Source organism: Mus caroli, unplaced genomic scaffold (assembly GCF_978045245.1).
Source record: "Mus caroli unplaced genomic scaffold, Mus_caroli_1 scaffold_9, whole genome shotgun sequence".
In the NCBI taxonomy this organism is placed as follows: Eukaryota; Metazoa; Chordata; class Mammalia; order Rodentia; family Muridae; genus Mus; species Mus caroli.
In genome coordinates this window covers 87,639,768-87,711,856 of record NW_028227264.1, presented here as the reverse complement: position 1 = coordinate 87,711,856, position 72,089 = coordinate 87,639,768, and the positions used below count along the sequence as shown (strand labels likewise).

The 72,089-nt window shown below is 42.2% G+C and overlaps 1 protein-coding gene and 1 pseudogene across 5 annotated transcripts; both read right to left on the bottom strand.

The window, feature by feature from the left end:
• Positions 1-18,547: 18,547 nt before the first annotated feature.
• Positions 18,548-19,889, bottom strand: LOC110302724 (B-cell receptor-associated protein 31-like; annotated as a pseudogene).
• Positions 19,890-20,846: 957 nt separating this feature from the next.
• Washc3 (WASH complex subunit 3) lies at positions 20,847-68,953 on the bottom strand. Of its 5 annotated transcripts, none has more exons than XM_021174421.2 (7): positions 68,772-68,951; positions 68,136-68,234; positions 54,532-54,597; positions 52,234-52,341; positions 48,530-48,637; positions 33,075-33,139; positions 20,847-21,103 (listed from the first exon to the last, which is right to left on the bottom strand). In XM_021174421.2, the coding sequence occupies exons 1-7, from the start codon at positions 68,820-68,822 to the stop codon at positions 21,019-21,021; spliced, it is 582 nt and encodes a 193-aa protein (XP_021030080.1). In that variant the 5' UTR covers positions 68,823-68,951; the 3' UTR covers positions 20,847-21,018. The 5 variants fall into 5 exon arrangements, with proteins under 5 accessions (XP_021030080.1, XP_021030079.1, XP_085699204.1 ...); XM_021174420.2 differs by having other exon boundaries at positions 48,530-48,640; positions 68,772-68,948; XM_085843078.1 differs by lacking the exon at positions 20,847-21,103 and adding an exon at positions 32,481-32,577 and having other exon boundaries at positions 48,530-48,640; positions 68,772-68,949.
• Between the last annotated feature and the right edge of the window lie 3,136 nt (positions 68,954-72,089).

Here is a 72,089-nt window from a genome sequence, read left to right as displayed (position 1 = left end):
CTCCCTCCGTGCTGTTTTCTTTACCCCAGATGACCTCAAATCTCCAACTTCTAGTTGAGAGGCACAGCTCTAAGAACCCTTCTTCATTACCCATGGTCCTTTCCCACACAATGCCTAACTGTCTTACCATCTATCCATTTGCTTCTCCTTCATTAGGATTACCCATTAGGATATAGAGATTGCTTACCTGCTCAAGGAGACTTTCACTGAGCACCTCTAAGACAAACCTAAGGCCGATGTCTTCTGTGTCCTCTATTGGCCCACTTGGAGGGTTTTGCAAATAACATGGGAATACAAGTTAATGAATGAAGATTGAACTAAATTCTTGAAGCCAACAAATGTCCTGAGGCAAACAAACCTAGCAATACAAGGATGTACAATAAAATCCTGGCTTCAGAGACTGTGGGTGGGGGTGGGGTGGGAGGAGACTTGTTCTGGATAAATGAGTTTAATAGATGGCTGAGGACTTATCCTTTTAAACACCCAAAGTTCTACTTTTAATTGTCTTGGATGGAAACGTTTCCAATATGTTCTTCTGAAACAATGCGTTGTAAACACAATTCAGTCGGAACACTTGGGATTGCCATTAAAAGTAGTAGTGACCTATAACCCCTGAGAAGCCCTCAGGCCCTTCTGAGATATGTAGAACAGCTTGTCCCTGTTCTAAATGGCCACAGAATACTGTTTTATTTTCAATTATTATTATTGGTGTGTGTGTGTGTGTGTGATGTGTTAGCTTTATAGACCTTCCCTTGCTGTTGATGTCAGTCTTACTAATGCCTGTGTAAATACTTGGTCATTTCTACTCTTGCTCCTCATTTGCCAATTTTCAGCTGCAATAGGTTTGGAAATCGGATGCTCAAGCTCCCTGTGGTTGTAGTCATGGTTATCATTGTTAGAAATGTGTGCAAGTTGAGAGCAAAGGGCTCTGTGTATGTTAGGGCTTGCCAAGGTCCCTATGGCTAAGTGGGGTCAGAGTCAAGTGCATCTGTGTTTGAACTCCTACTCAGACTGATGTGAGACGTTTCTTGCTCTCCTTTTCTGGCAATAAAACCAGTTGGACATACAGTTTTTAAACAAATGAGGGATTTAGTCATGTAGCACACAAATACTTGCTAAGTACTTGCAGAATCAGATATGTATGGTAGGTACAGGACAGGAATATGTAACATAAATATTCTATGTGTCTCCCATAGTGAATACCATAGATAAATATCTATTAAATAAGTGAACTTTATTCTTATCATTGAAAAGATGAGACACAAGACACACAACTAAGCTTACAATGTAAAGGTCAAAAAGGCTTAATAGAGATTCAAGGACCAAAGGGTTCTTTCCTGCTGGAAAATCCAGAAAGACTTCATAGAAGAGGGAGCAGTTTTTGTTGGGACTTGATGGATTGGCATCACATGTCAATCACTAAGAATTTGGGGGAACTAAGGAAACAATAAGGATGCTCCAGATACAAGGCCCAGATGCTGGATGGATGCATTTGGGAGCTGATTAGTACATTTTGTCTGGAGTTTATGTAGGGAGTGGGAGGAGATCCCATTACGATGTTACATTAGGGTCACAGCATGGGTGGGCTGTGGACATCAGGCAGAAGAGTCTGCCTTGGAAGTAGGTGATGGGAAAAGATGAACAGCTGTGTCGGTTGGAAACTGTGTGCCTAGGGCTCAGTGTAGGACGGCATTGGTTGATGCTGAAGCTATGTAGAACATGCCTAGTTGAAGTGACATCCACTGCAGAACTTAAAGAGTTTGGAGAGCAAGCTTTAGGGGGATGAAGGTCAGTTTGCTGAAGGTGAGAGGGTACGGGGCCTAAAACATGCATGGAATGTGCACAGAGCTACTAAAAGGGTTCTGGGTAGCTGCAAGATGAGCATTCATGTGGGCTCTGCTCTTGAAAAGAGGCTCAAGGATTTATATTGAAGTTTGGACCCCTTTCTGGCACAGCTATATTTAAGAACCATTAATTTTTTTGTTTTGTTTTGCTTTGCTTCGAGACGGGGTTACTCTGTGTAGCGCTGCCTGCCCTGGAGCTCACGCTGTAGACCAGGCTGGCCTTGAACTCAGAAATCCACCTGTTTCTGCCTCCCAAGTGCTGGGATTAAAGGCGTGCACCACCACTGCCTGGTGAATCATTAATTCTTATTTTAAAAATAGCTTTAAAGGGAAACCTTCAAAGGCAAGCTCACACTTGGCTTGTCCTGAGAGGTTACCCTTTGCATGAGTATAGGACAGAGTCTGAAGTCAGAGTTTTTATCCTTGGAAGCTGTACCAGTTTCTTGAGTTAGAGATAAGGTTGATTTTAGATTTCAAGGAAACTTCCTGTAGAATAACAAGCAGATCTAGGCTATATACTGGATTCCACAGTATATGGATGAGTAGGATTTTGACACGATCCAAGACGAAGCAAGAAGAAAAGGTGTCTTACAGTGTAAAAGGAGTGTAAGAAAGAAACTGTATATAAACTTGGCAAGTAACTCCCATGTGTCCAGATAGCATGCAGGAAGAGTGTTGGAGAGTGATCATATGACTAGGTAACTACATGGCTACTCGTGGATGCTGTTGGAAGTCAATGGTGATGGAGCGATAAACATGAATCAAGCCAGTTCTCTGCTGATGATGGACACTCAGTCCTGGGTGCTGCTTGATATGCAGGACAGGTTACAGGAGCTTTGAGTCCATCAGACACTCCAGGGTCTATTCTTGAGCTCAAATCAGCCTCAATGGTACAACGGTTGTGAGAGTACAGCGGTCTGCAGCTGAGAAAGGTTCTAGAAGATTAATACTGTAGCCAGCAACCAAGATTCACCTTTGGCTTTGGGGCAAAATACCAGCAGGTTCCGGTGAGCCTGCTTCCTGGTGTTATGAAAAGCACCTAAGGCATGATCAATCTGGACAGAAATGTCAGACCTCAGGAGCCAGAGAGCGTGTGTGGTCTCTATAACGTCTTAACAAGACCAAAGGGAAAATCGCAAGGGTTCTCCATTGATGAGACTCTACTACTTCTTAAAATACAATACATGTTCTTCTAAACAACACAGTGGCCCTTTAGGTCATTTGAAATGTGGTGAATCCAGGGACTCTGATGTTGGTAGAATGCTTGCCTAATGTGCATGGAGCCCTGAGTTGTAGCTCCAGTACCTTATACAATTGGGATGAATGGCATACCGTGTAATTCCAGGACTAGGGATCTGGGGACAAGAGTCTACGAGTGTCTTCAGCTATAGAGGAAGTTGCAGGCCAGCTGAGATACAGGAGAACATCGCCAATATCAAAGACAATATGAGAAAATTAATGTCAGATACTCCTATATTCTTACTGGTGGTATGTTGGAATGCTAGGGTAGATTAAAAATATTGAAGTGAAATTTAAATATTTCTTTTTATTTTAGTATTTGGATAATACTAAATTTTAAATAAGATACATGGCTTATATTTCCATTGTATTGGCAGAACTGCTGAAAGGCAATGTTATTTTCTATTTCCATAATAAAACAGTACCCCCTCCCTGCTTTTTCTCACTTTTTTTTTCCTTGTAGGGAACCTGCTCACTCGAACACGAGGGAGACATTCAAAGCCTAATAAACAGGCTAGTTCATTCTTCCCTATTGTCTGGGATTGTTTATCTGCATTCCAGCATTTCCATGGAGATTAGTGTAGTTGCAAGCTTGCTTTAATGGTCACAATGTTCTGTACGGTTTGCATGTTATAAAAAAACTGGTGAAACACAAGTCTTAAAAAGGCTCATTACTTTTGGTCATTAAAAAGCAGACGGACAAAGTGGGAGTGCTTGTATTAATAACTTTCACATCAGGCAAGTTGTTGTCTGACATATTCAGATGGACTCACCCTTTCTAAAGAAGTTATTGCTAAATACTGCTCTCCTGCAAAGAGCCTGGAGCCAACATCTGTTAGAACACCAAATAACAATGGCCAAGTCTCAAGAGATGGTGCTTGAAGGATTGGTTTGCTTTCAGGATGGTGAACAGCAGGAAACTGTCAGAAAGGGATTCCTGGATTCAACGGTTAGGCTCCCAAGTTTTTCTCTTCCGAGCTAGAAGAAACGTACTGGGTTGACCATCAGATTGACTTTTAGCCTAATTTGTTCTAGTTTTATGAAATTTCCAGGTTTATATCAACAAACTCCTGTGAGTCTACAAACTTGGTGTGCACCAGTACTTCATAGAATGTGACATTGCCTCAAGGATGTGAAACCAAATGGAACTGATTATACATACAATGAAAATAAACTTAGCAAGAGTCTGAGATACCACGTAAAGTATTTTACTTCATTCTGCAAAGCTCTTTGCCTTTAGGAAGTGAGTTTGTTTTTAAACACCAATGGGCTTTGTTTTTTGTTTGTTTGTTTTTTAAAAAAAGCAAGGGCTTATCCACTGTCTTTGAAATGTAAGCAAGCAAAAAGAAAAAAAAAAATCCAGAAGTTAAGTTATGACTTTGAAATCCAAAGGGGAGAATTACAACCCGAGGCGTGCCTGTCACACAGAGGGTCTGCTGTGCTTTAAAACAGTTGGGAGCACTTTATGTGTACGGATGGGCTGAGAGTACTCAGTAGACAGTGAACCTTTTGGAAGAACACGCAGTTCTTGAATACCTGTCACCAGCGTTATATTGCAGATGAAACGGAAGGGCTCTCATGTTGAGCATTTCACACACTGTCTCGGCAGCGATGACGTCACTGTGCGAACAAGCTGTTCCTTCTCACGTTGTCCCTTCAAGGGAAGAGACTTATTTTGACTTTGTCTCTCTCCTCTTTCTTTCTCTCTCTCTTTTTCCCCCTTCCATGCTGAATTTTGTAACCTTGTCAACTGCAACCTCTTTAGCCCAATAATTACAGTCAACATTGAAAGGCTCTGCTCTCAAATTATAATTATTAGGACAGATAAAAGGAAGGAAAATAAATTAAACTCAGCCGTTTTATGCCAGTGTTATAGATGACATCCACCTGTGCTTTAGAAGTTTTGTGTTCAAGATGTTTTTTCACTTTATCTGTAAAGTCAAGAGTTTTTTTTTAGGGGGGTGGGTGAGATGTGTTTGTATATATGTGTCTGTGTACGTATGTATGCCTTTATGTGTATGTTTGTGTGGATACATGTGTGTGTGTGTGTGTGTGTGTGTGTGTGTGCGCACAGAGGCCAGAGGTAGCCTTCAGTACTCTCTATCTTTGTTGTTGGTTTATCTTGTTTCTGTTTTTTGCATGTGATAGGGTCTCTCGGTCTCTTATTGACCTGGATCTGGCAAAGTAGCCCAGGTTAGCTGGTCAGGGAGCCCCAGGAATCCCGACTCAGAACTGGGATAGCAAGCATGCACCACCATGCTGGGGTCTGATGGGAGTTCTAGGTTCTGAGTGAAGGACCTTAGACCTGCACAGAAAACCCTTCTCTGACTTAGACATCTTTCCGACCCGGAAATAGCCCTTACATTTCTCTTTACTAAATTAATTCTACAGAGTTTTGTGTTATGTCTGTTGGTGCTTTACTGATTTAACTGAGCTGCATATTCCAACAAGCTGAAAATAATTATGAATATTAATAATATTTTTTTCAGAAACAATGGTAACTCAATCTCTGGGTGCAACCACTAAAACCTAATCTTGTAAGCCATATTAAAATCTGATTCCTCCGGTGGCGAATCCTTGTGGATCCGCCATGATACCGGGAAACTCTAGCAGCTACCTCTTACTCATCTGCTGTCCCCATTCCAAAATGGCTTAATAATATATATATTTTTTATGAACCAAAGAAACTCTATGGAGTCTATTTCTTTCCTATTAAATTCAACTATCTACATAGAAATATATGCTTCTCCTATATAGACTTGAATACCCTTCTAGGAGAATATGGCTATATATTAACAAATATCTCAGAAGAATGAGAAAATAGACTGTGTGTTTTAACTTTGTCTTGATGGTGAACTAAAACCAAGAAGAAGTCTCCCCAAACCTTCAGGCTTAGTTCATTTTACTAACGATAAACTCCAGGAATGTAGGGATGAACAACGAAGTTGCTTAAATGACGCCAACATTTTGTAGGTCTTAAGGATCTGGATTTACTATTGCAAAGTTTAAAAGTCAGTGTGGAGTAAAGACAGCACTTTAGGGACTGCCCCCTTTAAAAGCAGCAGTAAACACTCATCTGCTGCTACACGCCTGTTAATCCCAGCATTTAGGAACTGAGAAAAGAGGACTGTTATGAGTTCAAGACCAACCTGGGCTACAGGGTACCAAATCAGTCAGAGATATACTGCGAGACCATGTATGAAAGCAATCTCCAGCCAGGGAAGCAGGTTAAAGGTAGATCTTCATTACCTCTCCCTCCCTCCTCTCCTCCAAGTTCACCCCCCCAGGCTCACCCTCAGCTCTATCGTAGAGCACCGCTGTGGCCTGCACTTCCTTTCTTTCCCCATGTCCAGTGGATCACACAGACCCTCCCCTCCAAGCTTCCTCCCAGACTGCTCATCAATTTATATCCCCACCCCTAACTCCACCATGCACTCCCTGGGAAGCCATCAGCTAAGCGAGCCAGAGCAGCAAGCAGGAGAGCGTTAGATCTTCATGCGCTCCCAGCTCTGTAGCAGACTACGTATCGTATCGTTGCCTCTTCTGGATTGCTCTGCCTCCATTCCCAGGGAAGTAAGCAGAGACTGATGGAACCCTCTGTTCTCCTCTCTCCTGTGCACTCCCTCACCACTACTCTATCCCATGCCCACTTCAGAGTGTCAGTTGTCAGGATCTAGAAACACATTTTACCCAGAAACCCACAGTGGCCACACATGGCAGGATCCCAGAAGCATTCCCTACCAGACAACACAGTCACATACCCCACTAAGTACCTGCAACAGCAACAGAAACCAAAGAACAAAACACCCACCCAACAAAGACACGATCAGATGTCAGTACCAAGGACTACAGTCTTCCTGAACCCAGATGCCTATATGACAGTGTAAAAACACACTAACAGCTGGGACAATACTAGAATCCAGGAACCCTACCGCAGCATTCCCTGAGAATTGGAACATAGCCAAAGCACAAGACAAGGATCTTAATATAGTCATCATGAATGTGACAGGGATCCTTAAAGAGGAAAGGAATAAATTCTTTTGAAATATCAACGAAAGCATAAAGAGTGGAAGGAGATGAATAAGATTCTGAAAGTGGAGGGAGAAATCAATAAAGAAAACCCAAAGGAGGGAAATGTAGCAATGGAGAACTTAGGAATGTCAGAGGCAAGCCTTACCAACCAGAGTACAAGGGCTGGAAGAGAGGATCTCAGGTACTGAGGACACAGTAGAAGAAATGAATGTTTCAGTCAATGAAAATGTTAAATCTAAAAAACTCTTGGCATAAAGCACTTAGGAAGTTTCAGACACTATGAAAGGACCAACTCTAATAACAATAGGAATAGAGGAAGGGGAAGAAACCCAGGTCAAAGATGCAGAAAATATCTTCAACAAAGTCAGAAGAAAATTTCTCTAACCTAAAGAAGGAGAAGTCTACTGAGGTACAAGAAGCATACAGAACACCAAATAGACTGTACCATATTGGAAAGTCCTCTCAGCACACAATAATCAAAGCACCAAACATGCAGAACAGAGAAATGATAAAAGTAAATTTAAGCAATATCTGTCTATAAATCTAGCTTATAGAAGGTACTAGAAGGAAAAGTTCAATCTAAAGAAGTTAACCACACCCAAGAAAACACAAAGAATTCCACATCAGGAAATCAAGAAGGGAAACACACACACACACACACACACACACACACACACACACACACACACACACCTTCACCACCACCACCACCACCACCACCACCAAATGACAGGAATAAACAGACACTGCTTATTGATAACTCTCAACATCCATGGTCTCTATTTCCCAATTTAAAAAAAAAAAAAAGACACAGACTAACAGAATGGATGCAAAACCAGCGTCTATCCTTCTGCTTCATCCAAGAAACAGACCTTAACACCAAGTATAGATATTACCTTAGGATTGAAAATGATTTTGCAAGTAAATGGCGATAAGAAGCCAGGGGGTGTAGCCATTTTAATATCTGACAAATCAGAAGAGGTAAGGGAAGGATTCTACATACACATCAAAGGAAGCAAACCACCAAGAGAACATTGCAATTCTTAACATCTATGCACCGAGCACAAGGGCACCCAAGTTCATAAAAGAAATACCACGGCAGCTTAAATCACACGTCGACTCTTACACACTGATAGTGGGAGACTTAATACCCCAATCTTGCCAATAGACAGGTCATCCAGGCAAAAACGAAACAGAGAAATGCTGGAGTTAATTGAAGTTATAAACCAAATAGACCCAACAGGTATCTACAGAACATTTCACCTGAACACAAAACAACAGACCTTCTTCTTAGCACCTCATGGAATTTTCTCCAAAACTGACCACATAATTGGACACAAAACAAATCTCAACAGACACAAGAAAATTGAAATAACATCTGGCATCCTATAGGAGCACCATAGATTAAAGCTGCACACCACCACCAACAGAAAACACAACACAACACAACACAACAGAAAGCGTACAAACTTAGGGAAACTGAACAACTCTCTACTGAACTAAAAATGGACCAAGAAAGAAATTAAAGACTTTCTAGAATTCAACAAAAATGAATATATAACATACTCAAACTTATGGGACATAATGAAGGCAGTTCTAAGAGGCAAGTTCATAGCACTAAGTGTCTATCTAAAAAAAAAAAAATTGGAGGTATCTCATACTAGTAACTTAACAGCATGCTGGAAAACTCTAGAACAAAAAAGAAGAAATCACACCTAAAGGGGTAGATGGCAAGAAATAATCAAATGCATGTTGAAATTAAAAAAAAAAAAACAACAAACAAAGATGCACAGAGTCAATGAAACAAAGAATTGGTTCTTCGAGAAAATCAATAAGATTGATAAACGCTTATCCAAATTAACTATAAGGAAGAGAAAGAATATAAAAATTAACAAAATTAGAGATGAAAGGGGGTATAACAATAGAAATCAAGAAAATCCAGAGATTCATTGGCACATACTTTAGAAACTGTACTCCACCAAATTGGAAAATCCAAAAGAAATAGACGTTTTTCTCGATAGCACCACAAACCAAAATTAAATCAAGATCAGATAAGCTATATAAAGAGACTTATAACCCTTAGTAAAGTAGAAGCAGTTATTAAAAGTCTCCTAACTGAAACAAATCTCAGGGCCTGATGGCTTCAGCACATTGTCCCACCAGACTTTCAAAGAAGAGTTAATGCCAACTCTCCTCAAATTATTCCACAAAATAAAAACAGAAGAAACATTGCTCAATTTGTTTTATGAGGCCACAGTTACTCTGATACCCAAACCACATAAAGACTCAACAAAGGAAATGAATTACAGACTAATTTCCGTTATGAACATAGAGGCAAAAATTCTTAATAAAATACTTGAGAGCTGATTCCAAGAACACATCAAAAAGATTATGCACCATGATCAAGTAGGCTTCACCCCAGAAATGCAGGGATGGGTTAACATATGTAAATCAATAAATTTAATCCACCATATAAACAAATTGAAAGATAAAAACCTCATGATCATCTCATTCAATGCCAAATAGGACTTTGACAAAATTAAATTTCCCTACACGATAAAAGTTCTGGAGAGATTAAGGATATAAAAAACAAGCTCCAATATAATAAAGGCAGTTTACAGCAAACCCTTGGCTAACAACAACTTAAATGGAGAGAAACTCAAATCAATTCGCCTAAGATCAGGCACAAGATAAGGTTATCCATTCTTTCCATACCTGTATTTAATACAGTACTGGAAGTATTAGCTAGAATATTAGCTAATAAGACAAGGATTAGCCACTGAGACAATGGAAGGAGATTAAAGGAATACAAAACTGGAAGGGGGGAAATAAAAGTACCTTTATGTGACGATGATATGATAATATGCACAAGTATTCTAAAATTCCACTGGGTAACTCATACAGCTGATAAACACTTTTAGCAAAGTAGTTGGATACAAAATTTTTTTGTTTTTTGTTTTTTTGTTTTTTTGTTTTTCGAGACAGGGTTTCTCTGTATAGTCCTGGCTGTCCTGGAACTCACTTTGTAGACCAGGCTGGCCTCGAACTCAGAAATCCGCCTGCTTCTGCCTCCCGAGTGCTGGGATTAAAGGCGTGCGCCACCACGCCCGGCTGGATACAAAATTAACACAAGAAACAGTAGCCCTCCTCTATACAAATGACAAATGGACTGAGTAAGAAATCTGGGGAGCAACACCTTTCACAATAACCTTAAATAATAATAATAAAAAATATCTTGGTATAACTCTCACCAAGCAAATGAGAGACTGATATGATAAGAAGAATCGTTAAGACATCGAAGAAAGAACTGAAGAAGAGATCAGAAGATGGAAATAATTTCTCATGCTCATGGATTGATAGGATTAATATAGTAAAAACCACCCTCCTTCCATAGTCAGTCTACAGATGCAATGCAATCTCCAACAAACTTCCAACACAATTCCTCACAGATCTTGAAAGGAAAATCTTTGGCTTCATTTGGAATCACACACACACACACACACACACACACACACACACACACACACACACACACAGCTAAAAATAATCCTGAGCAATAAATAACTGTTTCAAGATACCACTAGTCATTACCTCAAATTGTAGTACAGAGCTATAGTGATTAAAAAAAAAAAAAAACAGCTTTGTTATGGCATAAAAGCACACAAGCTGATGAATAGAATCTAATTGAGGACCCGGATGTAAATCCACACAGCCACAGACATAGAATATTGAGAACGAAGCCAGAAACACACACTGGAAAAAAAGAGCACCTTCAATACATGATGCTGGTCAAACTGGATGACTGCCTGTGGGAGAATCAGAACAGAGCCATATTTATCACCCCACACAAAACTCAAGTCCAAGTGGATCAAAGACTTCAACATAAAACCAGATACACTGAACTTGGTAGAAGAGAAAGTCTGAAATAGCCTTGAACTCACTAGCACAGGGGGAAAAAACCTTCCTAAAGAGGACGCTGTTAGCATAGGCATTACAGTCAATAATTAATACATGGGACTTCACAAAAATGAAAACTGTAAAGCAAAGGCCACCATTATTTGTACAAAGTGGCAGTGGCAGCCTATGGAATAGGAAAAGACTTCACCACCTCCACATCCAAAATATTTTTTAAAAAACAAATTAGAAATCAAAACAGCAAATAACCCAATCAAAAAATGAGTTTCAGATTTAAACAGAGTATTATCCAAAGAGGAAGCTCAGGTAGTTGAGAAACAAAGAAATGTTCAACATCCTTAGCCGTCAGGGAAATGTAAGTCAAATCTACTTTGTGATTTCATCTCACACCTGGCGGAATGGCTATGATTAAGAAAACCAATGAGAGCTCGTGCTGGCTAGGATGAGGCGGAAGGGGAGCACCGTTGCTGGGGGAGTGCAGACTTGTACAGCTACTATGGAAATTAGTGTGGCATTTCCTCCAGAAGGTGGGAATCAATCTATCTCAAGGTGCAGCCATACCACTTGTCATAGCTTGGCTTTCTATGACTGTGAAGAGACACAATAACCATGACAATTCTTGCAAAGGAAAACATTTAATTGGGGGGGGGGTGGCTTACAAAGGTTTAGTCCACTATTGTCATGGCAGGAAGCATGGTGGCATCCAGGCAGAAATGATGCTGGAGAAGGAGCTGAGAGTTCTATATCAATCTGCAGGCAGCAGAATGAGGCTGACTTGATCTTCTGAGACCTCAACGTCTGCCCCCACAGTGACATACTTCCTCCAGCAAGGCCACACTGACTCCAAGGCCACACCTCCTAATAGTGCCACCCCCTATGGGCCAAGCATTCAAACACATGCATCTATAGGGGTCCATTCCTATTCAGGCCACTACACCATTCTTGGGCATATACTGAAAGGATGCTTCATCCTATCACAGAGACACTTGCTCAAACACGTTCACTGATGCTCCATTCATAAGAGCTAGGAAACAGAAACAACCTCGATGTCCCTCATCAGAAGAATGGATAAAAAAAATGTGGGACTTTACTCAATGGAATATTACTATTAAGAAAAATGAAATAATGAAATTCACAGGTACAGGGCCAGAACTAGAATAAAAAAAAAAATCCCAAGTGAGGTGTCTCAGACTCAGAAAGACAAATATAGCATGTATTTGCATATGTGAGGATATTAGCTGTTAAGTCAGTGGTAGCCAACTATAATCCATAGAGCCAGAAGTTAGGTTTAGAGTAAGGGAGTAGGGGCGAGAGACTGAGCTCCCTAGGAAAGGGAAACAAAACAGATAGTATGAAAAGGCGGGGCAGTGGGGGCAATAGATTGGTAAGATTAAGGAGACATGGAAGGAAGAAGGGGAGGAGGGAGGGAGGGAAGGAGGGGGAGAGAGAGAGGAGAGAGAGAGAGAGAGAGAGAGAGAGAGAGAGAGAGAGAGAGAGAGAGAGAGAGAGAGAGAGAGAGAAAATCAAGGGCCACCTTGGGGGGTAGTATGGAAACCTTATACAGTAGAAGCTTCCTAAAATACATATATACACAAATGTGATCTAAATAAAAATCATCAAATAATGGGGAGACAGAGTCCAAACTGGACATCACCTGTCACCAAATGAAGCTTCCAGTACTAGGAATGGTTACATCTAATTGAGTTGTTAGTTAAAGGTGTCACATGGGAATCTCCAAACAATCCAATCTGTTGTAAGACTATTTCTCTCCAAAACAAATGGCATGGCTATATTGTTGAAGAAAACACTTACATGAATCATTGAACATGGAGAAGTCAAGCCAATGCCCACATAGAGCCCTTTATCCCTATGTTCTAGCATCTTTGGTACAGGGAGGTACTGTGCACACTACCAAAGGGAAAACATCCACCAACAAAGCTACAGAGAGGTTTGATGCACAGTGGTGTCCTGCCTGAATGATATGCTAGTGTAATGATAGTGCAATGGTGGCACAACCTTGTGGGATTAGCCAATCTATACCTGATTTGACCTAAGGCCCACTCCACATGATGGAACCTAGACCCAACACTGCTTGGTGACCAAGAACCTGAGACTAGATAGCCCATGGGCCTAGGCAAAAAGCAGATGGACACATGGGACCCAGAAGCTATCTCCAATTGATAACCACTTGCAAATAAAAATTTAGTTTTCTCCAAGGGAGTCCCACTGAGGAAACAAACCACTCTTTTTTTTTTTTTCTTTTTTTGTTTTTTTTGAGACAGGGTTTCTCTGTGTAGCCCTGGCTGTCCTGGAACTCACTTTGTAGACCAGGCTGGCCTCGAACTCAGAAATCCGCCTGCCTCTGCCTCCCAAGTGCTGGGATTAAAGGCGTGCGCCACCACCTCCCGGCAACAAACTACTCTTAAGGGTAGGCTGTGTGCCCAGCAGTAGATGGCTAACAGAAAATGAACTCAACAGCATCTTTAGAGGTTTCTTGTTTCCTAACTTTTTGACAAGTCTTTTAGAAATTTTTTATTATTCATATTTATTATACATATTCTATTTATTCCTATCATGCAGAATAAAATATATTCTCTCTCTCTGCCTTTCTCTCTGTCTGTGTCACTTTTAGCCCACAGGTCCTTTGTGTATATAGTATGGCTACTGGCTTGGTGATTTTATAGGATTCCGGAGTTTGTGAACATGTGCTTCTGTGCTTCTATGTCTGTTTCCTCTGCCCTGGGCGGGGCGGGGGGGGGGGGGCTTTTCCTTCTGTTCGTTTATACTGGACTATTATGATGTGTTAGTTTTTGCTTTATCTGATTTTATTATCCCTTAGAAGTCTGTTTGTTTTCTAATGGAAGAAGAAAGCGGGGGTGGGGGGTGTGGAGGGGTGGATCCTAATTGGAGAGGAGGTGGGGGGGGGGGAGCTGGGAGCAGCGGCAGCAGGGAAAACCATGGTTGGGATATATCATATGAGAAAAAAATCTATTCTCAATAAAAGGAAATGAGAGAGAGAGAGAGAGAGAGAGAGAGAGAGAGAGAGAGAGAGAGAGAGAGAGAGAGAGAGAGAGAGAGAGAGAGAGAGAGAAATTGTAAAATGCCTTCAACTGCTGACTCCAGGCAGAGCTGCTTTAGTTCACGGTGCTGTTCTGCCTCTTGTCTGCAGCTGAGACTAGTTCAGATTAAGACAAGGCCTGGGAGGAAACTCTCTCTCCTACTCCCCTTGCCATCGTAAGTGATGGATGCTCCAGCCAGGAGCCGAGAGAGCAGACCAGTTAAGGGAGGGATCCTGGATCTTCCCTGAGCTCCCTGAACTGAAGGAGCTTGGCATCTGACACACACAGCTCAGCACATGAAAAGGAGGAGCCTCACATGTATCTCACACAAAACATATGTTCCAAAGGGGAAAAATAAAAACAAAGAAACAAAAGCAAGATAAAAGCACACACCAAATGAAAACAGCAGTAATAGGTCATTTATGCTGTGGCTTGTTACGTGGCTTCTTATATTGCATCTTAATTAGGAAATGATATTAACAGAATATAGTTATGTACAACTATTTCCACCTTAAAAAGTTTTTACAAGCCGGGCGTGGTGGCACACGCCTTTAATCCCAGCACTCGGGAGGCAGAGGCAGGCGGATTTCTGAGTTCGAGGCCAGCCTGGTCTACAAATCGAGTTCCAGGACAGCTAGAGCAGTACAGAGAAACCCTGTCTAGAGAAAAAACAAACAAACAAAAAACAAACAAACAAACAAACAAAACAAAAAAGTTTTTACATTTAACACCACAGCAGATTTCTTTGTGTTTTTGTTTTTCTTTTTGAGACAGTGTTTCTCTGCGTAGCTCTGGCTGTCTTGGAACTAGCTCTATAGATAGACCAGGCTGACCTTGAACTCAGAGATCCTCCTGCCTCTGCTTCCTGCATGCTGGGGTTAAAGGTGAGCACCAACACCATGTGGCTAGCAGATTTTTTTTTAAAAGTGAACTCCTTTCTGTTTTGTTCTTGGTGCTGAGATGACAAGTGCCATTCCACTCTGCTCAGGTCATTCTGGCTTTCAAAGGGGCCAGATGTGGTAAGATTAGGGATGAAGAAGACCATCTGAGGCATGACAAAGAACCCCTGTGCTCTGTGTCTTGCACAGACATCAACTTTAGACTGAATTCAATTGTTCTTCAACAAGATCAGAATAGGCAAGCTGTTTCTTAAGTCAATTTTAGAAGATGGACTGGAAAACAGAGCCAATGAGCCAATATTGGCCTATTCTAGAACTTTCTGGTCTTTGGGATATAAATTCTAGAATTAAATCAGGACCAGGTAATGATATTTTGGCAGATGCAACACACAAAGCATTTCCTCTGAAGACAATTCAGAAATCTATATAAGACATGGGCACATAGTTGCTTGGAGGGTCTACTCAAAAAAGAGGCCAATATGTTCATGTGGGCTTCTTGGTGATTCAATGAGCATTTTAGAAATGATATGGAAGTATATTGGCCATGGCATGATGGTTAAAGAAGAGTTCATGTTTTGGAAGAGAGAACAGGAATAAATAATATTTATGATATATGCAAAGTTCACTGAATGAGAGCAGGAGGAATAGCCTCATTCATTCAATATCTCTTGCATATCTTGAACTACAAAGCCCTATTCTGTTAGCTTAACTGAAAAGGCCAAGGTTGGCTTTGAAGCCTCCTCCTAAATTTTGTGGTTGCAAACTATCTCTTAGGCTAGGGATTATTCAACAAGACTAGTTCCTACTCCTGAGGGCTCTGCTCAGTTCATAGGTAAGGAAGGCTTTCTACTCTGGCCTAAATTAACATTCGACTTAACAGTCTAATTAAAGCAGTGGGAACTGGTGGGATAGCTCAGTGCTTCTTCCAGAGGACGGGGGCTGGGGAGGGATGTTCACCCATCACCAATAACGAGGTGGCAACTCATTAACTCATAGTTAACAGTACTGTAACTCCATGCTCAAAATTCCAGTTCCAGCCGGGCGTAGTGGCGCACACCTTTAATCCCAGCACTTGGGAGGCAGAGGCAGGAGGATTTCTGAGTTCGAGGCCAGCCTGGTCTACAGAGTGAGTTCCAGGACAGCCAAGGCTACACAGAGAAACCCTGTCTCGAAAAAAAAACAAAAACAAAAACAAAAAAAATTCCAGTTCCATGACCTCAAATGCTTTCTGTCATGAGGGAGTAACGGAAATTAAATTCATCTTTTCTTTAAAAAGCTAAACATTTCTCAAACATTGACTTTTGGTATTGCAAATCAGGCAGTACAGGAGTTACCCCTACAAGAGACACGGAAGGTACAGTTTCCAGGACAGTGTACAGAGAAGAGGAACTTAGGACAGTTTGGCAGTTTTCCTAAACTGGGCAGACAGAGTTTAGATTATAAAGCTACCAAAGCAGTACAAGTCAGGGCCCAGAATGCTAGAGAGAGGAGCTGGAACAAGGTACCGACAAAGAGTCTCCCTGGGGCTTTAGCTAAATTGTAGTCAGCATGTGGTTGTGAGCAAACTATCAGTGCTGGAAAAGAAGCACGAAGGGAGAACGTTGGAGCATCCCCAGGGCACACAGGGCTGGATACTGCATGTTCCCATGGGCCAGAGTAGAAAGCTTTCCTTACCTATGAACTGAACAGAGCTCTCAGGAGAAGGAACTAGTCTTGTTGAATAATCCCTAGCCTAGAGATTGCAACCATAAAATTTAGGAGGAGGCTTCAAAACCAAATAATTAGGCCTAAGTAAATCACTGGCCATTCCAGTACTAAGAGCACACAAATTAAAATCCTAGGAACACACATAACATTCCGAAACCTGATGGTGTGTCTATGGAGAATTTTCTTAATTGCTATTATTGTGAGAGGACCCAGGCTACTAGCTGGAGATGCTATCCCTGAGTGGGAGGGCCTGGGCTATGAAAGAAAGGTAGCTGAACAAGCAGGGGGACAGAAGCCAGAAGCTGTGATGTGTGGTTCCGCAACAGTCCCTGTCTCCGGGTTCCTGCATGAGTGACTGTCATGACTCCCCTCCCTGACAGCTCGTCCCTTAGAAGCGTAAGCTGAATTAAGCCTTCTCCTTTCCCATGTTGGTTTGGTCAGTGTTGTATTGACAGCAAGAGAGGTGCAGACTAGGAACTTCGGGTGTACACTAAGTACTGAGCCATAGTACTGAGACGAAAGGATGGACCATCTAGAGACTGCCATAACCAGGAATCCATCCCATAATCAGCCTCAAAACGCTGACACCATTGCATACACTAGCAAGATTCTGCTGAAAGGACCCTGATATAGCTGTCTCTTGTGAGGCTATGCCAGGGCCTAGCAAACACAGATGTGGATGCTCACAGTCAGCTATTGGATGGATCACAGGTCCCCCAATGGAGGAGCTAGAGAAAGTACCCAAGGAGCTAAAGGGATCTGCAACCCTATAGGTGGAACAACAATATGAACTAACCAGTACCACCCCGGAGCTTGTGTCTCTAGCTGCATATGTATCAGAAGATGGCCTAGTTGGTCATCAGTGGAAAGAGAGGCCCATTGGTCTTGCAAACTTTATATGCTTCAGTACAGGGGAACGCCAGAGCCAAGAAGTGAGAGTGGGTGGGTAGGGGAGTGGGGGCGGGGAGGGTATGGGGGACTTTTGGGATAGCATTGGAAATGTAAATGAAGAAAATACCTAATAAAAAATTAAAAAATAATAAAAATTAAAATAAATATAAAAAAAAAAGACTATACAAGCTGGGCGTGGTGGCACATGCCTTTAATCCCAGCACTTGGGAGGCAGAGGCAGGCAGATTTCTGAGTTCGAGGCCAGCCTGGTCTACAGAGTGAGTACCAGGACAGCCAGGGCTACACAGAGAAACCCTGTCTCGAAAAACCAAAAAAAAAAGACTATACAAGATTAGTGAAACAAACTACACTTCCTGTTCTCGAAGCTGAGCCTAAGGCCCAAACTGTCTGTTTTCTCTACCATCTGTTTTAGAGGAGAGTATACAGACTACAGAAGAAACTAAAGTTACTTTGTATGAACCCGTAATGTTGAAGCTATTACACATTTGTCAAAACCCATAGAACGGCCCAGACTCTGTAGACTAGTTTAAAATAATACATTAATATGTATTGATTTAACAAATGTATCACTGAAGCAAGATTTTTTTTTTTTATAACGAAACAACATTTATTCCCCTCAGGATAAAACAGTTGACCTGCTTCACAGCAGCCTCCTCAACTGCAGGCCAGGTCACCAATGCTTTTCTACCCTTCTAGGAGTGGAAAGTGCCCTGGCCAGGCAGAACAGTGGCAAGATTACTCTGAATAAACAACACTGGGGTCCCTTTTGTTATAAGAGCAGTATGTGTAATGATGCCAAATGATGATCTATAAGCCATGGAAGAAAACTGGGTCTGTAGCAGGGAATAAACCCAAGTACCAGAGAGACAGGCTGGGCTCCAAGGAAGCAGTAAGCATGGGTCAGGTAGAAGCCAGAGGCAGGCAGGGAAACACCAAGCCTTTACTCCGCCTTCTTGTCTGGGGGACCACGTACTGATGCCTGCAGCTTGGCAGGCTCTTCTAGTAGGCGTCCTATTCTTTGGTAAGGCCCTCAGACTGCTTCTGTGTAGCCAGAGCCTCGTTTTCAGCTTTCTCAAGATTTTTCTGGTGCTGGTCAGCTTATCTTTTAGCTTCTTCAGGTCATTCTTGAGGCTCTTGTTCTCTAACTTCATTTCAGTGCTCCCAACATCCAACCTGCCTCCATCCTCAGCAGCTTCCTTCTTTTTTTTTTTTTTCCCCAAGACAGGGTTTGTCTGTGTAGCCCTGCCTGTCCTGGAACTCACTCTGTAGACCAGGCTGGCCTTGAACTAAGAAATCTGCCTGCCTCTGCCTCCCAAGTGCTGGGAATGAAGGTGTGTGCCCCACTGCCCAGCAGCAGCTTCCTTCTTTAGCTGATCATTCTCCTCCATGTATGTCTAGGCTGCCTCGCCGTCACTTTCTGCCTGCTTTTTTAAAGGCCTCATTGGAGGCCAGCAGTGTGGCCTGCTGGGTGATGAGAGTCATCAGGCGTCTAAGCAGGAAGGCCAGCAGCAAGGAAAAGCCAGCGATATAGAGAATCCTGGATTGTTCTGAAGGTTCACCTTTTCTGTCACATCATCATATTTCCAGATCTCACGTACAGCATCAATGACCAACAGCACAAGGATGACAATGAGAACTGCAAAGAACGTGTTGCCATAGGACACTACTAGCTCGACCAGCCGGGATTTAAAAATCTTCTGCCACCTTTTGGGAGAAATGAAGGGAATGCAGAGAAGCAACACAGCAAAGACCTTTGCATAGAGGAAGGTGAAAACTGCAGCCCACTCATCCTGTGGTTTAAAGGTTTTCAACAGAGGGATTGGAGCTTGTTTCCAAGTTGCAGCCTATGCGCACATCCCACTGCAACTCTCAACAATGCTCAGGGCTGCCCCCTCAAGCAAGATCTTAAAAATAGGGAAAGTGGGGATGTGGGGTGAGGTGAATTTATAGGTCTGTGTATACTACCCACTTAAAATGCTATAAATTAAAAAATGTTTGAAAATAAAATCTATCTAGATAAAAGAAATGAGAGACCGGGAGCTTCGTTCTGTGTCAGCAGGCTTGTCTAGCATCCTAGTACCAAGCCAAACAATGAACGCAGTGTCAAACATTTTTTTTTTCTGTGCTGCATCCTGTATCCCTCATTTCTTCTTCTGGCACCAGCCACACCTATAGGACATAGTTCTGAGCTCATATTCACCCACAGCAACAATTACCCAGGCATTCTGGTCTGGTAACAGTTTCAGGATCATCTTCAGTCCTCGGTAAGCTTGTCTTTCCATGGAAGCACATCTGAGAAGTGTAGGGGCAGCTATGGAAGCTGCCTAACCAAGGCTCTCAGTTCTGTCTGGGGGATGAGGAGGCTCCATCAGCATCCCTGCGGACCTCAGGGCATCCACACCTAAGCTGGCAGCCTGGATGATACTTCTTCACACTCATTTTCTCCCTCTCCTTCTTCCTGTTCTATAGATTATGCTTCCTGGGATAACCTCACAGATGACCCACACAGACCCAGGAGACCTTTGTTCACACTCCACTTTCAGTGGGCCTAAACTAAGAACACTATTAATCAAGTGCTTGTATATATCTTCCCACCTAGGCATTGTAGACATTTCTCTAGGCTGTGTTTAAGTAATTTGCTATGAAGATTTACTTGCAAGGTAACGAGAGAACTTTTTAACTTTAGAAATTAATGTTCTGTCAAGGAGACCAAGGAGTTGATGACGGCGATGACTCCGTACTGTAATCAACCACCCCACTATTTCTATTTAGTAATAGATACAATAAGATAGCTGACTTTGGTAATATATAAGCTATTGGCTAAGGTGTATGTGTGTGTGTGTGTATACATATATATATGTGTGTGTGTATATGTGTGTATACATATATATATATATACACACATATACACACACAAATACTGTCAATGAACTGCTTAATAGCTGTGTATAAGTGGCCAACACTGACTGGACGTCTCACCACAGTACTAATTTCCATCAGAGCTTTCTTCAATAAGCTTACAAAATAAAAATATATACAATAATTTTCAAACTAACGTTCACTAAATTGAAAACCTAGTCACATTCTCTTATTTTTACATGAAGTCTATGTTTGATCGGTAAACCCAAACTAACTCCCGTTTAGAATGTTCATTGAACCCATCTTACTATTTACAGAGCTTGTAGCAATTTATGTTGTTCTGTTAACTTCAGAGCATTTTATTTGGTCAACAAACCATATTGAAAGATTATAAATGCTTTATTATTATAATTAATTTTAAACAGAGAAAGGTTGGGGTAGGTATGCAGTAGCATTTGGTGATTTTTATCACGGAGAGCTAGATGGAGCGTAGGCTCTCTTCTAGAACGTAAATACATTCTTCCACATTCTGTGTGATTCCCCCAGTCCACCTTAGTCACTGAAGGAAGAGTCACTATCTGAACTTTCTTCTACGGCTCTTGCGCTTTCGCCATTCGGCACCGGAGCATCTGGCTTCCTGAAAAGGAAGGGAAAAATTGAAAGTTTTTTCCCCAGCGAAAGGCAGCACTTACAGACTGTAAATTAGCTTCATCTTGGATTGCTGTTGCTGATATACCTGCCACGTCCGTGTCCTTTACCAGGAGCCTCCAGACAGCCCAGCGGGCTGCTGTCTGGCTTCGCACTCTGCTTGGGGATTAAGTGCTATTCCTGCAGAGGTCACAGCACTCTTGCCAGCCCTGACACAGGGTGTGCCTCCTCAGCACTTTCTGCATCTCATTACCATGGAGACACAAGGATAGACAGAGAAGTGATCCCTTATAGGCTAGCATGCCCAGGGCGAAGTTCCTGCAGCCTAGAGAGCACACAGGGGTACAGAGGAAAGTCAGGAGTCGACAGGGACTGAAAGCTGTGGAGACTCAGGAGCAGAAAGGAGTTCAAGAATGGCCTACAAGTGCCGGCAATATGGAAGTTCTGAGGGGGGAGGAACGCACAGCCAAAGAAGGTTCTTAATGTCTACGGGATGTTTTCATTTACAGTCTTTTTGTTTTTGTGTTTTTATTCTAGAGAATGAATATAAAAAGTATGAATTGGTTAAAAAAAATTACTGTCTCAAAGACAGCACAACAGGAAACACAGATCGCTTACACCCAAACTTTGTAAGAGTGTGCTATACTAAGCAAAATACAAACTTAATAGGGCTTTTAAAAGTCATTTTGAGAGGCTCCAGCATTAAAGCATGTGCCTTGGAAGTGTGAGGACCCGAATTTGCATTCCCTCAAAGCACACACAGGGCCAGAGCTACCAACACACACCTGTAAGCTGGAGACAGTGAAGTGGGAAGTGGAGACAGGTAGACTCTGGCAGCCTTCTGGTCAGTCAGTCTATCTTACCTGGTGACATTTCAGGACACTGAGAAACCTTGTCTCAAGCAACAGGTGGAAGGCACCCAAGGAATGACACTCAAGGTTGTCCTCTGACCTCCACTGGACAAGCACACATGAGCATGTGCACACCCCCACACATAGGTATACCACGCCCAGAAGTGTGTACCTCACCCCTCCCCTGACTCCTCACACACAGATGTTTTCAGTGGGCCCAGGTAATGTGAGTGCCTGGAACTCATCTACACTGCCGGGCTCTAACTCAGCTTCGAGTCACACTTACCGGAAAGCAAGGTACACAAGGAAAGCACACAGCTGGGGAAAGCAAGAGAGAAAGCTCTGTGCTTCTAATTAAAGCGACCAGGGTTAGTTCTGCACCAGGTCCCTTGGTTCTTATTAAAGATTTAGAAGACTCATTGAGTAGAAATTATCACTAGCATGAGGCAATATATAGTCTTACTTGTTACTTTTAGCTACTCATAATTATGGCTAAAATATGATTTTAATATGTCTGGCTTGTCACTAAAACAACAACAACATGGTAGCACTGCTCCTACCTGTCAAATATAAAGTAATTGACTATGCTGAGCAGTTTTAGATTATGCCTTTAAGGCAGTTACATGTATCCTTCGAAGAAGAGTTTTGAAGGTTTGAAGCAGCGTTTCCAGGTTTGATTGACACTCTGTAACCCTAAAATACTAATTGTCCCCCTTCCCTGAGACAACAGCTCTAGCAGCAGTGAGGACAGCACAGGGTACATTCTCCTTATGTCTCTCCCTGCTCTGTGGCTCATGTCTACATCTCCCCGACTCCACTGAGGAGCACCATGTAGCTCTGGAACTCCCTATGCAGACCCTGGCCTTGAACTCAGAGATCCTCCTGTGTGTCTCCTAAGTGCTGGGATTAGAGGATGTACCACCATATCCATCTTCCATTTTTGTTAATTTTAAAGGAAAAAAGTTACTTTGGGGAATTATTTCAATACTACACCAAAAATTATATTAGTATCTATGTCATTTCAAGCAGATAAAGCAATAGACACATTTACCTAAAATAAGTGCTATTTAAGAAAAGGGTTGGCTGGGTAGAGTGATGCATGCCTATAATCTCAGTGTTTGGGAGGCTGAGACAGGAAGATTGCTGTGAGTTTATGGTCATACTGGCCTGTACAGTAAGATATCCTGTGTTAAGAACAAAATAACAAATTTGTTTAAATCAAAAGGGTAAATATAGTTAGGTTTAGAAAGGAACACAACTTAAAATCTTATGTGCAATGTGACCACTTAATATTAATTCTGCTGCGCCACAAACGTAAGAGTTCGTTCCATTATCTTCTACAATTTTCATTTCTGGTGATTTATGTGATTTATAGCTTGCATTGTTATCAACATCTTTGGGAAGTTTATGCCTAGGTTTAATCTTTCTTTGTTTTGAGGCTATTATAAATGGGACTAACTAATGTCTTAGCTATTTCTTCTCAGTGAGCATAGTGACTGGAAAAGAAAACCCTCTATCCACCAGCAGGTACTTGACATTCCTTTCCCCCGGGCTCCTGTCTACTAATATGGCATTCTGTAACCGGCTACTTTGCTCAAAGTGCAAAAGGCTTGCAGTGGGGGCCTTTGGGGTCTGTAAACCACAAGATCATCTGCATATCATGTGGAAACTGATGGTAATTTGACTTCTTCCTTTCCTATTTGTATCTGTTCATTTTCCTTGTGTGGGGCGGGGGCTGGGGACTGGTTGAGCTTATTTATTGCTGGTAGGAGTGTCCAGTTATGAGGAAAATCAATATGGAAGTCCCTCAAACACTGAAAAACAGAATTTCCATCTGATTCATATATATTGCTTTTGAGAATATACATTTCCAAAAGAACCAGAATCAGCTATCTATAGCAATAGCTGCATGCCCATGTCCAGTACTACACTACTAACAATAACCAAGTTATAGAATAATCAGGCTAGGTGTTCATCAGTAGACTGATGAATAAATAAAACGTGGTATATACACACACAATAGGAGCTTAGCCACAATGAAGAAGGAGATTATGCCGTCTGCAGGGAACTAGAGGCCATCGAGTTAAATGAGAGAAGTTAGTCCCTCAAAGATGAGCATCATATTTTCTCATATGTAAGACCTGATGGAGGGGAATATATGGAAATGCGCCAGGGGCTACTAGCAAAAAAAGGAAAAGGAAAGCAGAGTAAGTAACAGGGTGTCCGTGGTTGATTACATTACTAGTATATGCTAATAAGAAGAAACAGTGTGAGTGCAATGATCCCAGAGCCACACGATGCCTGTCCCCTGGGCCTGCTTATTTCAACTGAAAGCTTCCTGCAGGTTCCACTGGTAGGATTCAGAGAGGAGAGTCCTCAGGGGCAGGAGACACGTGGTGTGATGAGGTAGGCAGAGAGGAGGATGTTAGTTGTCAGCCAGCCTGGTTAGTTCATCCGTGTAAAGCATTACTGTATGCTACTGTTTCTCTGGGGGCTATTATTCTGTATATTGTATACGACACCAGTATCCACCACCAAATGAAGGATATCAAGGCTGTGTTACTACTTTGTTATTACAAACAATGCCACTCTTAATATTTGTGTACAAGTTTTTCTATGAACACACATGTCTGGTGCATATGATAACTGTGTAGGAGGGAGAGAGAGAGAGAGAGAGAGAGAGAGAGAGAGAGAGAGAGAGAGAGAGAGAGAGAGAGAGAGAGATCTCCATACCTGGATATTTCCCATCACGATATATTTAAGAGACTGCCTTTTCTCTAATTTTTGTCATCTTTGTTAAAATGGCTGTTGCTAGGTAGCCTTACATCTGAGTCCTCTAGTCTGTTCCCCTGGTCTCTGAGCCATTATTAAGGCTCTGTAGTGTAAACTGAAACTCGGCCTTACTGCCTTTACTATGGGTGTTTTTCCTACATAGGACCTTTTGTACTTCCAAGTGAGTTTTCCGGCTGGTCTTCCACATCTCTGCAGAAGGACACTGGGACTTAGATTGGGGAATTGCACTGAGTGTGCAGACTTCTGTGGCAGGAAAACCATTGTCGCAGGAGTACTTTTTCTAACTCTACCCACAGCTCATCTCAGTCACGTGATACTAGCCTGGCCAACTATAGCAAGACGTTTGTTAAGCACAGACAATCAGAATGTGTCCTTAGAGCCCAGCTGTGGATTATGAAGCAGAAGAGGCTTTCCTCTTATTCAGCTGGCAAAACAGAAGACTTCCTGCTGGACTCGTCCATTGCTAGATTACCTGCTGGACTCGCCCATTGCTAGATTACCTGCCGGGCTCACCCATTGCTAGGATTCAAAGATGAGAATCCTCAGTAGCCAGAGACACATGGTGTGATGAAGCAGGAGGACAGAAGGATGTCAGCCTTCAGCTCTCCTGAGAATCTGGGTCTCCAATGCCTGCACTTCCCACCAGGAGCCAGTGACTTCCCCTAAGGCTCAAGCTAATCTACATGGGCTTTGTAACTCTGAACATGGGGTGTTTAAAACACATAGATTGTTGATTTAATATTTTTTTCATTAAATAAATATTTAATTTTGTGCTTAAAACCATAGCCACTTGAAGGATATACAAATCAAATAAACATTCTTTGGAAAAATATTTATATAGATACTTTGAAATCACTTTTATTTTCTTTACATCTAAAGCAGTTGAATTTAGTGAAAACTATATAACAAAATATTGTTAGAATAACTATGGCTGAGTAGAAGGTCGCAGAAAGAAATCGCAGTATTTACTCAAATGATTTTCCTATGGATTTTCAATGTAATACTAAAGTTTTACTGTCAATCAGTGGTCTTTGAGAGCTCTGTGGTATAGCAACAGGTGCTCAAGGGAAGAGTGGACACTGAGGTTCTGAACAGACACAGCACCGACTAAATACAAACCTTAAGGCTCCACCCCTAGATAAACAGCTATTGAAATCAACGGCAGCTGGGAGAGGCAAAATTGGGTTATCCAGTCCCAAGTGGTCACCATAGAAACATACAGATGAGCAAGTTCTACAATGTGGACTAAGCAGGATGAATATAAGTGTGTGTGTGTGTGTACATGCATATAAATACTCATTGTATGTGTGTATATATATGTACATTTACATCACTTATAGAAGAGGTCATACATTTGAGAGGGAATTGGTGGGTACAGAAGGAGCTGAAGGGCAAAGGGGCTTGGAAATGGTGAAAAACAGCATTTGTGTATTTAACTCTCAAAATAACAAAAGCTACAAATCAGACAAAGTTGCAATGACAGTGGAGCCCAGTGGTGGAAAGTGTACTTATTATTTGAGTACCTGGGCACAGTTCCCAGCACAAATGTTTGATATATTCTTACCAGTACTGCTAGTCAGTAGTTGAGAGCTGGCAACTAAAAAATACTGAATGAGTGAAAATTCAGACCAAATAAAATTCACCTATTTTTTTTTTTTTGGAATTGTGCAGTTGTGGAATTGAGATCTATTTTTAATCAGTTTAACCCTAATGTTTGTTCTATCACATGGTTAGATAGTGTGATGGCTTGTTTATATTTGGCCCAGAAAGTGGCACTATTAGAAGGTGTGACCCTGTTGGAGTAGCTGTGTCACTGTGGGTGTGGGCTATAAGATCTTCATCCTAGCTGCCTGGAAGTCAATATTCTGCTAGCAGCCTTCAGATGAAGATGTAGAATTCTCAGCTCCTCCTGTACCATGCCTGCCTAGCAGCCTTCAGATGAAGATGTAGAATTCTCAGCTCCTCCTGTACCATGCCTGCCTCGATGCTGCCATGCTCCTGCCTTAAGATAATGGACTGAACCTCTGAACCTGTAAGCTAGCCCCAATTAAATGTTGTCTTTATAGGAGTTGCTTTGGTCGTGGTGTCTGTTCACAGCAGCAAAACCCTAACTAAAACAGAAGTTGGTAACAGGGACTGGGGTATTGCTGTGGTAGGCCTGACCATGTGTTTGATTGGAAGAACATGGATTTGGGAAGCAGTGGAATGCTTTAAAAGGGACTCAATGGGAGATCCTAGTAGGATCATGAAAGACATTGTTACTGAGAATGATTTGAATTGTGTGGACCTGGCCAAAGAGGTTTCGATGGAGAATTTCAGTGTGTGGGCTAGAGAGGGTTTTGTGGTATTTTGGTGAAGAATGTGGCTACTTTTGCCATTGTTTGAAGAGTCTGCCTGAGGCTAAGGTGAAGAGACTCAGATTAATTGCATTGACAAAGGAAGTCTCAGAAACGCCCATCATAGCCTTTGTTCTCTGGTTAAGTCTCATGAAGAGCATTTTAAACGAGCATAGAAAGATGAGAAAGGAAAACTATAAAATATATGGTTCAACTATTAAAGGAGAACCAGGAAGTGAAATGGAGCTGAATCCTGTGTTCAAGGATATTACACTGAATTAAGGGAGAAGTAACCTTGAGATAAGATCCCTCCAGCTAAATTTAGGTCCAAGGATAGTAGTATAAACCTTTAATCCCAGGAGGCAGTGACAAGCCAATCTCAGAGTTCAAGACTAGCCTAGAACAGGGCAAGTTCTAGGTGAAGAAAAGCTTAAATCTAGACATGGTGGTACATACCTTTAATCTTAGGAGACAGGCATACAGAACTCTGAGTTCCAAGTCAGTCTATAGAGCAAGTTCCAGGACAGCCAAGCTTAAGCAGCGAAGCAGTTGGGAAACAGAAAGCTGGCGATAATGTAATAGAACAAGGCATTATGTTCCAGTCCCAGCAAGCAGCAGAACTCGGCAGCTTTGGTCATGTGGCTCTGGCTTTCGAGTGAAAAATAGAAGGGACTACTGGGACAATTGATGCTGGATACCTGGAGCTAAGAAATTAGTGGTGATTAAGAAGAGACCAGCATCACTGAGGTGAAATCTGGGAAGTGTTTTCTGACAGCACAAAGAAGCTGTGTTCCAGAGAGAGCCAAGGTTGTACTTGTGCTGCAGCTGGACTTGGCAATGTGTAAGGGTCACCCAGGTGGTACCTGTTTTGAAGGCATGAAGGGGTCATGAAGAACAGATAAGGCTTGGCACTGTGAGCAGCCATGAAAGGTCATTGGTGAAGATACAGCCTCGGCTGCAGTTGATAACCCAGGACTGAAGTAGTCATCCAAAGGATTTGAGGCCTGTCACCATGTAGAGAGCCTTTGAGAGGCTATTGGTGAAGCCTAGTTGGAGCAGGAAGACCCCAGTGTATTGGAGATGCCAGTACCATGGGATGATCACCAAGAGCAGCAGCAGCAGTGGAGTGGATCAACCTGAGCTTAAGAGTGCTACAGAGGGCAGAGCAGGAGAAGTGACGCCAGTCCTTTGGAGGAGCCCAGAAGATCATGTGTAGGTTCAAGACATTGGAACATTAATTAGTAACATTGAAGTTGCCTCGGAGACCCCAAGATATTTAAGATTCCAGAGCCATGGGCTATCTGCTGAGGAAAGCTGCTTAGAGGGAGTAGAACCAGCCCAGGAGAAAGAAGTCTGTTGTAGTCAACAGAGGTAAAAAAAAGGGAGTTGGAGATCTGAAGACCACTTTGACATCAGACGTGGAGATGCAGAGTTTGGAGTTTGCCCAGCTGGTTTCCTGTCTTGCTTTGGGGATTACAGTTAAGCGATTGGATGAATCTCAGAAAATACTTTAAACTTTGGATTTTAACATTTTGAGACTGCTATAGTCTGTGGGGACCTTTGAAGTTGGACTAAATGTATTTTGCATTATGCTATGTTTAGGTATGGCCCCCACAGACTCATGTTTAGACAAGCCTATGGGGGCCAGGGAGTGAAATGTGATGGCTTGTATATGTTTGGCCCAGAAAGTGGCACTATTAGAAGGTGTGACCCTGTTGGAGTAGGTGTGTCACTGTGGATGTGGGCTATAAGACCCTCATGTTAGCTGCCTGGAAGTCAGTATTCTGCTAGAAGCCTTCAGATGAAGATGTACAACTTTCAGCTCTGCCTGCACCATGCCTGTCTGGATGCTGCCATGCTCCTGCCTTAATGACAATGGACTAAACCTCTGAACCTGTAAACCAGCCCCAATTAAATGCTGTCCCTATAGGACTGCTTTGGTCATGGTGTCTGTTCACATCAGTAAAACCCTAACTAACACAGATAGCTAGTGGGGGAGCTGAGAAGAACACTGATGGGCTGGAGAGATGGCTCAGTGATTAAGAGCACTGACTGCTCTTCTGAAGTTCCTGAGTTCAAATCCCAGTAACCACATGGTGGCTCATAACCATCTGTAATGAGATTTGACACCCTCTTCTGGTGTGTCTGAAGACAGCTACAGTATATTTACATATAATAAATAAATAAATCTTCAAAAAAAAAGTTCCATTCAGTATTAAAAAAAAAAAAAGAACATCAATAAACATGGAAATTTTTCTTGGAAATTCTGCCATGTTTATCAGTTTCCCATTTTCTTGTATACCCGCTGTGGCTTTGTGATGAATTGGATAAAGTGGCCACTCACATTTACTCTGTTTACTGAGTAGAGCATGAATGTTTGTAGACCTAGCTCCATCCCATCCATACTAGCTAGTTTTATGTCAGTTGCACGCAGGTAGAGTCATCTTAGACGACGGAGCCTCAATTGAGAAAATACCTCCATAAGATCTGGTTGTAGGCAAGCCTGTAGAGCACTGTCGTAATTAGTGAGCAGCGGGGTTGTAGGCACAGCCCATGGTGGGTAGTGCCATGCCTGGGTTCTATAAGAAAGCAAGCTGAGCAAGCCAGGGGAAGCAAAACACTGAATAGCACTGCTCCATGGTCTCTGCATCAGCTCCTGCCTCCAGGTTCCAGCCTGCTTGAGTTCCTGTCCTGACTTCCTCCAGTGATGAACTATGATCTGGAAGTGTGAGCCAAATAAACCTGTTTCGTCCCTACTTGCTTGTTGGTCTGTGTTTCATCATAGCAATAGATGCCAAACTAAGACACCATCCCGAGTACCTTTCTCAGCTCCAGATCTGATCCCCCCAGCATAGGGCCAAAAATAAAAAGGTCTGCTCTTTGCTGCATAACTGGAAGTAGAGGTTTTCAGTTTGAGAAACTAGAGTATAATTTTAAAAGATGATATGCTGTGTATGAAACGCACCTGTTGAAAATATGAGGCTATACACGCAACTCGGGATCATAAACACGTTCTGACCTCAAGGCTTGGTAAATCCATTGTTTAGAATTTGCCACATATTCCTCATTAAAACATTCACAAACCACAGCTAACATTCACTAGACACTCACTGCCGGTCAGAACTCTGCTAAGCACCTACGTAATCACAGAGGAGCTGACCCTTTCCATTTCCCATGTCACTGAGGTCTCCCTGGCTACAGAGATGAGAGTGGCAGGGCAGACTCTAATCCTGACTGCCTTATGCTGACTGTCTCTTGTCTAACTGAGCCTGCGCCTCCCTTAATCACAAGAACTTGTTCCTAAGATGCACACGGGCAAAGGCCAATCTGTCACCCTAGAGGCACAGACCTTTTTATTTTTGACCCTATGTTGGGGATCAGATCGGTTATAGGAGTCTGTCTCATTACCTGAAGCTAATAAAAACACAGAGTGTATAAAAAGTTATACTTTTAAAGGAAAGAGAATCAGGACACTTTTTACTGCAAGTTCTTGGAAGAGGCTTATTTTATACCTAAGATTCTAAATAAAGCTGTGCTTTCCTTGGATGGCACATCCCCTCTTGTACTTGACGTCAGACTTCTCTGCCCAGGTGACGGTTCCTAACCTGTGTAAACCAGATTCCGCAGCACTAGAAGGCCTCCGAACAAGGTGGCCGTTCCACAGATACTAAGCTAAAAGGAGAAGGGAATGGTAGTAGTGGTGACTGTTAGTGAGTCAGTCCACTCTGAGCAGTGCCCCTGGTGGCCACTGCATGTGCCCATGAGGTAATGGGTCAGAAGTCTGCCTCTAGGCTGTGGTTATGGACGCTTTCTGTAAAGCCATGCTGTTACTGGAATCTACCCTCCAACTTGGCACCCATTTCCTCCCAGCTGAATGTTCCTAACATTTGTAGACAATGACATGCACTCACACTTGCTAACAGTAATAGAAGAGCTTGCTGCACCCCTGGACCTCTTAAGTGATGATACCTAATCCTCTTGAAGCACAAGGAGTTACCTAGGCCAACAGGATAAGGGAGAGAAAGGAGTTCTGAGGAGAGTGAAGACAACATATAAAAATGCCAAAAGGGAATAGGAAGATGTTAGGTTCAGATAAATACAGGCCATTTGCAATGGCTGCACAAAAGAAATGTATAGAAGTAGCAAGAGCTGAAGAAGTAATCCAGGACATGGTGGAAAAGCATTTACATGCGACAGTTAGACGCTAGACGCAGGCAAGAATGAAGTGATGAGCGAATCCACGTGGAGTGACAGGGATGCCTTGAGAGAGAACACAGAAGCACAGCAGGTGCTCCTGCCATAATTCAGGGGAGATGATGAGAGGCAGAACGAGCAGCAGTGGGCTGTAGGCATGTGAGTGAGCACGCATATGTGGTACTGAAGATAAGACGAGTCCTGGTGACTAACACGGTAGGGAAGAGGAAAGGAGCAAAGGTCACTTCAGCTCTTAGTGTCAACAGCTGCTGAACCAAAGGACTACGTGTAGAGACTTCGTTTAGAAAGGAGGGGAAAAGAAACAAGTGGACCACAGACCGGGCATGTAGACTATGCAGATGCTGTGCAGATGTACAGGACAGTGGCTTTCCTGTCATCCAGAGTGAAATGTCATCATTTTAAAGGTCATTTTTGATCTTCGTTATTATTTATGGTCTATTGTGTATTTCCAGAAGCGAAGAGTCTCAATCCATGGTAAATGTACTTATAATTATGCAAAGAGAGTACCAAAATAGATTAAACCCAAATGTCCAATTCTTATTAAACTACATGCCACAATTCAACTCCTTTTAAAATGTCAGAAACAATTTCCAGAACACATTTTAAACAACGCAGATACCTTTTGTTCTAGTCACCAAGCCACATTTTGCAGACGATCCTTCTGCCATTTGGAAACACACCAAGTGAACATACATGTTGGAAAATCCATTGTTGGCAGGTTTAAAGACATTCTTGAATTTTACATTTTTGAAGATAAAATATGAGAAGATGACTTTTATGGTGTTTCATTTCCATAATGCACACCTTTTCCTCTGGAAAAGTGCTGGAGCCAAGAAAAATTCCAAAGCATACTGCTAGCACAGTCTGAACGCCCGGGTAACACCGGGCAAGCAAAACCTCCAACTGGAGAGACTCCTCACAAGTGTCTGAGACTCCTCACAAGTGTCTGGTGCTTGCAGAGCAGAAGAGTTGTGAAGAGCCCATTAAGATGTACAATTTATTCAGATGTACAACCCACATAGCAAGGTTGGCGTGGATGGGATGAATTATTATCAATGTACTGAGGCATCATTTCTCAGCATTTCTAAAAGACATTTTATAATAGCATGTACCCTGACATCTGTTTCATAATAACCATGAATGTGCACCAGGACTACTATTTATCCCAGTTACTTCTTAGACTGGATTAACCTAGGTCAGGGTAGAATAATTTCTTATGTATTGTCACCTTGAGTAGAAACTGAGGTAGATAATATCTTGTCACATCACTGCCAAAGAAAAAGTCAGTTTTAGGAAAAACAGCAGCAACAGCAACGACAATAGCAGCAACAACAGCAACGACAATAGCAGCAACAACAGCAACGGCAATAGCAGCAACAACAGCAACAACAACAGCAGCAGCAACAATAGCAACAACTGCAACAGCAGCAGCAGCAACAACAGCAAAAAACAACAGCAACAGCAGCAGCAACAGCAACAGCAACAACAACAGCAACAGCAACAGCAACAACAAACCCTATAAGCCCAGCCACCAAAATTGAGCAGACTCATAACTGAATTTCATCTCCTGAAGTGTGCCTTGGCTGGTTTTAGTGGCCTATGATATTTCCTTTTCTTTTTAACATAGCATGGGCATGATTTATGATGATCATATTCTCAACTATAAAACACTGTATAGGAAACATAAGAGAGAGCTTGGAATGTTTTTGTTGTAACTGACATATTTCCTATTATGTAGATGTGATTTTATAGAACTATTACTCACTCCAGTAGCTCTGGGTCCAGTCCTTCTGAGATCATCTTGTCTCTGATTGCCATCACTGGAACACCCTATCAAAGACACAGGGTAAGAATACAGTTATCAGAAAGCCTTACTCATTATTCCCATGAACAACCTAAAGGCAGACATGGAGGCACCTCAGGGTTTAAAGCAGCTCTTCCTTTTCTGCTATGGATGTGTGTGCAGAGCTCTTGAAGGATGAAATCAGCACCATCTAATCCACATAAACCCAAACTGAGTCACCGGGACTGTCACGTGGCTACTGCTGCTGCTGTGCAGGGTAAGGAGACTGCATTCTCATCAAAAGACGGAAAGCATGGAGAGCTGAGACGACAGCAAGTTTGGCTAAACTGATAGAATGAACAGCTAACTACGCTATCAAGTAAAATAATAAAACATTTCAGAGCTTTATAAAACATAGCATATGTAAGTGTAAATGGTCATGTAATAACCAAACACCCCGGCTTCAATTAGATACCTTAGGAATACAGAATCTAAGCAGTATATTACCCATCTTCTCAACACCGCTACAGACATGAAGCAAGGACAATAGAGTGGTAAAGTGGTAAAGTGAAAAACACTGATAGCACACGATAGCATTCAGGTTAAGATGAATATAAATGTATTTGAAAACAAGAGCTCATTCGCTGAGTAAACAGCCCCATATCTTCACATCGCTGGGGGTGGATATGTCACAAAACCTGTGGCAGCACCAAATGGTTTCTAAAAGTAGTACACTCCAAAATTAATTCAAACTTAAATACACGGAGAATCTGAGGTGTTTCTGTCAGTACTTGTCTGTGCTGTGGCAACCATTTTCTGTGAGGTAGAGTCACTGTGTTCTGAGAAGTAAATTATGATAGGGTTGGAAGACAAAGAGAATGGAAGATAAAAGTCTGGGCCCTTGATAACTTACAGAGTTAGACAAGACAACTGCAATATTGAAAGCAAAACAAAAGGCCCATCCAATATAAACAGACTGCCGTCTGCAGCCGAGTAACCGAGAGGTTAGAACAAGCCCTACTTTTGAAGTCTAGTTCCTAAAGCTAAGACTTGGGTAAAAGACTGAAAGCCCAAATCCACTACTTACATTTATACCAAGAGATCAGTATGTCTCCACCCTTACCTGAGAAGCTCTTTTTGCAGTGAATGGTGGCTAACAGAGCCATAGCTGGCCAAAGTACAGATCCTCAGTGCCTGTGTAGAGCTCAGCTCTGATGGGAAATCTATGTCATACCCTCTCCTGTGAAGACTTAGGGGATGGTCATGGAAGACAGGGCAGACAGACAATGTATCAGAGGCTAGGGGGACTGACCACTGCTGCCCAGATGAGCTCTCGGTTCCCCTGGTTGCAGGCATAGAACTGCACAAGATCAGACCGGTCAAAAGTCCATCAAGAATTGGGATAGGCTCACCAAGCACCACTGCTAACACAAAGGCTCTAGAGGTGGGAGAGAGAGTCAGAGATAGGCCGCCATGCTCCAGCGGCTGGAGCATGCTCCCTACAGCCATGCACAGACTGGCTGCATGCACTGGTATCAGTGGGAGAGTGGGAGGTGGTGGTATCTACTTAACTATTTAGGCTAACAGAATGAGAGAAGCTTAGAACAGTTCATTTTCCAAAAGCACCAATGTCCTATGGCTAAAAGGGGAAAAGAACAGAGCTCATGCCATATTTCCTAAAACCAAGAAGAACCAAACAACCTCTCAGCTCCTATTAAGTATGATTTGATGTCATAAGGTCTTTCTACAAACACAACTATGTGATTTATTTATCATATGTTAGCATAAGCCACAGGACATCACTGGAAAGGTTACAAAAATAAATTACAAAATCCAGAAAACAGAAGGGAAAAAAATGAGTTTTTTTAAAAAACAAAAAAACAAGAAGAAAAAAAAAACCCTCCAACAGCAGACTCTCCTAAAATATAGCACAAAAGGGCAAAGGAGATGGGAGGGAGGTGGGGGTGGGGCACTGTGGGGATGCAGGAGTGAAAACTAGGGATACTGGTAGAATCAGATACCCTCCCATTTTCATAGATCCGTGGAACTGATTAGAGTGGAGGAATAATGGACTTCTGAGCTTGAAGCTCCATATTTTAACCTTACTTTTCTGGAATTAGTTACAGGAAAAGAGCATGGAAACAGGCAAAGTCCAGGGAATCCCTGCCACATTTGTATATTGACACAGGTAAAGGAAAATACACCCAGTTTTCAATCTTCTGCCCTGCAGAGGCTTCTAATCACAGCTTCCTGTAAGTCTCATAAAGTATGCTAGAAAACAAAACCACTAATTGCGCCTGTGTTCCAAGGATGCCTTCCAGGATGCCTTCCGACGGGACCTGCTGTTGTATCTGCAGGGTCCCTCAGGGATCTGCTGTTTGCTACATTCTTGCTAGGAAGGACTTCAAGTAACAGAGTCTGGTTTGTTAACCATCAAAGAGAAGTGTCCAATTTCTAATCACGAAGAGACAAAGCGGTGGTCTAAGGAGGACATAAGAGACCTCAAAATCTGAAGTCTACGGAACTGTGGGATTTTTTTTGGCAAGTGAGGAGGGCAGTTTGTCCAACATAAGTAACGAAGGAGAGAGAAAGCAGCCATGGGACTGGTGTTCCAAAAACTCATGTCTGCATTTGCGTCACTGGAGAAAGTGTGTAAAGAAGCCACGCTAATGAAATTAGGATGGCAGTACTAATGGTTAAACACTAGTTTCTTATATCACAAAAACTGTACGGAGGTTTCTAGGCCTGCCAATATTTACACATATCCGTTATTGCGTTAATGAAAACCAAGCTACTAAATCTCTCTATAAACCATGTTGAAATTTTCCTAAAGTTTTAGATCCAAAGGGGTGGGGGAGGGCTGTGCTCCTTGAAAAAAAAATAACAAAAACAAATCCTTATATTTTAGGATTTTTGTTTCTCTCTCATTTTAGGAATCGAAATGCAATAATTTAGTTGTAAGAAGTGGGAAATATGAAGCACTTTCCTTACATAGAGCAAGTGTAATAAAGTCTGAGCGGTCAGGAAGACACACCGCATTTTGTGGAGGTAGTGGAGGGGAGGTGACACCTGTAACCTGATCACCAGGCTCTGGCAGGAGATCCCAGGCTGGGGCCAGGCTGGGTTACACAGCAAGACTGTCTCAACCTGTTTTCATTTGCAGAGAGAGGTGTGTATAAAGTGCTATGGGCTGGAACAGGAGCCCGGGCACTCCGATCAGCTTCTGTAACGTGGTGAAACGGACTCAACCATATCTGTACCTTTTGCTGTTTCAAAAGTGCTATTTTTAATCATTTATGTTTGGGCAGTTGTTTATTTTGAGACAGGATTTCATATAGCCCAAGCTTGCTCAAATAAACCATGTAGCTGGGGGCTGGCCTTGACTTCCTGATCCTCCTGCCGCCACTTCCCAAACTGTGGTATGACAGGCATGTATCTCTATGGTTAAGAATGCCATTATAAAAACACATCACATTTTATGAAATGGTATGTTCTTATGTTAAGGATAAATTTTTTTATAAAGTATATATATATATAGTCTGTTTGCTGACCAAATCATAAAACAAATGTTCAATGATTTTTTTTTCCTCCTGGGAGCGTCCAGTAAAGGAATATAAAATTAATTTAAATAAATATCTTTAAAGCTTTAACATGTATGTAGCTATCTAAAGAAGGAAGCACTGTTATGAAGACGTGTACAGATTGAGAAAATGCTATGTTCGGATATTAATGTGGAGATGGTTGCTACTCTTTCTAACTCGAGCCTAAATATGCATGTGGGTTACAAACCTTGCCTGGTGGCAAACACAGTCATTTCTAGGAAAAGGAACAATGACCAATTTCTTTTGCAAGGATTATTTCAAGTGATGAGTGCTCCAGTCAGAAGAGCTTCCTCACTGTTATAAGCTATCTTTAAAGATGCAGGGACAGCTCATAAGAAAAGATGCGCAAAAGCCACATTAGCCATTCTCAGGGCCCAGATAGTTGGTAAGAAAACTACCATGTCTTTATTAATAAAATAAATATATTTTAATAGTCCTGTCTCTATCTTTTGGGGACAAGAAATTAAAGTCCATCTGGATACATGTGAAGTTTTAAAAGCTTTGAAAAAAATCATTTCCAAAAGTTAGGGATCTATTATTATGAGATAATTTAAAACATAGCTACATCAATTTTCCCATGTTATTAACACCCTCCCATGCCCCATAAAATATACTTGTAACATAATAAATTTCATGTGCTAATGACCAGCAGAGTGCATAAAATATTTTCTTTGCATTTCTAACTACTCAAGTATTTGTTGATTTAAGAGTAATTTGGTGCTTTGGGAGCCTAATTTCTTCCCCTTACAGTCATATAAACGAGGTATATAGAACTTATTTATCTTTGGGTTTTCTTTTTTGTTTTTGTTTGTTTTTGGAGACAGGCTCTCATTATGCAGCCTTGGCTGGAGGCTGGTCTCAAACTCACTGAGGTCTGCCTGCCTCTGCCTCCTGAATGCTGGGATTAAAGGCTAATCAATAGTGGAGCCATTACCTCATTCCCCTCAGAGGATAGCTTCTTTCTACACATGTATTCACTTACACTTTATATGTCACTGTACTTTAAATTTCTGACTAAACCTGCAAATAATTTGAAAATATTTATTCAAATTATGCATGAGTGTGCATGTGTCTATATAAGGGCATGTGCACATGAGTGCAGGTACCCTCAGACTTCAGAAGAGGGCGCCAGATCCTGGAGTTAGTGTTACAGGAGTCTGTGAGCAGTGCTATGTGGGTGCTGGAATAGAACACAATTTCTCTGCAAGTGTAAAATGTTCTTTATACTATTGAGCCTTCTTTTCAGCCTGGCCAAGTCATTATAAAATCCTTTTAGAATTTGCTAGTCAAATTACAAGTCTATGAGTTCAGATGTCAAAAACATGCACATATTATTTAAGTAAATTTAAACCCATTTCTCCAAATATTACACTGAAAGCCACAGACAAGAAGAGTCCAGTGATTGAGTACACGGAATGTTTACTTCTGGGTTAATTTCCCATTTGGGGTAGGGGTCTCAACAGCTGCATTATGCGTCTCTCACTCTCTGACCTTAGGAATCCATACATATGCAAAGAAAAACGGTCAGGGTTGGGTATCCATGGAGTTACAGAAATACAGTAAAGAGCCTTGAATCTGCTAATGATATGTCATCAGCCTTAGTCTAAGCAAGAAATTAAGGGTTGGCCCTTTGTGAACCGGGGCCAGAGAGGTGTTGCTGTGTGCTTGAGTCTTTTCAGGCATGGTACTTAGGTGGACCTGCTGACAGGCAAGCCTCTCCCTCCTGAGGGAGTGTGGTCTTGTGGTCTTTATTTATCCTCTCATAAATTAACCAAACTGACAGATAAACAATTAACAGAAAAGGCGAGGAACTATGTATTTTTAAGAGGAACAAACAGAAGGAAGTAACTACTTGGAGTTCAGTGGCTTTTTTCCCCTTACCCATCTGGAGAACTTTCTGGTGTAGAGCCTTCTTTCTGGCAGAGGTAAGACTGATGAATCAAATGCACATTCAGGTCGGGGTGAGTGGAGGACCTCACTTTCAGCAACGACTGTCCCTCCAATATGTGCCTATGCTTGGCGGCCCCTTAGGAGGCCCAGTGAGGATGCTGTCTGAGCCTTTCCTATAACTTCCAGAGAGGCGAGAGAGGTGGTGTAATAATAAAGGAGATGAAGTCACGAGTGGTTGCTTACTTGTGCTTTCTGTCTCTCCAGGATGGATGGGAGCGGGCGTTGTGTTATAGTGGTTTCCCACAACTGGAGCTCAATGTACCGGCACTTAGCAAAGTTAAAGAAAATGAATATTTGACTTGAAGATATTTCAAATAATGTACTTTATGTATTCTCTAAAGTGTTTTAATTATAATGCCATTAATAAAAAAATCTAATGAGTTCATGAATACATTTTTATGCTGACTCTTATGCAGGTCCTGGAGACTGAACTCAGGTCAGGCTTAGTGGCAAGTGGCCTGCTGAGACATTCTGCTGGCTCTCAACTACATTTTGAATATTCTTTTGCATTTTCTGTTTTCTTATTTACCACTTACCCCTTTTAAATTACTTAAATTTTAATTTTATTTCTATTTGTGTGTTTACAGCACACATGTGCGACCTCATGTGTGTCTGTGCCTGCGGGGGGTGTACTTGCTGGTGTCTGCTGTGGTCAAAAGATGGTATCAGATACTCTGGAGCTAGAGTTATAGGCAGCTGTGAGGCCCCTAATATGGGTGCTGGGAACCAAAGTGCAAGAGGAGCAGGAACTCTTAACTGTCGAGCCGTCTCAATACCCCTAAAACTTGTCTTTAATTAAAATTCATATTTAAAGTATCTGATACAGCATTGCAAACAGAGAGCTCAAGTGTGCGGCAGCCAAGTGTCTCTCATCAGCTCTAGGGGAGCCTGGCTCCAGGTGAGGGCGTCAGTTGGTTGACACTGGCTGTTCTCCGAATGCGACAGGGAAGTGTTGACCTTCTGAAGGGTCACGACTCAAACTACATTTTCCAAACACAACAAGCACCAAGCGTGAACGCAGTAAGGAGAACAACAAGCTCCTGGACAGAAACCAACACCTTGATAAGAGCAGCCCATGGAGCATGAGAGTGGAGACCCCCTCGGGGACATGGCAACAGTGACGTCATGAAGAACAGCAGCGTGGAGACAAGGGAGGCATGGAAAACGGCAGTGACCATACAATACAGGAGCCCAGTCTGCATGGCACAGACTTCCTGCCATCCTCACCACCCCTCAGGGAAAACATGGGGCTTAAAATCTGAGTTCAATTTACTGTTTATTGCTAACAGCATATTTATACAGGGGGGTAGGGAGAAGAGCTGGGTCAGGTGTCACAGGCCTATAGTCCCATCTGCCTGGGAGTCTGAGACAGGAGGACAACATGCTCAAGGACTGCCCGGACTACAGAGTACATTCAAGGCCAGCCTGGAAACTCACTGAGACCTCATTTCAAAAAACAAAACAAGAGCTGGGTGCCCAGCACTTGGGAGGCAGAGGCAGACAGATCTCTGAGTTGGAGGCCAGCCTGGTCTACAGAGTGAGTTCCAGGACAACCAGGGCTACACAGAGAAACCCTGTCTCAAAACAAACAAACAAACAAACAAACAAACAACAAAAACAAATCAAAAAAATCACACCCCCCTCCAAAAGCCCACAAAACCCCAAACCCAAACCCAAATAAAAAAAATCAACCCTCTCCTCAAACAAACCCAAAATTTAAAAGTTAAAAAGCAGGTTATAGCTATAGCTTAGTGGTAGCGTCTAGCTTCGTGTGTAAGAACACAGCATTTGGGAGGCCCTGGTTTCAATTCCCAGGACTGAAGGGAAAAAAATAGCCAATAAGAAACTCCCCAACATGTACATAATTTAAAGGCATACGCATACTTTAAAGGCATATTTCTTTTTGTTTCATTTTTGTTTTGTAGATAGGAACTCAGTATACAATTCAGGCTGATCTGGGTCTTCTATACATTCCAGGTTGCCCTTAAATTAGTGATCTCTCTGCCCCAGCCTCGCAAGTCCTGCCATTACAGTGTGCACCACTATTTCAAGTGTCTCGACATTAAATTCATGTCTGCTGTGACTTGTTCTGAGCGCCACAACTTTCAAGGCAACATGCAGATGCTAAAAAGAAATGCAAGATGATTTATAATGAACAACCTTTATAGAGTTTATACTCAGCGTCAAATAGCTCACAAATAGTATTCTTACAGTCCAGTTCACTGGGAGAAAATCAGTAATTTTTATATTTATCCAAGATATGACACAACATTTTCTCTCTAGGTTTTCTGATATCAAGTCACGGCACAGGATAGGCAGTATTGTGACTGTTGAGTTTTCTGCTTAAGGGAAAGGCCTAGCTAGCTTCTTGTACTTTTATTAAGGTGGATGTGAGAAGGGCTACCGGGAATACCCGAGTCCCATTTATTCCAGCTCACAGTTCCTCCTCGTGGATCTTTGTTCTACAAGGCTTATGTCTTACTTCGAATCAAACTGACAGAGCTGTCACTTAGTTGGCAGAAAATAGGAAGCCTGTCCAATGACTGGGTGTATGGCTTTTACCTTCAATAAGCAGTCTGAGATTGTTCCTTCATTCTACAAATCTTCCTATGTTCAGAAAAAATAGCCTTGATATTGATTGTAATATTACATATATTATTATTATTATAAAACCTCAGATATTATTTTACAACCCACATATTCATAATTATAAGTAACATATATTTGTTAAACTAGATCTGGAACCAGTGTGTGACAGCTGGCATCACCATAAACCGTAACTCTGTCTTTGGTCACAATGTTGATTAGTGATAAGCAGCCAGTCCTGGAGCTTTCTAGACAATGGGAAGCCACACTGTACTCACATAAAAAGGGTCTGGGGTCAGCTACTCTTACAGTAACTCCACTTTGCTCTATCTAAAGTGAAGACTGCGTCCCAGGCCCAAGGCGGATCACCTCTTGACCATCTTTAATAATCGTTTGGAGACTCTCTGCCCTTAGGTAATGGACATCTCATTTCCCTAGGCCAACGTTCACTGCTGGCAACGGATGCAGCAGAGCCACCAGGACCAGAGATTATTCAATTCGAATTTTAAGCAAGCCAAAGAAAATAGAGCTTCCAGAACTCTCAGTGTCTGAGGAGACTGTTTTGGCAAATATGGTTTCAAAAAGTACAAGTCATTAGCTTCCTTAGCGTGGAAGCAGGACTTTCCCAATGGACAATTTATTACTGGCACAAGATTCACCAAACTCTGCCAGTAAGAGGGGGGAGAGCACTGTTGGAAAAGTGATCTGTGCACACCATTCCAGTTAAGTTATAAAAGCAGTATGTAACTTAACAGAGGCTGGTGCCACACCATTATGGTAACAAGCACTAAATCAGAATCAATTATCTGCCACATTTGGAACAAAATTGTATTACTCACTGAAAAATCTCGCATAAAACTTATTTGAAAAGGAAAAGAAAAGAATCAGAAAAAGGTTGCAGGTGTTCCTGGAACCTTTATTAACGGCAAGGTCCAGATCTGAGGAGTCGTGAACAGATTGTAAACCTAGAAGGAAGTTCAGGTCTCAGTTTACACATGAGGAACCAGGTCTTGGGGTGACAAAGCTTGAACATGGTCACACACAGTATACAGCAAAACTAAGAGGCTCCACCAAGTTCCATTTCAGGGGTACATATACTTCTTGGCACTCAAGACTGTCTTTCAAAACAACTGCTTTCTGCAGTGTTTCCACATCCCAAGATGTGTAACCGAAAAGGGCGTCGAAGCCAAAATGCAAGGTACTGCTTCCTGTTCTGTGGACAGGGACTTGGGATACAAATGGAAGACCGTGTTAGTTTGCATCGGAAGACATTTACATTAGTTAATCTAAATTATGAGGCTTTAAAGTACATCTATGGGAACGTGACAAGTGAGGCAGGGCAGCTCTAAAAGCAACACTATTCCTGGAGACAGCCAGAAGGTGCTCATGGCATCTTAGGGAGGAACACCCCTATCGCCCCACAGTGCATCTTAATACTGAGAGAGCTTGAAAATAAAAACAATATGTCAAGCCGGGCGTGGTGGCGCACGCCTTTAATCCCAGCACTCGGGAGGCAGAGGTAGGCGGATTTCTGAGTTCGAGGCCAGCCTGGTCTACAGTGTGAGTTCCAGGACAGCCAAGGCTACACAGAGAAACCCTGCCTCGAAAAACCAAAAAAAAAAAAAAAAAACAATATGTCTGTAATCTACAGGACTCTCTAGGAGTGAAGTCGTGGTCACTACATGGGTAGTCTGCAGGGTTTCTCTGTATAGCCTGGGCTGTCCTGGAACTCACTTTGTAGACCAGGCTGGCTTTGAACTCAGAAATCCGCCTGCCTCTGCCTCCCAAGAGCTGGGATTATAGGCGTGCGTGACCACCGCCCGGCCGACTCCAGTCTTTATACTAGAGAAAACACCGAGAAGGCTTGAGAAGGATGCTTCTACCCTGTCTAGTTAGAGGATGAAATGATTCTAAACAATCAGGAGAGGAAGCAGGAAGAAAGATGACAGGGTCACAGGGAGGGAAGCTCGGCACAGGTGGAGTAAGAGCGCAGTGGCACTGACAGAGAGGCAGCACATGGCTGTTCCAGGTGAGGCTTTGCGGCACCACTGATCCCTTTTAAGAGTATGAAATTATACTGTGGCTATAAGTGCTGTGGGCACTTTTGTTAGAGACAGATTTCCTTTGTTTTAGACAAGGCTGTCTTTGTTTTTGTCAATACACTTCCTCCCCCCCAATTAATAGCATTCATAGGCTTAGGAACAGTGACCCTCAGTAGCCTTTGAGAACAGTGGGGCATCTCAGTAAAACCTCTGACCTTCCAGGCAGAGTAAAGCACTTTTCACTACCTTAAGACAATCTACAATGAAGGCATGCTCTAGAGTTAGCTAGAGCTGGGCTGCTTGCGGGAATGGCAGGGTCTTAGAGTTTCCATTGCTGTGAAGAGACACCATGATATGGCAACTCTTATAAAGGAAAACATTTAGTTGGGGCTGGCTTACAGTTCAGAGGTATAACCAATATTGTCATGGTGGATGGCATGCAGGCAGACACAGTGCTGGAGGAGCTGAAAGTTCTCCATCTTGACCCACAGTCAGCAGGACACTGTGTGCCACACTCTGTATAGCTTGAGCATCTGAGACCTCAAAGCCTGCCCCCACGGGGACAGACACACTTCCTTCCACAAGACCACACCTACTCCAACAAGGCCACACATCCTAATAGTACTGATCCCTATGCATCAAGCATTTCAAACACATATATCTATGGGGGTCATGGCTAGTCAAACCACCACAGCAGTAAATAAAGTATGCTTATCATCTTATCCATATCCCACTGAACTCTGCTCATTTCCACACTGAAGGAACTGAATCTACTGAGAAGAGTATACAATGGAGTAGAGAGTAAGAGAAAACAGGGCATCTCATCACCCTGGATCACAAGACCTTTTAGATTCTTCTCCTGTCACTGACAAACTAAACGAACAGTTGTCACAGTCGCATTTTCTAAAGCAGTTGGTGATGTCATCATCCTCCCATTCTAATTCTGACAGCTACTCACAATGTATGCAAGACACACAACAAGTGCTTATTTATAGATTAATAACTGGATTTGAAAAATTAGTGTCAACATTAGGAGGCACCTCCTGCCTTGGTCCTATAAAGCATTTAAAACCAACAACTTGAAGAAACAGGAGCTAATTATTCATTCCTATATGACTATAGCTAGAGCAGAGAACAGACAGGCAGCAACATGCTGTGGTTAAAAAGGCTCAGCACTGTCTCTTTAGACTGAGCGCCATTAAAGTGCTGTCATAGTTGCGGCTGTAATCACTATGATAAAGACCATGACCCAAAGCAGCTTGGGGAGGAAAGGGTTTATTTCAGCTTACAACTCTCAGCTCACAGTCTATCCCTTATGGAAGTCAAAGCAGAAACTGAAGGCAGGAACCTGGAGGCAAGAACTGAAGCAGAAGCCATCGGGGGGGGGGGGGGGGGGGAGCAGGGGTGTGTTTGTGTGTGATGGCTGCTTATCAACTTGCTTACCACAGGCTGCTCAACCTGCTCTCTTATAGAACCTGGGACTACTTGCCCAGGGGTGGTCCCACCAGTGGGCTGGGCTCGGCCCTGCCACTTCTACCATTAATCAAGGAAATGTCTGACAGACTTGCCATAAGCCAATCCGATGACTGCATTTTCTCAGTTGAGAGTCCTTTTCCTAGATGACCCCAGCTTGTATCACTTTGACAAAAGAGTTAACTAGCACTGGTGCTAAAGTGAATATAAAGATTACCTATGGCTGTTTTTCCTCAGACAGTTTCGCCTTTGACTGGTGATATAATAATAATAATATGTATAAATAATAATATACCTATAAACTATGTATGTACTAGGATGCTAATAGGGCAGGTAACTTACAGAGGATCCACCTCATAGGCATGTGAAGAACTTTCATTTTGTTATCTGCTGAGATGGCAGGCTGTATGATTAGGAAAAATGATAGAGAGAGAGAGAGAGAGAGACAGACAGACAGACAGACAGACAGAGCGAGAGAGCGCAATAGAACTGTTTTTAAGTAATTAATGACAGTATTATATACAGTCATAGAAAAGAGTATGAAATAACAATTTCCATAGTGCATACAGAAAACATGGCCGACTAGCACAGGGAGGGAGGTACTGCTGTTCCGGCCTCATGGAAGCCAGGATGTGGGATGAGGAGACTCGGAACGTGAAGCAATGGGGAGAAGCAGAGCCTAGGCTCAGAGCTGGAAAAGCACTGTGCTGCAGTGAGCAAGGATTTGTGGTTTGGTTTGAATGAAGAATGGAATGCAGAACAAGGAGCAGTAGGAAATAAAAGCTGGGTAATAAGAGTCTGGAATACAGGTTGGCACAATGAACTAAAAACAATAAAATTCAATTTAACTTGGATGAACTTCCAGTTTGGGGATGGCAAGGCAAAGATATTGTTTCTCCCTTTCTTCTTGAAAACCACCCCCAAACAGTTAGAAACCAACCTCCAACTTCAATGACTAAGAGGCTGTAAGAACCACAATGCTGGAAAATTAAAAGCAGAGACACGAAAGGATGGTTGATGAGCCAGGGTAACCGATAAAGGCCAAGTGCACGCGTCCCAGTGGGGGACACCACGAGTGAGCAGCAGCCCCACAAGGCTGGAGCACTTATAACACAGGAACACCTGGACAGAAGGCTAGTGGGAGGCCAGAGCCTAAAACAAGGAAACCTGGTTTCAACAGAAAAAGTCTGAGACAGACAAACTGACCACTGCTGATGTTCAGGCCCAGAAACAAAAAATACGGCCTAGAGTTAAGTAATTCTAGCAAGTTATGCTTTCTTAACAAAACATTCATTTTTAAATAAAAAATTATAAGATGTTTTAAAGTTAGAGACCATTTTGAGAACACATATAGTCTGGCTCTGACTTCCACATGGAGAGATTCCGATTCTGTGGGGTGGAGTCATGAATCTGTACCTCATAGATTCCTTATTCTGACAAGGCCAGAGGACACTGTCCCTAAACAAGGCTGACTAAGGAAGGCGTCACTTAGAAGGACTATTTTGAATGAAGAGCTGAAGGAAATGGTGAGGAAGCCACTTGGGGAAAAGTGTTTCAGACAGGGAGTAGCTGATGTGAAGAACCCCAAGTCGCTGAATGACTGCCCACTTGTCACATCACAGAGACCTGCAAACACGAGGCTGACCACACACCTGCCCAAGGACATCACCGGGCCGGGTGAGCTGGGGCAGTGAATGAGGACTGGTACCAGAAAGTAGCAAGCAGGAGACTTAGAGAGGATCTGCCCTTGAAGGCCTTACTTTATGTATTTAGTGACAAAAATCAGAACTGAAATAAGCTTTGGGAATCTTAGTTGGGTAGCTAATGTGAGCTCGGAAGTGTTTAGTAAACATCTGTGCCATAAGTGGGCAGGGGCAGGGCCGCACCTCTTCTGCAGGAGCTATGAGACTCTCCAGGTAGATGCCAGGGACTGACCCTACTCCCGGGTACTATAGTCCCAGTCCTATAACTGTGATGACTACCGCAGTGCGGAGACAATGGGCAGGGGAAGACACTCTCCAGGGGAAAGCCTCAGAACAGCAAACGACTTAAGCTGTGTGAACTGTTTCTTTATGCGATTCTCCTTCTCATATTGCTGGACCACAGCTGACTGGTTAACTGCAACTGTGGATGGCGGTGCCACCGATACAGAGCATTGCTATCCAGCACTAAATATGGTGTTTTTGTGAGAGGTTTCAGAAAATTCCAGTCCACTTTCTCATTTCTTATACTGATTAGGTCAGAACAAAACCAACATAAAAAGCTTTCATGTGTCATTTCTGAAGGCTTTTCTTTCTTATCTTGAGAGCTGTACAGTTTTAAGAATTTCTCTCTCAGGTGTAGTCTTTTCTGGGTTTTGGCTTTGAACTTGGATCCATCATTACTCATACTCAAGCTTGTCCTTGCTCTTATTAAAAATTTACACATTCTTACCCCCAAGTCCACCTTACTCCCCAAGCCTAGGGGCCAAGGCACCGACCGTCAGCGCACCATCCAAAGCCACACCAAGAAGAAAACACGGCTTCCCTTCACCACTGCCTGTGCAGACCCCAACCCCCCAGTCAGAGCTCTCTGCTGTAGGCCAGCAGTACTGGCCTTCAAGTCACAATGCCACTGACTAGGAAACAAATTTACTTTTTAGACTTCAGCACTTTGTTGCCTGATAACAAAATGCTATAAAAGCATTAATTTTCCTCTTCCCATTAATATATTTTTTATTACGTATTTTCCTCAATTACATTTCCAATGCTATCCCAAAAGTCCCCCATACCCTCCCCCCCACTCCCCTACCCACCCATTTCCACTTTTTGGCCCTGGCGTTCCCCTGTACTGGGGCATATAAAGTTTGCATGTCCAATGGGTCTCTCTTTCTAGTGATGGCCGACTAGGCCATCTTTTGATACATAAGCAGCTAGAGTCAAGAGCTCCAGGGTACTGATTAGTTCATAATGTTGTTGCACCTACAGGGTTGCAGATCTCTTTAGCTCCTTGGATACTTTCTCTAGCTCCTCCATGGGGGGCTCTGTGATCCATCCAATAGCTGACTGTGAGCATCCACTTCTGTGTTTGCTAGGCCCCGGTTTAGTCTCACAAGAGACAGCTATATCAGGGTCCTTTCAGCAAACGCTTGCTAGTGTATGCAATGGTGTCAGCGTTTGGAAGCTGATTATGGGATGGATCCCTAATATTTTTGATTAGCAGAAAAATAATAATCCAGTTAGCTCTTTCCAATTACGTGCAGTAGGGCTTTCTATAAGCATGGGAGTAAATTTACTTCTGCTACAGACAACCGCAAACATTTTCTACATTATGCCATGCATAATTTCTTAGAAAAACATAAACCCTAAAGGTATATATTAAAATTATTTTCTTATGTAGCCAAGTGTGCTGTGTTCTTTTTTTTAGAAACCAAATTACTGATAGATGAACAGCAAAATAAAATATACTTTAAAACCATATTTACACTGGCATATGGAAAGCAAACTCAGTTTACCAAACCCTCAGCTCTTTTTCATTTTTTTTGATACAGCCAAGATTTCAAATACAATAATAACAATAATGGCTCAGATCTACACTGAACTTTGTAAACCCACATCAACTACAAGTGTAATTGATTTTAATGGGAAAGGCTGGACTTCTGGTTTCTTTTAAGGAATGCATTATGAAGTAGGAAAGATGCAAGAGACTTGAAAACTTGGTCTTTCTGGTTAGCAGTTTTCTTAGACTAGAAAAGATACAGTGAAATCCCTAGGGCAGACAGAGAAGACAGACAGAATTCGCTTACCACTTGAACCATCTTGAGGTATCTGGCATACCGTGGATCCTTGGCTACAGTCAGGACATTTTCTGATGGTGCTTCACTCTCCTGTACTCCAGAGTCTTGCGTGCTATTCTGCTGTAGAGAGTTTTTATGTAAATCTTTAGACAGTTCACAGAAAGGATCCATTATACTACGTAAAATCAATGTTTATTTTTAAAATTATGAGGCAATAAATACTCAAAAATTATACTTTTATATTTAAATACCAATCATTTAATTATAGAGTATTCATCCCCAAATATCTATACTACTATCAATAACAGATTGTTCCTGAGATGCAAATGTATTTCTATGAAACATGATAAGTGGATACACCAGGAAAGTAGCAAAACAATTTGTCAACTGCACAATTGATGGACAGCGAATTACTTTTCTAGGTATCTGCCATCCACCCTAATGTCCCTCATTTATTTAACCATCATCTTCTAAATGGCTATGGAGATTCTAAGTTTTTAGAAGGCAGTGCTCAGAGATTTCTTGGAGAAAACCAGATTGTCTGATCATGTACATTCTGTGTTGCAGAGTGTTTACTAATAAGTCAACAGAGTGGCCAAAATACTCAATGCTGGTGTCAGTGGCCAATACGGAGGGATGGAGATTTTTAATACTGGTCCTCCTGACACTACATAGCTCTGTGTAGTCACTCGAGCACAGGGACCCCCTGACCTAGCTTAGGTGTGAGGCACAGATTCACACAGCACACAATACCACAATCTACCAATCTGAACATTAGAATAAGCTTGCTTCTGTGACCCTCACTCGGCATCGGCACAATTGTTACAAGGAATTTCTTCCACAGACGCCATTAGTTTTATGTCAATGTATCTATGCTAAAATGTAGACAGATTAATATTTTAAAATTCTTCAGGGTCATCTGAGCATGGTGACACACTATTTTAACCGCAGCACTAGGGGGTAGGGGGCAGATGCTGGCCGATCTCTCAGTTCAAGGCCAGTCTGGTCTACAGAGCAAGTTCCAGGACAGCCAGAGCTACACAGAGAGAAACCCTGTTTCAAAAAAAAAAAAAAACAAACCAAAAAAACCCTTAAGTCTTTAGACTATCAACCTAATTTATGTTTGTATATTGAATTTTTCTAACATAATTTATATGTTAGCCAAGTCTTTTTTTTTAAAGAAGGAATTCTGAAGCAATAAAACATACACAAATTCTTTTGGTTTCTTACACGAGGTGATATTGTTTTTTGGGTTTTTTTTTTTGTTTGTTTGTTTGTTTTTTGGTTTTTCGAGACAGGGTTTCTCTGTGTAGCCCTGGCTGTCCTGGCACTCACTTTGTAGACCAGGCTGGCCTTGAACTCAGAAATCCGCCTGCCTCTGCCTCCCCAGTGCTGGGATTAAAGGCGTGCGCCACCACGCCTGGCTGAGGGAGTCAGATCTCGTTATGGATGGTTGTGAGCCACCATGTGGTTGCTGGGATTTGAACTCCGGACCTTCGGAAGAGCAGTCGGGTGCTCTTACCCACTGAGCCATCTCACCAGCCTGAGGTGATATTGTTAAATGTTACAAAAGTGAATGAAATATATGAGTATAAATATTCATCTGCAAATAGAAGTCTGAAACATCATTACCCATGAAAAGAAAAAATATCCAAGTGCATTTCTAAAAGTCTTTATGCATGGCTCACCCAAGCTCAGCAGAGAAAATGAAACTCTATCCAGTCTTCAACAGTCTTCAACTTCCAGTAGTTATGTTGTGCCCACCAACCAACAACCATGCCTTCGCAGGGTTTAATTACATACTGGCATGCCTTTACTATGTGAATGGTCCATTAAGCATCATAATCCCTTCTCTCAACTGTCCTTCATTTTATTCTCCAATTGATCTCAATCTGTACAACTAGATATTCTAGTTTCTGTACAACAAAGATCTTAGATTAAAGTTGTATGAAATCAGTATGCAGACCTTAGGATTTTGACTCATAGTTTAGAAAGAGTAATGAAAGGGTGGTTTGTTGAGACAGGGGTTTCATATAGATTGGCCTCCAATTCTCTATTTAGCTAGGGATGACCTTGAACTCCTGCCTTCACCTCCCATGTGCCAGAGCTGTATATGTACGCATATATATCAAAAGTGCATAGCTGATTTGACTATCATAACCATGGAAATCTTCATAAAGCAATATTTAGCTCCTTTCAAAAAATATATATATATGTATATAATGTACATATATGTGTGTGTACACACACATATACATACACACACAACACACACACATATATATACATATATATATACATATATATACATACACACACACACATATATATGTGTACATACACACATATATAAACACACACACACACAAACATACACACTGGCTTTTTGAGACTGGATTTCTTTTCATAGCACTGGCTGTCTTAGAACTCACTCTGTAGCCCAGGCTGGCCTTGAACTCATAGAGACCTGCCTGCCTCTGCTTCCTGAGTGGTAGCATTAATGATGTACACTACCACCTGGCTTCAAAATATTTTATATAAAAGTTCACTAGTTAATGTCAGTGAAGGAAAAAAGAGGGGTCAATCTAAATATTAACACACCTTAAGAGTCCTTTTATTAAGCTGATCAATATAATAACTATCACAATTGTATAAATCCAGGAAGGCTATAAGAACTTCCAGATATTCTAAACAAACTAATTTACAACTCAAAAATTATCAGACATACGAAAGGTGATTCTGAGTCTGCAAAGCAAATTAAGAAATTCAGGAGTGATTAATAGTACTAGGCATTTTGAGATCTGCAGGAGACTGGCTTTGGACCCCACAGATACTGAAATCTGCTAGTCTCCTGTAGAAAGTGGCCTTGGCCTGAACTTAACTTTCTCTAGATTACTTATGGTACCTATTACGATGTAAACAGTTGACTGCTTAAGGAATACTGACAAGAATGTTCATTAGAAGCCAGGCATGGTGGCGCATGCCTTTAATCCCAGCACTCGGGAGGCAGAGGCAGGCGGATTTCTGAGTTCGAGGCCAGCCTGGTCTACAAAGTGAGTTCCAAGACAGCCCAGGCTATACAGAGAAACCCTGTCTCGAAAAACAAAACAAAAACAAAAACAAACAAAAAAGAATGTTCATTAGAGATGCAAATTATTTTTTCTGAATACTCTCCATGCTTGTCTAGGTGAATCCCGAGATGTGGAATCAGGCATAGAAGAGCAGCTACGAGGGGCCGCAGGGCTCTTCTGAGGATGAGCACAGATGACCTACAGACTGTGTCAGAGCACTTCTACGTGCAAACGTAAAATGTACCCATACAGGTGACTACTTTGCTGATATTATTTTAGTGGCTCACCAGTTTGGTGATTGTTTCATATTTCAGTACCTTATTGAGATGTATATATAATGGAGATTTTAAGATAAATAGTAAAAAACTTTAATGTATAGAAACATAAAAGAATATTATAGCATAAAAGCTGACAATACAGTGACTCTTATCATGATGTAGAATGCAGATTCAAACAAGTCAATGTCAAAACTATATCTTTTTCAGAAAATTGAAATATATAGCCGTTGGGTCTTGTTAATTTTGGATTGATATTTAAAGCTTAAGGTTTTATGATTTGACTACCAAGAATTTCGCACATATTTAGCGTTGGCTGTCCTGTTCAACCCAGATGCCCTGCATTTCTTGTAACTCGGGCGCTTACCTGCAGTTGCTCCGAAGTGGTTTCAGAATGTGATCCGTTTGTGACAGCAGTGACATTTAAAGGAGACACTTCAACTGTGACGTCCTCTAGGCCTGGGATAGATGACAGCTGAGAAACATGAATTAGTGTGAGCATATGAAGATCAGTCTTGGAGCACAAATAAAACTTTTGAACTGTGGATTCTTACTTAGCTCCTTTAAACCTATACAACCGTGTAGACAGGTTCAGAACTCTACCTTCAATCTCCATGTCATAAATTAAAAGTGAAAAACACTGTTCTTTGAAAGTTTTTTTTTTTTTTCAAAAGTTTAATTTAGTTGATAACCTTTCTTTCCTTACAAATTATCATTCAGCCCACAGCCCACAGAGGATTGAACATGGGCTTTGGAATTTGACTGCCAAAGTGTACTGAAGTTCTAATATGCTTGTGGGCTCCCTGGCCCACCTTCCTTATGTCCTACTTTTGTTATCTGTAAGGGGATGGAAACATTTTCCTTATAAAACTATTTTAAACATTTTTATTAAAGATGCCTTGCTAGTGAAAAGTACTCTACGTTTTTCTTGCATGTGCTGTGTGTGTGTGTGTGTGTGTGCTGTGTGTGTGTGTGTGTGTGTGTGTGTGTGTGTGTGTGCTGGGTCTCTCAGAGACCTTGCAGCTCCTCGCTCAGCTGCAGGAGCTGGATCCTCCTCTCGCCCATCTGAACTTGGGCCCTCAAGCCTGCGTAGCTGGTATTTCACCAGCTGAGTCTTCTCCCTAGTCCTCTACCAATTTTGAGTTTTAATTATATGAGATACGCCTTTACATTTTAACATATGACACAGCTTGTTTTTCTCTCTTTAAACATTTATCATTGAATATTACCTAAATATGCTCTCTTCATACACAACAAATAGACATATTGCCAACATTTCAGACTCGAATGGTAAACATTTCAAAACAAAAAAGATAAGCACTTGGGTTATTAGACTTATAAAAACTCGTCCTGCTTTTGTCGGGTGCTATATGACTCGTCTTCACCAGCTGTTTGGCTGACTGTAGACATTGTACTACAGCCAGGGAAATACTAAGGCTAACTGCCCACACAGAAATGTAACCTGTGTCCTTGGATGGCAGCACTTTAAAATTCCTAACTGTTAAATAAGATTCAGTCACAAGAAAGAGTAGAAGAACTCCCCGGTGATAGGATCTCAGGCAGCAAAAGTCATTGCGAAGTGCTGACTGAGGACAGTGCTTAGCAAAGTGGCAGTGGCCCCAAAGTCACCAGTGGGTATAGTTGTGACTGACATAATGTCCCCAGCACGTTCAAGGCCAGCTTCAAGATTTCCATGCCAAAGAAATGTTCTAAGGCAACAGATACACTCGCTGAAGTCCACAGAGGGCAGAGAAAGTATACATACCCACCTTCATTTCCTTATGCTAATGTGAACATAAAATTTTCCACTCAAATAGTAAATATTTTAATCAATTAAAAAAGTTAAACTACCTTTTGAAAACATGGCCACAGTACACTTTTATGGGGTATCAGGGAGGGGAGAATAAAAGTTACAAAAATAAATTCTCTACCTCATAAACAGGAAGAACATGCATAGCATTACAAATTAAACCAAGCTAAAATTGAATGTGTCAGTTATTATCAAAATCTCTAGGTTTTAAATAAAAATGATTTTTTCCCTGGTAACATGGGACTTTGTTTGTTGTTTTGTTTCTTTCATTTAAAAAAAATTTTTATTTATTTGTTTTTTAAGAGACAGTCTCCCTCTGTATGGATCAGGCTGGTGTCAAACGCATTATTCTCTTGCCTCAGCCTCCTGAGTACTGGGATTATCACCTCAGACTTAACCAGCTTTTCTGTAATTTGTAATTTCAAACTGATACTCTATCAATACTTTCATAACTTTCAAAATATATACAAATGAAAATATCAGATAGTGTCAGTAAGTCTTGCTCTGGAAATATTTACGTTTTAGTTCACTTATTACATTATTGTGCTACTATTACTACATTATAGCCATTAAAAATAATTTTGAGTTTCCATTAAATTATGTGTCCCACATAACAGATTAATTCGTAACCATGTTGTTTATATTGTACTTTTAAGTGGCATAATCAAAGAAATCTGAAACCACGAGTTCATTTGAAATGACTAAGTTAATGTCTATAATGAACACCATTCATTGCCTTGCAATTTGTTTTTATGTGCAACACTGTATCACTCAACAGATAAAACACCCCCAAATACATTTTAAGTATGACTGAGAAAGATGGTGACCATTTATCCTCTATTTAGAAATACAAACCTTTGCATCTAAAATATTGAGAGTTGTTTCAATTTGCTGAATCCGGAGAGAAAGGTCTGCCAGTTTCTAGAAGGGTTAGAGACAGAAGAATAAAAGTGTTTGGTTAAGATGGTAAGAGAGAGCAATGAAGGGCAGATCTGTAAACTAGAATCTAAGTAGCTTAAGCATTTCTCATGTACCATGTCTTCCTAAGAGTGGAATAACTATCATACTGGAATATGTCATACAGTTTTTATATATTCACTAAGAGAAATATTAAACTCTCAGCTTTATTAAATTCATTATCAGAGCAATAAACCAATAAAACAAAATACAAACTCAACCCAGGCCTACTTAGAACAGGACCTGAAATGTAACAGCAGCTTTTGTTTGTTTGGTTTTTTGAGACAAGGTTTCTCTGTATAGCCCTCGCTGTCCTGGAACTTACTCTGTAGACCAGGCTAGCCTTGAACTCTGAAATCCGCCTGTCTCTGCCTCCAAAGTGCTGGGATTAAAGGCGTGCACCACCACTGCCCATCTGTAACAGCAGCTTAATAATTATTCGCAAATGAATCATTTTTTTCCATGAAAAGCAAGAGAAAGAATAAGAATTAGTCAGAGATAGGCTTACATAGGATGTGCCTGTAGGCAAATAAGCAAGTATAGTTTAGTCCAAATTCAAACTTCCCAAGTCTGAAAAGGGGAATGAGGGCATGAAATGGGAAGGTGAACAATTCATCTTAGAAAGAATTTAAAGAGAATAAGAGTTCTACAGAGGCAAAATGCAACATCTACTATCAAAACCTAACACACACCACATCAAGATACATGGTGCCCTGATTACTTTCTACAATTATGTTATCCGTCTGGTCCTACGGAGAAGGTTCGGGGGCTGGAGGTGGGGAAGCACTTGTCACTCAAGGCTGAGGATGGCAGAGTGCATCCCTCAGCACCCACAGAAGAGCCAGGCAGGCACAGTGGGACACATAGAAAGCTGGATAACAGCCAAGTCAGAGAGCACAGCAGAGGGTAATGGGGAAAACATCTGCTGCCAACCTGTGGACCCCAAGTAGGTGCACATATATGACATGATCATTCACCAACACACATACATACTTTCACAAAGAGAAATCTATACAATCTATAAACACACTTACGGGATACCTTGGTTGTACGCAGGATCCTATTTAGCTGCACACTCCAAGAGGGCCAACCAGTTTACTTATGGCTCAGCGGCAGCATTCTGTCTGCTACCTGAGATAATACAAAACTCCTTACTAAAAGCAGAACTCTGATGCTCTAAGGTCCTTTTGGTTACACTGAGGAGTAAAATGCTGACCACTGGTCAGTGCTTAGAGCTTCTTCGCAGGATACTTTTGTTTGAGACAGGGTCTGTTAATGCTGCCCATGCAGGTCTCAAGCTTGGGCTCAGGGAAGCTTCCTACCAGAGCCACACAAACAGCAGGGAGGGCAGGCTATTTTACTCTACCTGAATCTGCCATCTGAAATGAAATTAAAGTTGTGTTCTTTTTATTTTACCTATTATTGTATTTTGTCTCTTTCATCTTTGCAAGCTGGAATGAAGATGTGTAATACCCATCTTTACACTTGGAATGACAAGGAAGCCCTAGTAGATGGTGAAGCAGCAACACGAGAGGACATGGCACCAGAAGAAACTGCTCTTGGGTATAGACAGCAGTTGCTCTGATTACTTAGATCAGCAAGATTGGAAAATGGTGAGACAGAACTTCAGGATTATTTAATTTATATGCTCCATGTTAGCACACTAGCTCATACCTTTCTTATACCTGATGCAAGGGGCACAAATACAGAACACCTATTTTTATTTTATTTATTTTTTTGTTAAGGTTTATTTTAAATTATGTGTATCTGTATGTGCAAATGAATGCAGGTACCAATGGGAGCCAGGAGAAGTCGTCATATCTCCTAGAGCTGGAGTTAAGGACAGTTGTGAATCATCCTGTGTGAGTGTTAGAAACCAACCCTGGGACCACTGGGCTATCTCTCCAGCCCCAGAGCACTAATTTTTAACATGATCACCTAGTATCTTCAAAGATGCAATCTGGAAATAAATACTCACAAGCTAAGGTGTGGGTTTGGTCTCAGTTTTTGAGAAAGGGTCACACTGGAAGTTCAGGTTGCCTTCAAACCATCAGTCAGTCCAGGCTAAACTCAAATTCTTAGCACTTTCAGTACAGCCCAGGCTAGCCTCAGATTCTTAGCACTTTCAGTACAGCCCAGGCTAGCCTCAGATTCTTAGCACTTTCAGTACAGCCCAGGCTAGCCTCAGATTCTTAACAATTTAAGTACAGCCCAGGCTAGCCTCAGATTCTTAGCACTTTCAGTACAGCCCAGGCTAGCCTCATATTCTCAGCACTTTCAGTACAGCCCAGGCTAGCCTCAGATTCTTAGCACTTTCAGTACAGCCCAGGCTAGCCTCAGATTCTTAGCACTTTCAGTACAGCCCAGGCTAGCCTCAGATTCTCAGCACTTTCAGTACAGCCCAGGCTAGCCTCAGATTCTTAGCACTTTCAGTACAGCCCAGGCTAGCCTCAGATTCTTAGCACTTTCAGTACAGCCCAGGCTAGCCTCAGATTCTTAGCACTTTCAGTACAGCCCAGGCTAGCCTCAGATTCTTAGCACTTTCAGTACAGCCCAGGCTAGCCTCAGATTCTTAGCACTTTCAGTACAGCTCAGGCTAGCCTCAGATTCTTAGCACTTTCAGTACAGCTCAGGCTAGCCTTAGATTCTTAGTGCTCTTTGCTCAGTCTTCCTGGTGCTCAGATTACAGGCCTCACTCAATCCCTTGGATAAAACTTAGTTTTAATGGCATCAATGTTAAGTTTAACCTTGAAATTTGTTCACAATAAGCGGATATGTAAACACAATTCAAGTTATAAAACATGTCATGCTATCCAAATTACAGGCACATTCCTGAAAGTCATGGTAATTCAATTTTGGCAAATTTAATAAGTCTTATAATTTGCTAGAGAAGAAATCTTACAACAAATTAATTCACAAAATGATAACTTCCATTTGTTAAAAATGAGCATATTTGTTTGAGAAAAATTAATATAAAAAAGTGTGTTCAAAATTTAATACTTTATCCATGTATGTGCACATACTTGTTTGTGTGTGTGAGAGTGCACACATATGTGTGTATATGTGGAGGCCAAAGGTCAGCACTGGCATCTTCCTTAATTCATCTCTACTCTAGGTTTTGAGACAGGGCAAATCAGTTCTAATTCTTCAATTAGGCTGGCTGGAGAGCAGCTCTGGGAAATCCTCCTGTCTCTGTCCTCTGACACAGATTAGAAGTCACCTACCTGCTTTATTTGGGCTCTGAGAAATCAAGTTACGGAACGCCTGCTTTCGGGGTAAGCATTTTATCACCTGAGCTACCCCTTCAGTGCCCCAAATTGAAGTTTTAGGCTTTAATATATGCCCATATAAATATACACTTTCAAACATTTAATATTATCAATGTCTGAGCACTTATGTATAAAATACAGTACCTGCAACCTATCATTGAAGCCCTCACACCAGCTCTATGAAGTAGGGATTATTTTGCTAATTTTAAGGAGAAAAAGAAAAAAGTGAGATGACCTGGACCAAAACTCTTCAAATTCAGAGCTGATAGAAGTTTGCTAGGACACTATGGTAAATCTGGGGGCTGCAGACTATTGTTCCAGAGTTAGGAAACAATTGACTACCCTCTCAGCAAGCCTCGGGCCATACAGATGGGAAATCAAGAGTTTCTGATCTTGGAACACTTGGTAAGGCGGATGCCCTTCACCTGGAATTATTTTTCTAATCAGTATTAATTACTCTCATGATTAGAATATAAAACTAACTTGTCACTGAGTACTGAGCTGGGATTTACATAGGGTAGGCTGAAAATGGAAACACAGAGAGCTTAGAAATTAAGCAGGGGTGGGGTGGGGTGGGGAGAAGATGGTTGCTTGGTTGGAAATCTACCTCCTGACTAGACTGTCAATCACTTCAGAGCAGTAATTTCCCTTTCTGCGTCCTGTTGGACTGTCCTGGTATCAACGCCCCTTCACTTGGAGCTCACTTTATTATTCTCCTCTGCTACTCTCAAAGCCTCAGATGGGGAGGTGATTGAGCCTTGCAAGACATGAAAGACTGACTGCAACATCAATACAAGTTAGTATATAACCTTTTATCTACATGCCTTTATAAATACAATTATTCATAATTGTATAAATACAATTATCATAGCTGAGTATTTTGAATAGTTCCCTTTTCCTTACTATGGCTACTACCATCTATGTTAAAGATAGGTAAACCAATGTACATGTAATTTCAAGAAAGAAAGAAAGAAAGGAGGAAAGAAAGAAACCCTAGCAGTTTTCTGCTATATTGAGGTTCTAGAAACCCCTCCAGAAAGTCTACCCATTGATTTAAAAACTCATGCGAGTGCTGTGTGCTAAGTGATTCTCACAAATAATACAGAATAGAAAATCCTGAAACACTGTGCATTTGAAATTCTCAACCCAGCCCCAGAGAAGGCTAATTAATACCACTGAGAATAATAGGATGCCATAAACTTGTGATTATAAAATCCTGAGCATGTCTAGCCACATCTCTACGAGCATTCTAAGGTACCTCTCAGTGTACTCTGCTGTGTTTGGTGTCCTAGAAGCCAGCAAGGGAATGGATCAATGTCTTTATTAATCTGCATATAACTCTTATGCCTTCCCACTATAAAGATGTGGCAAAAAAACAAAACCGGGTTTAAGAAAGACATCTGTTTGAAAGTCAAGTTCACTGTGGGCCTAAAGCTTGGCTATAAGAGATAAACACTATAAATTTGTTAGATGAGAATTCTCAACACCTTTGCCTGTATTTACAGACTTTTTAGAAGAAAAAGATTAGAAATTATTTGAAATCCAGTACTGTGTGTATCAAATCTGAGTCAAGATAAAACATGCACGTCTTGTTTACATGGGTTGCTGACTCTGTAAGTCACAGTTAAACAGAGTTTGCAGAGTTTACTGCAGTAAGAACTCGAGATGGCCCTGCCCAACGAGTGCTGAACTGTACTGACAATTCTGGAACTTTGGGTTTTTTTTTTTAAAACACAGAAATAAGACTGTTTCCATTTTAACCCCAGGTGTGGGGATACGGGGCTGCTTCAGACTGTCCCCAGCAGCTGACTATACTTTGCTGCTGCTCCAGCAGAGGCATGGCTTTGCCAGCTGTGGACAGTTTCTGTGATTGTGTGATGTTTGGAATTCAGAGGGTATGTAAATGCTAGAGCCCAGAGAGGCAGGGGGAGGTGGTTGGTGCTTGTTTAGGATTGGTTATGGTTTGTTAGTAAGCAATTAGATTCAAGGGTCTCTATCTCTTTCCCCTCTATCCTTCTTTCTCTCCTATCTAGTGATAGGGAGTGAACTGGGGTGGGGGGTAGGATGGGGGAGAAAGGATTGGAGAAAGAAGAACCTACAAAGTAGCAAAGACCAGCTACAGTGGGCCATCATACAGTTGTGCTGACTAGGACAGAACAAAAATGTTTACTGAGGATTTGTGAAGGAAGAGGAGATGACCCTAAAAACTTTGTAACTTGGGTCTGATTCAACTTCTTTCCTTTCTCTGGCCTCTGGTCCCAGCAGGGAAAGAATTATTTCCAAAGTAGCCTAGTATGCAGGAGTTGTAAGAAAGTTGAGTTCTTTACAAAAGAGTCCTAAACTCTTCTCTTTATCGGAGAATTCTAAGAAACAAAATAACAGATAATGAAGGAGCTCAGTTTGTTTCCATTTTAATCCCAGTTGAGGCTGAAACTGTTACATTTATGCCAGATTTAGATCAGATCAGGGTGTTGGTGGGTGGGTGGGTCTCTCTCCCTGCAGCTCACTCCTAATTAAAAAAGCAATAGCTGATGCTTTTTTTTTTTTTTTCTTTTAAGGAAAGTGATCATTTTGGTTTCTGTTAAAGCTTGCCAAACAAGGAGAAGAGGCTTCCCAGGGGCTCTTAACAGATTAAAAAATGATTCCAGAAAGCAACTTAGAGATACATTTATAATATCTTCAAAAGTTATCATATCCACAAAGATACTACATTTAGTAGATACAGAGCCACAGAACTATAATATAGAGAGACGGTTTTTAGTTTCTTCACTTCGATAAGGGCTAGAATCTCAGTTTGGTTCTTTGGGTTCTGTGCTTCTTTCAGCCAGTTAAAGTGTATCACACAGCTAGAGACAAACCCCAGGGACTCAAATAGTGTGGAATGAACAGAGAACAAACCAGGTCAAACCCCCATATCTTAGTTTGTGGACACGCCAAAGAGAGATGCCTGGACCTGTCCTAAAGGAAGGGCTGTGACAGCTAAACACATCTAATTCAGTTAGTATCACTCACTGCATATAGCTTACAATTGACAAAAGTATAAAAAAACTGCCAAAATATCAACTGTAATTAATGAATCATATAGTTTATTATTAAACATAAAACCAAAAGGCTGGATAGCAGGAAGATGGTGACCTAGGACTTTCTAGTACCCATGTATAAGCAAAGGCATTGAGTTAATCAAAGAGCCACACACAAAGACACTTCCACAAGAGCAGTGGTGTGTGTGTGTGTGTGTGTGTGTGTGTGTATGTGGTGTGATGTAATTTGTGTATGATGTAGACAATTCATATTCCTGGGCTTACCTCTCACCAAACCCCAAGAAGAAGAAACACCCCAAGAAGTGAGAACCACTCTCTGCCTCAGAACCCATCGTAAGGACCGCCCCAAGCAAATCTAGCACTAGACAAACCCCAGTGGCCCCAGATGGCTGGTACCACTCATTATCTGTTCAGATTTCAGAATTTCAGACTTCATGCCTGGCCCACTTGACACTAGGTGAACCCTACTGGTCTAAACCTCCAGATTAACCCAAGATTCAAGACAGCCCAAGGGTCAGGCTATTCCTCATAGACTCCGTTTCCACCCACAATAGGGTCATGATGCCCAGACTCAGCCTTTAAACTAGCCTCTGGGAATGCAGGTTTGAGGTCTACCTTACATTCTAATTCAGCCCAGAGCCAGGCAGACCACACAACTTAAGCTCCAGGTTTATGTCTCTGACTCTAAGTCATCAGAATGACATTCATGAACACAGTGGGGCCATTCCCTCCAGTCTCACTATCCAGTCTGACTACAGAGCTTCAGGCTCTGATGGACTCAGCCCAGAACAACCTTCCCAGACCTACGATTCAGGCCAATATATGCAGTCTCTGGTTAGTTTCCACAACTCCAAGTTCCAGCCCTCTAAACATGTGGCCCATAGAATCAGCCCAGCACCCATTATCCCATATTATAGACCAAGCTTGTGGATGTAGGTGCTGTACGTGGTGGCATAGTACCAAGCTAGCTACATAGACTCAGAATCCAGGTAAAACCTAAACAGACCCTAAAGCTCCCACAAACTAAGGCTCTCAGAAGATACCTGCAGATGCAACCACCAGATTATACAGAGTGGACTGGGCCTACCCTCTCAGATTCAGGTTTCCAATACATCCCAGAGGGTACAGGACTGGCCAGGTCTACAGCCTGACTTTGTAAACTCAGGCTCAAGGCCAACTACAATTCCAAATCAGTCTGTTGACTTGATACGTAGGATGGCTTCTTAGAGACCAGACTCTTAGTCTTCCCTTGCAGATCCATATCCAAGGCCCACCTCCTAAGCTTCTCAATACATCCATCTATCTCACTGGATCTAAGCTCAATGCAGAACAAAGGGTGTGAGATCTGTATACCAAATGCTATAAAACATCGATGAGAGTAATCAGATGGAAATAAATGCAAAGACATCCTGTGTTCATGGGTTTGCAGAATATTGCTAAAATGTACAAACAACCTGAAAATGGTTTATAGATGTAACATAATCTCTATCAAAATTTCAGTATTTCTTACAAAAGTAGAAATTGTTTCATATAGGAATGAACATGCACACACACACACACGCGCACACACACACACACCATACAGACTCAAATATCAACGGCAAATCTAAACAAAAAGCCTAACTAGAAGCATCACATGACCACGCAGAGATGGAGCTTATACAGGGTTCACTAACAGAGACTGTCGTTCACCAAGTCTGACCTGGTTACAGCGGCTGCTGAGTGCCAGTGGCTGCTGAGTGTCGGAGACCAACAGCGAAGCCCTGGCAGGCACCATTGCCCTGGGTGACCAGCCAGCCACCTGATGGAAGGGTTACTTCACTGGGCTTCTTTCTTCCTGGAAAGCTCACTGCTTTGTCCTTACTGAAACAGATACTTCTGGTCATGGATTTGCCTTTTCTGCAGGTAATGTCCCTGCCAAACTGCCACTAGTGGACTCAGAAACGCCATCTCCACCATCAGTGTTCCACACAGCATCCTTCTGACCCAGGAACTCACTTCATAGCCAGAAATGTGCAACCATGGGTCCAGGCTGATGGAACTGGTCTTACCATGGTCTCTATCATCCTGAAGCAGCTGGCCTGAGAGAAGGGTGGTGTCTTAGTCAGGGTTTCTATTCCTGCACAAACATCATGACCAAGAAGCAAGATGGGGAGGAAAGGGTTTATTCAGCTTACTCTTCCATGCTGCTGTTCATCACCAAAGGAAGTCAGGACTGGAACTCAAACAGGTCAGGGAGCAGGAGCTGATGCAGAGGCCATGGAGGGATGTTCTTTACTGGCTTGCCTCCCCTGGCTTGCTCAGCCTGCTCTCTTATAGAACCCAAGACTACCAGCCCAGAGATGGTCCCACCCACAAGGGGCCTTTCCCCTTGATCACTAATTGAGAAAATGCCTTACAGTTGGAACTCATGGAGGCATTTCCTCAACTGAAGCTCCTTTCTCTGTGATAACTCCAGCTGTGTCAAGTTGACACAAAAATAGCCAGTACAATTGACCCCTTGTCAACTTGACACACAAACACATCACTAGTAAGCCTCAACCCTTACATTCTTACTCATCCCCAAGATCTAAATAACTTTAAAAGTCCCACAGTCTTTACATGTTCTTAAAATTTCAATCTCTTTAAAATATCCATCTCTTTTAAAATCCAAAGTTATTTTACAATTAAAAGTCTCTTAACTGTGGGCTCCACTAAAACAGTTTCTTCCTTCAAGAGGGAAAATATCAGGGCACAGTCACAATCAAAGCAAAAATCATTCTCCAACCGTCCAACGTCTGGGATCCAACTCACTATCTTCTGGGCTCCTCCAAGGGCTTGGGTCACTTCTCCAGCCATGCCCTTTGTAGCACACACGTCGTCCTCTGAGCTCCAGATGCCTGTACTCCACTGCTGCTGCTGCTCTTGGTGGTCATCTCATGGTACTGGCATCTCCAAAACGCTGCATGACCCCTTCAGTCCTGGGCCTTCAATTACAACTGAGGCTGCACCTTCACCAATGGCCTTCCATGGCCTCTCACAGTGCCGAGCCTGGGCTGCTCTGCATGACCCCTTCATGCCTTCAAAACCAGTACCACCTGGGTGACCCTTACACATTACCAAGTCCCACTGCAGAAGGAGTACAACCTTGCCTATCTCTGGAACACAGCCTCTTTGTGCTTTCAGAAAACACTTCCCAGAAGATGTCACCTCAACGATGCTGGTCTCTTCTTAATCACCGCTAATTTCTTAGCTCCAGCTAACCAGCATCAATAGTCTCAGTAATGCAAAGTTTTGCTTCAGTAGTTCTGGTATCTTGTTAATCACAGCTGATTCTTCAGTCCCAGCTAACCAGAACTACAAAATCTTCACAATCAAAACAGCAATGGCCCTGAAAAGAGTCTTTAATTTTCCCTCTGAAATTTCACAAACCAGATCTCCATCTTCTGCACTGTTCTCAACATTATCTTCCAAGCTCCTACACAACATCTGACAAAGCTCTTAACAACGAATGGATCTTCAAGCCCAACGTTCCAAAGTCCTTCCACAGTCCTCCCCAAAACATGGTCAGGTTGTCACAGGAATACCCCACTCTGCTGGTACCAATTTGTCTTAGTCAGGGTTTCTATTCCTGCACAAACATCATGACCAAGAAGCAAGATGGGGAGGAAAGGGTTTATTCAGCTTACTCTTCCATGCTGCTGTTCATCACCAAAGGAAGTCAGGACTGGAACTCAAACAGGTCAGGGAGCAGGAGCTGATGCAGAGGCCATGGAGGGATGTTCTTTACTGGCTTGCCTCCCCTGGCTTGCTCAGCCTGCTCTCTTATAGAACCCAAGACTACCAGCCCAGAGATGGTCCCACCCACAAGGGGCCTTTCCCCTTGATCACTAATTGAGAAAATGCCTTACAGTTGGAACTCATGGAGGCATCTCCTCAACTGAAGCTCCTTTCTCTGTGATAACTCCAGCTGTGTCAAGTTGACACAAAAATAGCCAGTACAGGTGGAATGGCCTCTTGAAGACAGAGACAGCACCAGTGAGGTGGTAGCTGACTGGAAGATGGAGGCAGGCTTCTCTAGAAGGTAGTATATGCTTTGAATCAGCATCTAATACTTAGTACAGTTTCTTCCATAGCTAGGATTCACGAGTCCAGCAATCAGGGGTAGAAAAGGGAATGGTTCCAGTCACTACAGCCCCTAGTGACCCACTAGAAGAAGTTGTGCTTCCTGTTCCTATGACTGTAAGTTCTGCTAATGTGGGACTTTAAGGACTGACGGCAAAGCTATACAGACCAAAACAGTATGGTACTGATCAAAACAGGCTGTGGAACAGAAGAGGGTACCCAAAATAAAGCCAACCATTTATGATCCATTGATTTTCACAGACATGCCAAGAACATACAATTGAAAAAAAAAAGGACAGTTTTTCCAATAAGTGGTGTGGGATATACATAAGCCAAAGAATACAAATCAGAGTCTACTACACACCATGCACAAAAATCAACTCAATATGGACAGAACAGTTGCAAGTAAGGCCTGAAACTATAAAACCACCAGAAAAAGAAAATACAGAAGGAAAGCTTTGGGCAGTGGAATGGACAATGTACATATAAAACCACTCTTGGCTCTAGCCAAGTTGAAAGAGAGCAAGGTGCTGTGTGTAGGGGGGATATGAGAGGAGTTGGAGGGAGGTCAGGGAAAAAGGAAAAGGATGTAATTTTAGTTTATTTTTTAAAAAAATAAAACCAAAATCAAACTCAAAAAACAGAGTAAAGAACAGAGTAAAAAATCAGCGTTGGGATGGGAGAGGTGAGGAGCCTGGAATGGTATTGCTTAAAGGCATGGAATCTCAGGAGAGAAAGTTCACTGGGTTCACTGTACACTATAGTGACTGCCGCTAACAACAAAGGACACTCTCAATCAAGAATGAAGAGACCACAGCAGGGCAGTGGTGGCTCACTAGCCACCTCTTCCACTAGCAGCCATTGGATGAAGACATAGAACTCTCAGCTCCTACTGCGCCATGCCTGCCTGGATACTGCCATGCTCCCACCTTGATGATAATGGACTGAACCTCTGAACCTGTAAGCCAGCCCCAATTAAATGTTGTTTTTTATAAGACTTGCCTTGGTCATGATATCTGTTCACAGCAGTAAAACCCTAACTAAGACAGATTAAAGAGGTGCCTTTAATCCCAGCACTTGGGAGGCAGAGGCAGGCAGATTTCTGAGTTCGAGGCCAGCCTGGTCTACAAAGTGAGTTAGTTCTAGGACAGCCAGGGCTATACAGAGAAACCCTGTCTCAAAAAACCAAGTAAAAAACAAACAAATAAAAACACCACAATTTTCATTCTTTCCACACATCGCAAAGTAAGTGAGGCAGCCCGCATGAGCTTAGATATTCTATAGTGGGCACAAGAACCAAAACAGCACGTTTTACCTCAGAAAGACTTTGCAATTTTTACTTGTCAAAATAAACACAAAAAAGAGTGAAAGGGAGTAGGCTAACTTTGTATGATCTGAGCTTTTTATTCAACACCACTTTTTTCTGGAGTTCAGGGAAACGCTAGGAGAAACGGACCAATTGTGGGGAACGTCAGGAGTGTGAGAGCTGAGGGGAAAGTGGCTCTGAAGGCTCTGCTGCATTAGTGCTCAGTGAGGTGACACCCGCCATCTTTGATCCTGGTCGTCAATAAGCAGACAGCGGAAACTGAGGGGACTACAAAGACAAGGGGTTATCCTCACCCCAGAGCAGCTTACAGCAAATGGCTTTTCTACTCATTTGCTAGTTTTATTCACCTCAAAAAGGGCAACCGCATAACCATAGAAAATGAATATCTGCTTTCTTCTGCTAGAAGCTCAGTCTTTATATACTCTAACCTAGCATAAAAAGGGTAAAAGAATTCATATAAAATGGAAAGGTAAAAATACCCCTTTACTCAGTGGGTTCCTTACCCTATTTAGAGACGCAACGGTGTGAGAGAAATACCGACAGGGCAGACTGCTCGGCAGCTGAGAGCACTTGGGCAAAGGACCCAGGACAGATTGCCTGCACCCACAGCGAGGCTCATAACTGTCCATAAGTACAGTTCTAGGTAGCCTTCAGCATTCTTCCGACCTCCATGGGCACCAGACATAGGTGCGATCAAAACACTCACACACATATAATAAAATAAGTACATCTTAAATGTTCTAATAGACCAAAAAGAGAAGAGAAGAAGTGGGGACTGGGAGCAAGCACCAGTCTTGGGGCTGTTCAAACATAAGGCACACAGAACTGGGCTCCTTACTGCATCAGTAAATGTTTTACTTTCATTTGCCTCCGTGGAAAAGCTCAAGGAAATCTGATAAAGAAAGAAAAACCACGGCGGGGCTGGGGGTGCCACTCAGGGGCAGAGTGCATGTGCGTAGCATGTTCAAGGCCTTAATCACAACCCATCATATAAACAGATCAAATTGTACTCAAACCAGAAGCTTCCTGTCTCTGGGCAATTCTGATGAACAGTCACACATTCAGCAATCACCGTTTTCTCAAAGATAAGCCTCACGTATGACAATATAAGAAAACAGACTATTAAATCGATCCAGCTGTGACTTGTCTATAGGTTTCTAATTTGTTATTTCCTTTCTTAAATTCAGTTTCAATATATATTCCCCATTTTCCTCTAAAATAAACAAAAAACAAAACTTTTTGCAAGCTCAGGAGAGGTTCCTGGACCTGGTACCTAATTCTTATCTATGTACTTAATTCTCACTTCATGAGGTATCCAGTTATTTCCAGAAAAGTAACTTTTGAAACATGTATTTCTAGGCTGCCTCCATGAATCCTTTTTGGCACAAAGGATGGAAAGCAATTCAATATAAACTTGAACATACATTTAAAATGTAATCTCTGGAATAGGAAGATGAAGCAAAACCTTTCAAATAAAAAAAAATTCAACTGTGAAATTCTGGATTCCCTTTGTTATAATTACAACAAACTTGGCTGAGCTATCTCATGGAAGCTTCTAGAATACTAATTCAGTTGGGACAGTGCACAGGACTTATGGGGACAGAATCAGAGTTGCTAAGGCCTTAAGACATTTGAATTTCATGGCAAAGCGAACACACGAAGGCTGTAATTCTTGTTTGACTTCATTTGACTATATTTGTCACCACGAAAGACGGAAGGCGACTTCTCGGCCGCTCCATGAAGTAGTAGCCCGGGACCTACCTCCTCACAAACTGCGGAAAACCGGTTGAGAAACTGCACAGTGTGTACCACAAACTGGTTTAGAAAGGCCACGGTTCTTTTCTGTTGAATAGCTGGCACCTGTGTCATGTAAAAAAGCAAACACGATTCTTACAGGAGAAACATAACTCTCTGAGATCCTTTGGATATCTGGATTTCATAGAGGGGGATGGATGGTCTTTGCCCTGGGACATGTGGACATGTGGTTCACGAAGGGCTAAGAAGAGTCGCTGATTTGTTTTTCTGAATCTTGTGTGAGTCAAAGGGACAGGGATTGCATAAAATTTGAGAATGTCACTCACACACACACACACACACACAGAGCAGCTAGAGAGTCGAATAAGAGGTGAAGTGTTAGAGGTGGTGCTATCTCCAGACTGTCAACCTCGGGCGTAGAGACACGTGATGTGGGGAGCAAAGGTTGCGTGGCACACCAATTCTTTTCTTAGCCCAGGAGGGACCCCTTTCAAAGTGGACTGCAGGGTTCCCCCCTAGCCCAGAATAGGAAAACAGGGACCCGGATTGGGCCTGGAGAGGTGGCGTCTCCCTGGGAACCGGGGCCCCTTGGCCAAGCCTCCTTCCCTGTTTGTCGGAAGCTCAAGTCGGTCTTTTACAAACCTTGGTCAGGTCTATGCCTGACCCCATGAGAGGAAGCCCATCCTCATCCATGTCCTCAGCGGATGGGGACCCTGGGGCTCAGGCACAAGCTCCTCCCAGCCCGGTAGAGAGCCCAGACTCCTTTCCCAAGTTCCTGCCTTCGGGGCCTTTCCGGAAGAAAGCGCGAGTGTTCACCATTCAATCGGTGGCTTCGGAGAGGCCGCCCCGCCCCCTCGCTCTCGCTCAGCATTCTGGGATTGGTAGTTCATGATTCCGATTGTAAAATTGGGCTGGGAAAAGCTGCTGAGGAGCAGGTTTCACAGTTGCTGTTTTAGCTGTAAAATCCGAAAAGCTCTGAAAAAGAAAAGGGGGTGGGTGGGTGGGAGGGAGTGGTGGAGTGAGGGAGAGAGACAGAGAGAGAAACAGAAAGAGAAACAGAAAGAGACAGATTCAGACAGACAGACTCAGGGTTGGGATGCGTTCAGATTGAGAAAGTTAGAAGCTGAGCTGTATCCGTTTTGAGATTTTAATTGCTTAGTCCTGTTACCAAAAAACATCCATAATTCACTGAAGAGCACTTCTCTTTTTGTGTAATCCTACTAAGTGCCAGATACTCTGTTAGCCCTTGTAAAGTCTAGAGAAATCTATCAGAACGAGTCTTCAGCCCTGGCAAGCCTCATGCGCTGGAGATCCGTTTCTAAGGGTGTTTGTTTGTTTGTCTATTTGTTTGTTTTGACATAGCATAATTTTAAGCAACAACTGAGACACACAGCTGTGAAAGTGACTGCACTTACATCAAGTAAACGATCTCACACTTGCAGTATGAAGATTTTGGTTCAGAGTTCGGCTGCACGTTTTACCAGCGATGTGAGTTAGGACAGGTCACCTCAGCAGAAGTAAACCTTTTTGTTGTACCAAAACAAGTACGGAAGAAGTGACAGGCTCTCCTCTGCTACACTAGTCAAAGGGAGGAGGACATGCAGGATTTTGATGTGCAAAATTTAGATGGACGTGCAAACAAACTCCTGTGAAAGTTGTGGCATTGCAAATTAGCATGTACAAACACTTGTAGATCCATGAGTACATGCACACCACATGCAAAGTGTGTGGTTCTGTGGATAATAGGAGCTTCTAAGTTGTCCAAGAAGAGGAAGTCAACTTTAGAATCTACTGAACATTAAGAGGAGTTAAGATGACAATCTGGAAATGAACCTTTGTACAAAACAAACGTACAGAGACATGAGGGCATACGGCCTTTAAGGCAAAGGAAAGCTGTTTGGTGGTGTAAGCAGAAATGCCCAGAAGTGGAGAATAATGAAACAAGGCAGAAGTAGACACAAAAGCTGACGAAGGGCCTTTTATGGCAGAAGAGTCATGTTCTGTTTGGGAGTGCTTCTTAAAATGCCCACTCCAGAGATTAGCCTTAGACAAGCCAAATCAGGATCTCCTTTGGATAAACGTGGATACTTGCATTTTAAAATGCCACTCCCTGGAAAGCTGGGTGGTTAGCATAGCCACCTTCCTCACTGATTGATTCTAGGCCTTCATTGTGTTGCCTGCAGCAATGCTTTTACTGTCAGGTTCTATGGGACTTCACTGGCCAAAAGCTCTAAAAGAGGTAATCCATTCCTTAGTTCTAGGCTTTTTGTTAGCCTGCAGTATCTAGCAGGGGCATTGTTTCTATATAATAGGGCAGTTCCATTAAAATTATATATGCATATTGTATTAGTTAGGGTTCTCTAGAGTTACAGAACTTATGAGCAGTCTCTACATACCACCACTCCTAAATATAGGATTTGCTTTGTCCCAGGCTGACCTTGAACTCAGAGATCTTCTTGCCTTAGTCTCCTGGGATTCATAGCCACTCTGCCTCAAGATCTCCATGCCAAGATACAAGTCAGAAATTTGTATCTCCCAGCCTCAAGATCTGGATCACAGGTGAGCCTTCCAATTCCAGATGGTAGTTCATTCCAGATATAGTCAAGTTGGCAACCAGGAATAGCCATTATAATCCACCCCTTGTCAACTTGACACAAATAATATCTCATGTTTCCACGAAACAATAACAAGGTCATGAATATGCCTAACATGATATAACTATTCCTCGTACAATTGCAAACGCATTTGTAAATTTACAATGGGGAAATGTCCCTTGGAAACGTTATTTTAGTATCTCAACTTAAATACCAATTGATGTTAAATAAATTGGAAGAAAGCACAAATAACTACACAAATATGTTCTTAACAGAATAAAACAGAAGCATTCATATTACTTAATAATTCTCGTTTCTGCAACTGGTTACGTGGCCTTAATTGGTATTTATAACTACCTTCCTCTACTACCCATTCTGTATTTCCTTCACCTTCAGCCAGCACCTCAGCAGGTCTTGGCTCTTTTCTTGGAGGAGTGACCCATACCTTCATTCCTGATGGGTCTGTGTCCTTTGCCATCCTGCTTGGATTAGGCTGTTTTTGTTTGCCATTGACTTTAATCACAGGACATAGTAGAACTAAGAGACACCCTATGGAATCTCCTGCACTCTAGACATAATCCTTCTTACCTCCATTGTGGAGAGGTGATCCAATTTCTCCAAGGTAATCTGGATCTATCACCCCTCCTAACACTGTTATTCCTTTCTTAGCCTGTTGGGCATTAGAAGCCCAAAATGACCAGTGGGAAGTCCCAGCTTTCAGTTCAATGGAATGCTTGTTGTGGCTCCTGGTACAAGCACCACCACCCCCCCTCTGAAACCAAAACTTTTAGGCCAGCAGAACATAGAGTTGTGGGGACAGGAAGCAAAATATTTTCCTAGAGAGTCACTAGGAGTGATAGAGAGTGGAACTATTCTGTTTTCCACTCCTTGATTCCTGGACCCATGGATCCTGGCTATGGGGGAAACTACCAAATATCAGATGCTGATTCAAAGCATATACTGCCTTCTGAAGAATTCTGCCCCAGCCCTCATAGTTGCTGCTGCCACATAATTGGCACTGCAACCGTGTCTTCAAAAGGCCATTCCATCTTTCTATCAGACCAGCTACTTCATGATGGGGAATATGGTAAGATCAGTGGATTCTATAATCGTGGACTCACCGTCAGACTTCTCTGGCTGTGATATGAGTTCTTTGGTCAGAAGCAATACTGTGTAGAATACCATGATGATGGATAAGGCAGTCTGTCAGTCCACAGATGGTGATTTTGGCAGAAGCATTATGTGCAGGAAAGACAAATACTTAACTAGAATAAGTATCTACTCTAGTAAGAGCAAAATGTTGTCCTTTCCACAGAGGAAGTGACCCACCTGACCCCAGGTTGCTGGCTGGTCACCTTGATGAATG

Excerpts from the sequence above, each read along its gene's own strand:
- Washc3 (XM_021174420.2), bottom strand. The coding sequence starts at position 68,822 with ATGGATGAGGATGGGCTTCCTCTCATGGGGTCAGGCATAGACCTGACC. Across the intron at positions 54,598-68,135 it reads TTTCCGCAGTTTGTGAGGAG|AAACTGGCAGACCTTTCTCT; the intron begins GTAGGTCCCGGG and ends TAACCCTTCTAG. Across the intron at positions 48,641-52,233 it reads CCACTTCGGAGCAACTGCAG|CAGAATAGCACGCAAGACTC; the intron begins GTAAGCGCCCGA and ends AACTCTCTACAG.